The sequence below is a fragment of the Onychomys torridus genome, chromosome 4 (genome assembly GCF_903995425.1).
Source record: "Onychomys torridus chromosome 4, mOncTor1.1, whole genome shotgun sequence".
Taxonomy (NCBI): Eukaryota; Metazoa; Chordata; class Mammalia; order Rodentia; family Cricetidae; genus Onychomys; species Onychomys torridus.
Genome location: NC_050446.1, coordinates 42,133,661 through 42,205,749, shown reverse-complemented (window position 1 = coordinate 42,205,749; position 72,089 = coordinate 42,133,661). Strand labels below are relative to the sequence as shown.

At 40.5% G+C, this 72,089-nt stretch overlaps 1 protein-coding gene across 1 annotated transcript; it reads left to right on the top strand.

Moving 5' to 3' along the window:
- The first annotated feature begins 21,593 nt into the window (after positions 1-21,593).
- Slc38a11 (solute carrier family 38 member 11) lies at positions 21,594-71,751 on the top strand. Its single transcript, XM_036185090.1, has 12 exons — positions 21,594-21,892; positions 22,305-22,425; positions 24,331-24,405; positions 29,499-29,633; positions 30,870-30,935; positions 32,166-32,272; positions 34,862-34,941; positions 49,835-49,905; positions 50,619-50,780; positions 54,257-54,369; positions 58,198-58,329; positions 71,296-71,751. Exons 1-12 carry the CDS (start codon positions 21,854-21,856, stop codon positions 71,587-71,589), a joined length of 1,395 nt encoding a protein of 464 aa, XP_036040983.1. The 5' UTR covers positions 21,594-21,853; the 3' UTR covers positions 71,590-71,751.
- Positions 71,752-72,089: the final 338 nt, after the last annotated feature.

Here is a 72,089-nt window from a genome sequence, read left to right as displayed (position 1 = left end):
TAGCCCAAGATGCCACTCTTTGGCATCTTTAATACAGGTGGGGCTTTTTATGTGGAAGCATCAGCTCAGAATACAAGCAGTTTATATACAAGCAAAAATGTTAAAGTATCACTGATAATAAGCATATGTTAGTATAAGGACATTGACTTAAGTCAATACATTTTTCCAAATAGATTTTAGTAGCCTAATATGAACTGTTCAAAAATGGGACAAATATTTGAAAACTGTTTAAGTCTTTTGAAACACAGGATAACTAAAAATCTACTCTGTTTGTTGAATTTGAGAAGTTTCATAAAAATTTAATCATAAATTCTTTGGGGTTTTTTGTTTGTTTGTTTTTGTTTTTCAAGACAGGGTTTCTCTGTATATCTTTGCGCTATTCCTGGAGCTTACTCTGTAGCCCAGGCAGGCCTTGAACTCACAGAGATCCACCTGTCTCTGCCTCCCGAGTACTGGAATTAAAGGCGTGAGCCACCACCGCCTGGCATAAATTCTTATTAATTGTCCAAATGTTAATATAACTCTTGAGACATGAAGCAAACAAGTGCATGGCATGGGGAACAATGCAAACTTGAGAACAGTCCAGCTCTGCGTTCCCTGACTCAGGTAGGCCTATACTATTATGTAACTATTAAAACTAAAGGGTTTCATCTTCAGCACGCAACTGTAACCTTTGCAGGACCATAGTAAAGGATAAATGAGGCCATTCAATAAGTCTTAGTGTGAACTGTGTCAACCACATACAGCTCACAAAACACACTGTCAAATATAGGGCCAACCAGGTATCAAGTATCCAGTGAATTAATCCTTACTTCCTGATTCCTTCAACCAGACCACTCATAAATGAGAAAAGCAAGAACATTTTAAAGCATTTCTTTCAAGTAATATGTAGCAGGTCTTTCTCTGGACTGCCAGCTCCCAAATAACTACATGGAGACTTTTATTTATTATGAAAGTGTGGCCTTAGCTTAGGTTTGTTCCCAACTAGCTCTTAAAATTTAAATTAACTCATTTATGTTATGTCTATGTCCTGCCATGTTGATTGTTACCTTTCCTCAGTACTGTATGTCCAGCATCCTCTGCATCTGGCTGGTGAGTCTCCTACCTCAGATTCTTTCGCAGACCTCCTATTTCTACCTAGAAGTCCTGCCTATCCTATCCTGCCAAGCTATTGGCCATTCAGCTCTTTATTAAATTAGTCAAAAGGTGCCTTAGGCAGGTGAGGTTAAATAGAGACACAACTTTACACAGTGTACAAAACAATTATCTCAACAGTAATATAAAATCTCTTTGGCCACACCCACTCACCTTTTTCAATGACAGTTTGTTCCTTGGCTATTTTTGTGACTAGGGATACCACATTTAGACATTACTTTTATCTCTAAATTTTAAGACAGTTGTCAAGAACTGTGATTAAACTACCAAAATAAAGGATCTTGGAGGAATAATGAACATTGGCTACAAACTAAAGTGATTTTCACATAGTCTACCCAGTGATTGAAGAGGCCAGGGCTCATCGCATGCTGTAATTTAATGGAAAACAGGTTAAACAAAGAAGACTCCAGACTTTCAAATGCACTGCTGATGTAATGCACTTTGTTACTGTGTTAGAAGTGAATAATGACCTAAACGTGCCTTGGGGGCTAAAAAGGACATTTGTTTTTCTTTTTATCCCAATTTAAATAAGAACAGGAAAAGGTGTTTATGTTCTGTTTTAGTTTGGTTTATTAAAAAGTTAATGAAAATGGCCAGATGGAAGGATGTTTACAGAGGTTTCCTGTTTTCAACATCTGTGCCACAATATAATGCTTGTTCCTGTATTTCTTTGTCTAAATAGAATTTTGCTGCAAGCAAATTTTATCTGAATGTTGAGAAAGCAAAAACCTTCAAAAAATTGTGTTTTCCTAGCTCCTTGATTCAACAAATGTTTTAAATGGCACTGATGCCCCTGTCTTAGCTGTGGAGTATCCTATCCCATCAATTAGTTACACATGCACAGCTTATTTGAGTCACAACTAAATGCAATCACAGGACTCAGAGCCAATTCAAATTGCACTTTTCAAGAAGGCAACTCATCTCTAAATTGGTCAACCTCTCATTGATTATCAAGTAATAATAATGTAGGCAACAAAAGATGCTACCTGATATGTAAAACTTCTGAAATGTGTAAGATTCACTCGTCAATCAGATATTTGGAAATTGTAATGTTTTCATGTTTTTATGAAGGGACATAAGTTTTAGAGAATGGTTAGATTTTTTTTTCCACAGAGCTAAGTTTGTTCTGCTGAATAGGAAGAGATAATCGTGGCAAAATGCATTCAAACAAATCACAAATTCAATAAAATGACATCAAGAAATCAATGTTTTAAATTTACCTAAGGTTAAGGATAAGGAGAATTCAATTAAGAATGAGGATATGCGGTTTCTTATCATGTTCTACTTCCTATGTTGCTTTAGGCAAATTGTCTGAAGCACATTTGGTAGACAGAAGCTAACATACACAGTTCTCTTATTTTTAAGAATTGTCTTTAATTCTATCCTTTGATAACTTGATCATTACTTTTTAAGTGCCAGGGAATAACATATTTATTTATTTAAAAATACTTTTATTCATTTTACATACCAACCACAGATCCCCCCTCTCATCCCTCTTCCCACTCCCCCCCCAAACACATTCCCCCCTCCCTGACTCACCCCCCATTCCCTCCTCCAAATGAGTAAGTTCTCCTATGGGGGAGACAACAAAGCCTGGTACATTCAGTGGAGGCAGGATCAAGTCCCTTCCCGCTGCATCAAGGGTGAGCAAAGTAATGGGATTCAGAAAGGCAGTTCATGCACCAGGGATAGATTCTGATCACACTGCCAGGGGCCCCTCAAACAGACCCAGCTACACAACTGTCTCCCATATACAGAAGGTCTAGTCTCTCCCATGCAGGTTCCACAGCTGTCAGTTTACATTCCTATGAGCTTGGTTCAGTTGTCACTGTAGATTTCCCCATCATGATCTTGACCCTGCTTGCTCATATAATCTCTCTTCCCTCTCTTCAACTGGACTCCTGGAGCTCAGTCTAGTGCTTGGTTGTGGATCTTGGGGAATAATTTAAATCCAGCTCTATAGATGAACTGCATTTTCTGTGTTTAATTTGTTTCAGTCCAATATACATTTGTTGAGGGTCTTCTGTGTGTTGGGTACTGTGTCTAAAAGACAGTTTCTAAGTGTGGATGTAGGCTGTTCCTATCATAACCCATTAGCAAAATACAAAATAAAATCAGAATTCTACATCACTGTATATCACTTAGAGTTTCTGATACTTTACATCTGTCAACAACCAATTCTGGGAAAGACAGATAGTAGATAGAATCCCTTGTATAGTGCTAGTGAGTTGGGGAAGCAGTATAGTGCTTTATAGAGTTAAACAGGCATGTATCCTATAGCTCAAGAGCACCATTAGGTGTTCACCATGAGAAAACAACTGTCTACATAAGAATTTGAACATAAATGTTCATAGCAGCTTTTTACATTGTGGCTGAAAACTCAACAATTCACACATATGAGTGAATTAATAAGTAATTAGGACATATTAATTATGGTATATTATTCAATAACAAAAGTAAATAATAAAATTATAATTTGCATGAGTGAATCATAAAATAATTAAATTAATGAAGCAAAACATAAATGATCATTTACCATATGATTTCATGTTCATAAAGATGTGTAACAGAAGAAACTAATCTCCCACGGCAGGTGGCCAGTTAGTGGTAGCTTGTGCTCAGAGGAGGAGAAAGACTGCTTATAAAGCAATAGAAAAGTCTGTACCCTCATGGGCACGAGGGTGACGGGTAGGTATGCCATTTCTAAAAGAAATAGAAGATACAGTTGCGATGAATCTTCCAGGCTCTTCTAAGAGATTGACCAATCTTAGTAAAACGAATTTGAGTTGAGTGACCACGAATGATGGCTGGTGGTTTTTCAGAACCCATAGAAATCAACTTACAAGGGAAAGAGAAAATGTTTATCTTTGAAGACATCGGTCTGCAATGGCATCAGTCGTGTATGAACCTGAAAGAGAACCCGAAAGAAGACTCACATGCCAGGGTTTCCCAAATCCGAGTTTGATGGAACTCAGTGGGAGGTCAAGGAAGAGACAAGGCTACTGATCCCCTATTGTCTTCCTGGTCCACAAGCTTCAGCCTGTCTCCCTGGGGGGTGTAATTACTAATGTGAGGTCCTACAAGCCTGTTATCCAGGTGTTGGGGACTGTTGAAATTGTCATTCAAAATGTTTTCCCATGAGTACATCTTAAGGGAGGAGGTGAAGTCACAGAAATATTGAGTCTCAATTACAGTATGTTTGTACGCCAATGGATCTTCCCTACTAATAAGGAGCCCTGACCCTCCAACTCACCTTTCTCATCTCTACTTCTGAACAACTTGACTAGAAGAAAATCCAAAAGTTTCCACCGCCTTAGTTAATTAGGATTGGGGACAAAGTCATTTCACAAAGAGAGCCATGCCTGTACTCTGTTCTATGAAGAATGTGTGCGGTAGAGACAATTGTGAACATTTTAAATAATGTCATAATCATATTACATTAGAAACGAAGATAGACAAATTGGTGTCTTTTAACATTAGAATTCATTCAGTAACAATCAACTCATAAGCTATGCAAGTTTTTCTGGCTGGAATTTTCCAATTAATCCTGACTTTTTTTGATACCTGGCTAAGTCTAACACAAGTTCTTTCCTTGGACTCTTAACCACTAATAATAACTTTAGCCTCACACAGAAAAGCATCTACATGCGCAGTCATATGCATATACATAAGTCATGAAATGGGTCAAAGGGCTAAGAGGCCACAGCAGAGCTCAAGAAGTTCCAAACAGACCCAACTACTAATGATGTAAAGGGATTGTGGGAATTGCATAGTTCACTCTGTTAGAGGTCTGCTTGAGACATAGTGGCAGAGTCCAGCTGCAGATTCAGAATTGGCCTCAGAGTGTGCCAAGCTATAGAAGTGGAGCATAGAGACCATAGAGATAGAGGGTAGCATTGGGGTCCAACTAGAAAAAAATGGGCAGATGGATGAATAGCTGGACCAACCAAACAAATGTATAGATGGACAGATCACAGATCCAGATGGATGAACAGCATTCTGGGTAGGCCACACCAATAATGGGGGCCAAGCTAAACTGAAGTTTCTAGGGCAATTGGTATTTCTCTGCCTATGGGTCCCTTAATGCATACACCAGGTGGTCAGATGGAAGGTTTTTGAGGACTACAGGCATCCCAGTGTGAGGTGTCTGCCTCTTTATGGCATCCAAGTAAGAGTACTACATGCTTTCCTTGGTCAAGATTGTTCAATTAAATTCTTAGGCCTAGTTTTCATTATATGATTTTAATATACGCATGTGTTCATATGTTCTGGCCCCAATTTACTTTGATAAATTTATATGGTGGCACAAATTCTACTTTTAGAATTAAGTTGTCAGTCTGTGCATCCTGGGGTATACTGGACAGATGGTGATATTTATGTGCACAAGGTGCAGAATCCTCCTGCTTCTGTGTTTACACTCTAAAAGGATGCAAGTGCTGCTTATCAAATAGATCTTGGGTCAAGGACAGCCTGGAAAAATAACTATTTTACAGAGTATTGAGTAGTTTAGAACAGGACCAAATTTGAAAAAAGTCTTGAGAAGGACAATTAAAAAGTGGTGTATGGGGTGTGTGTGTGTGTGTGTGTGTGTGTGTGTGTGTGTGTGTGTGTGACTTACAGGAGTAAGTTGCTGTAAACTAAAGAAGGTGTGTGTGTGTGTGTGTGTGTGTGTGTGTGTGTGTGTGTGTGTGTGTGAGAGAGAGAGAGAGAGAGAGAGAGAGAGAGAGAGAGAGAGAGAGAGAGACCTGACACAGGAGTTAATAATGTTAAGAAGGGGTCATGTGTGGTGGCACTCAGTGGGAAGAGGAAGGCAAATCTCTGTGAGTTCTAGGCCAGGGAGGGCTACAAAGTAAGACCCTGTCTCAAAAAAAAGAAAGTTAAGTGTCAGCCTTTTCTTCTACTGTTTACAGTGAAAATTCTCCTGAGAGGAAAAGGATTGGGCACTGCCCCACCCAAAACGAGCATCAAGCCTCTGGGAAGAAAGAGACATGAAGAACAGGCCAAGAAAATTAGTGCAGCGAAGGATACAAAAGAAGAATAAAACAGGAAATGGAGTTCTTAGGTTCTTGTCTAAGATAAACAGTATTTGGGCTGGCTGAGAATGTAACAACAACAAAACAGAAAGAAATACCCGGATCACCACCGTCCAGGGATGCTGTGTAGTCAATGGCCCAGGCATGTGGTCCAATGTCATTGCAAAATTGATTCCAGGGCCTGGACCTCCCACTGTTTGGATGACCAGAGCACCAATAGTTGAAAACATGTTAGAAACTTCATGGTTAATCAAGATCAGATTCCTGACTATATGCAGTTTTCTTACCATGAACTCATCCAGGGAGGTAAGCGGCTTTGCTGAAGTTATGTCAGGTGACATGTTAGACACTGAAGAGTCTGTCTGTCTCAGTGTACAAGAAAAGTGAACACAGATCAAGTGAGTTAAGAGAGTCTGTCATGAATGGATGGTGGGAAAATAACTTCAGAGCTTGTTGTGTAATAGGAAATCACTGCGAAAGAAATGTCTAAGAGGGAAACACTTCTTCTAAGTAGGGTGCATCAAAAAGGGCAGACAAGGGGCTGGAGAGATGGCTAAGTGGTTAAGAGCACTTGTTGCTTTTGTGAAAGATTCAGGTTCCCAGAACCCACTTGGGGCTCACAACTATGTATAATTCCAGTTCCGGAGAATCTGCCACCCTCTTCCGACCTCCTTCTGTACAAATGTGCATCCAGGCAAAAACGCCCTTACAGATAAAATAACTAAAAAGGGCAAATGAGAAAGGCATGCAATTGTTTTTCCCTCTGACTGCATCAAGGAGGAGTGAAAACACCTGATAGCCACTGGCTATCACATTTCAAAGGGGAAAAGAAACGTAATTTGTTTTCATTGCCTACCAAAATATAAAATGCTATGTGAGGGAGAAGGGAAAGTAGGCATTGAATTTATCAAATTGCTCTTGCATTACCCCCAAAGCTACCCAAAGATAAAATGCATAGGCTCTTTAGTCTAACACCTCTTATGCCCCGAAACTGATAGAATTTCATAATTAAATGTTAAAACACTTGTCTTCTTATGCTTTATTTTGTTTTCCTCTTAGTATTCAAGATGTCCAATCTTTAACTTCAATAACTTCTCTGGAAATTTATATTTTATTTCATTAGGTTTTTACATATTTCATGATAATCAAACTTAGCATTTTCTTCCTTTGTAGTGGGGTCATTTGAAGCCAGGCCAGCATCAAGCATGGAGGGTGCTTTTTCTACCCTGTGCTTCCCACCACATCTGGACAGGCCCCTGGGAAGGAAGGAAATGGGAATGTGGCTGAAGTCTGGCTCATTCCTTCTCAAGCCCATAGGGAATTGCAAATCCTTTTAATGGAGTCAAATGCTGCTTTTAAAAGAGCATAGGAATTTAAAAAGGTAGCAGTGTTTATTAGAAATCTAAGTGGAGTCTTTTATGCCCATACAGTTTTCTGGCCACACTGCTTCTTCTTCGGGTCCAGTTGAGCTCCTGGCTAGTTATCTGTCAAGTGATTCCTGTGATTCTGTCTTAGAAACATCTTGGAGTCTTTGACCAGCAGGAAATAGTTTGCAGCAGCTGTGATACAGGAACTCAGATAAGGGAAAAAATAAGATAAAATGGAATATCAATACCAAAAGAGAAAAAATATTATGGAAAAAAAAGCAATGCTTTTTCTTCTTTCACTTATTTTCCTTCACTTATGTACAACCTTGCCACAGTATGTGTGGGGATGCCAGAGGACAACTTGCTGGAAACTGTTTTCTCCTTCTACCATGTAGGAATCGAACTCAGGTCACTGGGCAGCAAGCCTCTGAGTCATCTTGTTGGCCCCCCTTTTTTTTCCTTTTCTATATGGCTTTCAGTGTGGATGAATTAGGCACAAATAACAACAAAGCCACTTAGTACAGAATATTAATTTTAACTCATCAAATCAGTGCTTCCCATTCTCAAAGGTTCTTTTTTTGCAAATTGGGAACCCACACTACGTTTTTGTCTAGTTATATGCCCACTGGGCCTTCTAGAAATGCATGCCAGACAGCAGTATTGCAAAGTGACAATAATAATAATTAAAACTGATCCGGACTTACATTTATATGGTTCTAGCTGTCTCTTACGGTTAATTGCTTTGCCTGCTGCAACAACCTATGGTTTTGCCTTGTTCTCAGGAATGGCCAGCTGTACTTCCTTAGTCACTGCACACCAGTTCAAATCCTAGCCTAGATTTGGGGAAATATGAGGTGCGGATGAAATTCAAAGCTGTCCAGAATATCTGTTTACTACTTGTGATGTATCACTGACTGTTGGGAAATATTATCTTAAGGTGTATTACTTTTGTTTATGTTGCATTTGTTGAACTCTGTGAAGCTGTGTTACTGTGCCTGTCTACAACACCTGATGGTCTAATAAGATTTGCTGAGCTAAATCTGACACTTTCAGTCTTCAGTGTCCTTGACTACCTATCCCAGCCTCTTTTGATCATTTGTTCCTCTAAATTGCTCTAACAAAATACGTCTATTTCACTTACTTGTTACATTACTACCAGTGCTTAATTTGTGTTTGCCATATATTAATGAAGGTTGAGTCCAAAGAATATGATAACATACTTTACTTTTAGAGCCTATAGCATGCCACATTAGACAACCTTATACTGAATACATTGATATACCTATAATCCCAGTACTCAGAGCCTAGGCAGAAAGTTCATGAGTTTGAGACCACCCTTAGCTACATGATGAGATCCTGTCTTGAAAACAAAATCGTAACCAGTGGGATGGTTAAACTTGATGGGCAACTTAATAGAATCTTGTTGTGGAATAGAATATTTGTTTGACTGTGTAAAGATTGCATCATTTGTTTATGCTGCATTTCTTTAACTATGTAAAGACATGTTGCTGTTTCACCTTGCTTGCCTAAGGCACCTCATTGGTCTAATAAAAAGCTGAATGGCCAATAGCTAGGCAGAGGAGGGATAGGTGGGCCTGGCTGGCAGAGAGAAAAAGGAAGCTAGCCAGCCAGCCAGGGACCAGACAGACAGACATGAAGGAAAAAGGAAACCAGGATGGACAGTGTGTAGATGAGGTAAATGAGCCTCAGGGAAGCACATAGATGAACAGAAATGGGTTGATTTAAGATGCTGTTTTTTTAAAGCTATTAGAACAAGCTCAAGCTAAGGCCAGACATCCATAATTAATAAGTCTCTGTGTCTTTATTTGGGAGCTGGCTGGAGGCCCAAAGAAAGCCTGCTACAGGATCTGAAATTAACTAAGAGTCTTGTACCTGGGTAGGTCTATAATAAATTTTTTAGTTAACTGAAAGGAGAAGACCCTTTCCCATTGTGGGCAACAAATTCCATGGCTGCCCAGATATAAAGAATTCTGAGGGAAAAGCAGAATTTCTTGTTTGCCTGCCTGCCTTCCTCCTTCCTATTGAGTGCATCTGCCCTGTTGCTACTGTCCCTCACTGACATCAGAACCCCGGGTTCTTCAGCCTTCCAACATGGACTGAAGACAACCAGCTCTTCAGAAATCCCTTGGGCCTTCAGAACCATGTCAGGATTATTGAGGTACCCAGCATGGTGGACTGGGCAAAATTGTATCTCCACAACATGCAGACAGTCATGGTTGGACTGCCAAGCCTATATCATATCTAAGGCAGTGTAATTCACATCCTGGTAATACATATTCATTCCCTTGGTTATGTTCCTCTACCAAACTCCAACTGATCCAACTATTAACTAACAATTATTTTTAAAACATCAATTTTTAGCATATTCAGGGGATCCAACAGTGTTTTCTTGTCAATACTTATAATTTTCTAGACCTGTAACTACAGTGAGTTGACCAAGAGAAACTATTACATTTTCCCACCTTCTTACAAAGAGAACAAATGGATAAGTCCATGAACTTGTGAGTAGATAACTTCAGTTCTAAGTCTTTGAGCATCATTAGTTCTTTTAAAGTATATTTTACTAAGCAGAATTGTGAGATAGATGGCCCATACAGAAAGGAGTCATTGGCTTCAGCCCTCAGTGGTTGAAGAGGTTTTATGTACAGCTACATGGACTAAAATTAAAATATGTGTTCATAGGCAACTCTAAACTCATGTCCCACTGTAACCCATTCTCATTTCAAGCACTGTGAATGAAAAAGATATTGTAGCACATCCTGTAGGGAACTAGTGGAGTTCTAAGTGACTGTATGTTGTTTGATGGGGGCACAGTCACATGGAAGAGCAATGTCTCACACCTGTGGGAGTGGCAAAGCCTTCCCTAAGGGAAGCTCAGTCCAACCGTGAATGTTGACAGTATAAGCAGAAAATGTCCATCATAGTTTTCTGCCTCTAGTGTTTACATCCTGAAGACTGTGCCCTACAGAGACTGCTCCTAGAAAGATAAACTAAACCTGCCTTTGTGTTCAGCTGCATACAATAACTCCACCTCCCCTCAGCTCTATATAATAAACACACTGAGCTTCTGCCATACTGTGGCTTCTCTGTCAGAAATCCACCCAACTCCTGCTTTTCTGTGTCTATGTGTTCAAATATCTGTCTGTCCATTCTTCATTACCTGGACACCCCGGTTAGGTCCCTCTCTGGAGCCATGGGGGTGCAGCAACATCCTCTCATTGCTATCTCAATAACAATGATACTCTCTTATGCTTGGGGTTTAAAGGACAACATTAACCTATTAAATGGAAACATTTTTAATTGTATCATGATTTTATGTTACCCTCCTTTTTAGTGTTTTGAGACAGTCCCACTCTAGCTGTGGTGGTTTGAATAACCAAGGTCCCCATGGGATCCTATATTTGAATGCTTAGTCACCAGGGAGTGGAACTGTTTGAAAGGATTAGAGGGATTAGGGGTGTGGCCTTGTTGGAAGAAGTGTGTCACCAGGGGTGGGTTTTGAGGTTTCAAAAGTCCCCGCCAGGCCCAGTCTCTCTCTCTCTCTCTCTCTCTCTCTCTCTCTCTCTCCCTGGAGATCAGAATGGAAAGCTGTCTGCTAATTCGCCAGTGTCATGTGTGCCACCATGCTCCCCACTGTGATAAGGGACTAACCTCTGAACTGTACACAAGCACTCAATTGAATGTTTTGTTTTTTAATTTTTCCGTTTTATTTTGTTTTAATGAGAGTTGCCTTGGTCATGGTGTCTCTTCACAGCAATAGAACACTGATTAAGACAGTGGCCTCGGTTAACCTCAAATTCACAGCAATCCTTCTACCTCAGTCTCCTCCCAGGTGCCTAGCTCTGTGTTACCTGCTCCTAAAATTCATTTTTTTGCTAGGCATGGTGGCACACACACATACCTTTAATCCCAATACATGTGAGGGAGAGGCAAGCTGACCTTTATGAATCAAGGTGATCCTGGTCTCCACAGGGTGTTCCAGGCCAGCCAGGGCTATATGGTGAGATCCTGGCCATCCCTTCTCTCCCTCCCAAAAAAGAGAAAACAAAAATAACAGTTACCTTTTAATACTTTGGTTATGTCAATAAACAGAAATAAGATGGGACATTTCTCAGCCTCTCAGAGACCCTAGAGGCATATGAGTGTCACGATTCCACAACTTAAGTGTTCTCCTGATGCTACTTTAGTGCTATCTACACTAAACTTACTGCCACTTAATGCCTGAGCTTTTTCCTAGATGAGTCCTCAGAGAACATTCCATTTGATACGTTTTTTTAAAACTCATTTTTTAAAAAAACTTTACCATTTCTAAAAGAGAATACACAAATTCAACTGAGTCAGCAAGAAAAATTTCTACAGATAAAATTGCATTCCTTTTAGATGGGTCACAGTGACATGTGTCCTTTTTAAAAATAATTTTATTTTTCTGAGATTAAAATATAATTGTGTCATTTCTTCTCTTTTTCCCCCATATATCCTCTTGCGCTCTTTCAAACTCATGGCTTCTTTTTCTTTCATTGTTGTTACATATAAATGTAGACATCCTAATATATAAATACAACCTGCTCAGTCTGTATAATGCTTCCTGTATGTATGCTTTTAGGGATGACCATTTGATGTCAAATAACCAGTTGGTACGCTCTTCCATAGAGAAGACTGTTTCTCCCACTCTCAGTATTGCATGGCTGCTTGTAGTCCTTTTTATAGGGTAGAGGCCTCCTGGTCTTCCCCTAGTCCACTTTGGCATGTCTGCTGTTGTCCTTGTTCAGATCATGTTTAAGCAATCATCTTGATGAGATTTTATGGGTGATCCTTCTCTTATGTCCAAGAGACATATTCTCACAGCCACTTCCTGTTCCTCTGGCTCCTTCCGCCTTTCTGATCCCTCTTCTACAGTGATCCCTGAGCCTGACGTGCAGGCATTGTGTTGTAGGTGATCAGTGGGGACCGGGCTCCACAACTCTGTATTTTGATCAGTTGTGCTTTCCTGTGATGGTCTCCATCTGTTGCAAAGAGAGATTTCCTTGATTAGGGGTGAAAACCACGCTTATCTGTGGGTGTAAGGATAACTATTTAGACTATAGTCAGGGGATGTGCTGGTTTAGTAAAGTAGTAGTTGAAGATTCTCTTCCAAGATCCAAGCCCTCACTAGCCCTGTCTTGGCTAAGTTTCTAGTACTAGACATGGTTTCCCTCTTGATGAATGTACCTAAGTCCATTAGAGATCTGTTGGTTACTACCAATATATGCATGCCACTACTTCATCCTTAGGGTTATCCTTGGGCTCTTCTTTGTAGTTCACATGTATCATGGCTGGGTAGGACTCTTGGTTGCTTATCTCCTTTGGAAGCTTAAATGGCACCTTCTGGTACCATGGAAGCTAGTCCTTAGTGAGGAGGCTTTCAGTTCAAATCCATCTTGGGTCTTCTGGGGCCTGTGTCTGAAGTGCAGGGTATCTTCAGCATTGGGGACTTATCTTCCACCTCTGGGAGTCAACCTGGCAACAGCAATGGTCAATAGTGTTTTGGGATTCTCTTGGACATTCCTGGCCAACAATTCAAAAGAGACCTTCTCAGTCCAGATGTTGGGGTTTTTGTTATATAGTCTATGGCTCTTGTGGGTAGGGGTACAAACAACTGTCAGCCAAGATAGGAAAATTTCACCTAAACTCTGTGTGTGTATGTGTACATTCACTTACATGTATTATGAGTATTTTTTTTAATAGTTAATAGTATGCTTCTGTCTTAGTTGGAGTTTCTATTGCTGAGAAGAGACACCATGAGCACAGCAACTCTTATAAAGAAAAACCTTTTAATTGGGGTGGCTTACATTTTCAGAGGTTTAGTCCATCATCATCATCTTGGTGCAACATGGTGGCATGCAGGCAGACATGGTGCTGGAGAAGTAGCTGAGAGTCCTTCATCTTGACTCAAAGGCAAGAGGAAGTGGTCTGAGACACTGGGCATGGCTTGAGCATGACTCCACAGTGACACAGTTCCCCAAAAAGACTACATCTCCTAATAATGTCACTCCCTTTGAAGGCCATTTTCTTTTAAAGCACCACAGCTTCATTATGACCTTTCCAGATCTGCTACTGTTAACTCCTCCTCCTTCCTCCTTCTGCATTCATATCCCTGACCCCTCCCTAATTGGAGCTTACTTGTTTCCCCAATTCCTCTTTAAACTCATTAGTACTCAGCTATTCCCTCTCTTTGCTTTCCCCAACCCTCGCCCTACGTTGGTCCTTTTTACTTTCCTGGTTTCTTCAGTTTTCCACATTATATATTCATATCTGAAGATCTGGAGCTAGGAACCTCAGATAAGAGAGCATGTGACATTTGTCTTTCTGGGTCTGGGTTACCTCACTTAATATGATCTTTTCTAGTTATATCCATTTACCTTAAAATTTCATGACTTCATTTTTCTTTACAGCTGAAAAGTATTCCATTGTGTAGTGTACATTTTTAATGAGCAACAACAGTGGTATGAATCATCACCGCATGGATTGATGAAAACAATTATAATCTATATTATAAATGTGATCCTTCCCTCAATAGAGTTACTATTCCCAAAGATATGACCACACATACCATTAGTATGAAGGAAAAAAATGAAATAGTGTAGTTCAGGAGTAAACAAAATTACTCAGATTTAGGAAGAAGATTCTTTTAATTTGATTTTTATTCCTGTGACAAAACACTAGCCAAAGCAACTTGAGGAGTAACAATTAATTTCATCTTATATTTCCTGATAACAGTTCCTTGTTGAGGGAAATTCAGGCAGAAACTCAAGTCAGGAACTTGTAGGCAAGAATGCAAAAGCCATGATGGAATGTGCCTTGCTGGTTTGCTTCTCATGGCTTGCTCAAGTTACTTTCTTTATACAAGCCAGGACCATCTGTCCAAAGGTGGCAACACCCAGAGTGGTCTGTGCCCTCCGATACCAGTCATAAAAAAAAAAACAACCTCTGCAAACATTCCTCCAGGCCAATCTGATGGAGGCAATTACTCAGTTGAAGTTCTCTCCTCCCAGATTTCAGTTCCGGTCAAGTTGACTAAAACTAACCAGCACAGAGATATATGTAAGATGTGGAGATATGGGGAAAGCTTGCCCCATATGTCTACCATGGGTGGGTTGTAGTCACGAGGTTCCCTTGGGCCTCTCTACTCATATCCTAGTTTTAGCCCCACCCCCACTTGTTCTTCTTTATGACAAATGTGTGTCTGGTGAGCAGCATGCGTGAGAAGACAATGCTCTACTCAGAGAAGACATGGCTACTTTGCCCCTGCCATTCTGTTGAGTCCCATGCCAGTCTCTGCTTCATTTTTACCACCTCAGCTAACATCAGCACAACTAATGTCTTGTGAATTCCAGCATCTTAACCAGCCCATCCTAATGGGAAATAATATCCTTTTCTCTAATCTAATACTACTAACATAAGACTGAAACGTGGCAAGTCAAGCTTTACTAAATCAGAGGTAGAAGTCCAAGTAAAACATAAGCATGTAAGCTCTTAATTCCTTCAGTTTGACATCTGTAAGAGATGTTCAAGGGCACACAGCATCTAACTTCATTTCTTCAACCCTGTCACTTTGTGTATGTCTTGAAGAAATTATTCATGAAGACTAAAAGCTAATACTTTAAAAAAACAAATGTCAGTTTCCTCACCTGACAGTTCCTGCCCTGACTTCCTTCAGTGAGAGCCTTACCTGGAAGTAAGACAAAATAAAGCCTTTTTCCCCAAGTTGCATTTGGTCATCATGTTTTATATCACAGCAATAGAAACCCTAACAAAGTCAGGCAGTGATGGCACATGCCTTTAATCCCAGCACTTGGGAGGCAGAGGCAGGTGGATCTCTGAGTTTAAGGCCAGCCTGGCCTATAGAGTGAGATCCGGGACAACCAGGACTATACAGAGAAACCCTGTCTTGAAAAGTGAAAGAAAGAAAGAAAGAGAGAGAGAGAGAGAGAGAGAGAGAGAGAGAGAGAGAGAGACGGAGGGAGGGAGGGAGGGAGGAAGGAAGGAAGGAAGGAAGGAAGGAAGGAAGGAAGGAAAAGAAAGAAACCCTAACAAGACACTTAGAGCTAGTTTCTGCTGCAGTAATGAAACCTCCCTTGTCTTGGACAATTTTGACCCAACAAAGTATTTTCCTGTTTAGATACAACAGCGGCAAACATTTATGAAGGCTTTATTATAGACCAATTTACTAAAATCCTTAGTTTCTTCCCAACTCAGACCTTAATACTGTCAGAAAGGGGTCAGCTTAACCATTAGGAAGAGCCTCCTAAATCCAGACTTCTGCCTGGATGGACCTTTGTCCATTAATTTTATGACAGCTAGGGGCTATCAGAAGTTAGCTAGCCTGGTTATGAAGAAACAAATGGGAAAAACAATATCCTACATGAGCAAAGTATATACTTTATGTAATTGTGTGAGTCTATAAAAAGCTCAAATTAAGGCTCTCTGTGTTCCTGAAAGTCTGGTTTTCTGGCCTCAATCTGATGCTACAACAGACAGACTCAATAATGTCTGTGAGGGTTTTTCCTTTTGCATGTGAATATCACTTATCCTAGAAAGCACTATGTAATCTGTCTAAACCGAGCACATTAGCTTTGTTTACCTCTGCAGAGGAGGACTGTCGCTGATTCTGTGTTGGCTTTTCTTTCTTCAGATTTTCTCACTAAAAATCTAGCACTTTTGAAGTTATACTAAAGAACAATAATTTTGAAATTATGGAAAGGTCCATGCAAGAAATATCATTAAAATATGTATAGAAAAGTTGTTCAATTGTTTATACATACATAAACTGCTGTGGATATTGCTCTGTGTAAATAAAGTTCTGATTGGCCAGTGGCCAGGCAGGAAGTATAGGCAGGACAAGAGAGAAGAGAATTCTGGGAAGTAGAAGGTGGGAGGGAGACACCACCAGCCGCCGCCATGGAAAGCAACATGTAAAGACACTGGTAAGCCACAAGCCATGTGGCAAAGTATAGATAAGCAGAAATGGGTTTATTTAAGATAGAAAAAGTAGATAACAAGAAGCCTGCCACAGCCATACAGTTTGTAAACAATGTAAGTTTCTGTGTGCTTTCTTGGTTGGGTCTGAGCGACTGTGGGACTGGCAGGTGAGAGAGATTTGTCCTGACTGGGCCAGGCAGGAAAACTCCCAACTACAAAAAACCTGTATACATACATGCATACATTGTATCTTAGCTATCTATTTATGTGTAACAAACAACTACAAAATTAGTGGCCTACCTAAAAAATCAATAACACTTGCTGTCTCACATTTTCCATGTATTAGGAATTTGAGAGCAATTTGCTTGGACACCCTAGGTTAGGGTCTTTCATAAGGTTACAGTTAGACTGCTGTAAGCAGCTAAAGACTGAGGTTGAAGGACCTATATGTCTCAGTCACGTGACATTGTAGGGGTCTATAGTTCCTTACCACATGAGCCTCTCCATAGGCAATCAAAATTTTTTCTGATATGACCAAAGAAATAGCAAACCAATGGCCACAGACATCTATGCCTTGGTATCTGAAATAACGCACATTAGTTTATCAAAAGCTAGATGTCAGAAGGAGATCGTTGAGCCTTGCCCAGTCACAAAAGAAGATAAACTAACTGGCTTCTGAAGGGAGTGTCAGAGAGACTTCATAGACTTTTTAAAACTCACAGACACTAAGAGGAAATTTGTCTGCAATAGAAAAACAAATACACAGACAGGCAGACGTATTTTTCTTCATCTTAAAGTTATTTGTGGAGCGGAAATAAAGCAATTTACAAAATATCTCTATTTTTGTTTGTTTTCTGTTCTTTTTTATTGTTTTATTTGAGTTATTAGTCGGAGGGAGGCAAACAAGCCTGGACATCTCAGTGTTCGTGGGAAGGTCAGAGAACATCTTTCTAGAGTCATTTCCCTCCTCAAGCACAGATTCCAGCTCTAGAACTCAGTGCCCCAGGCTTGTGTGGCAAGCACTCTTGCTGACTGAGCCATCCTGCAGTCCCTCCACTGTTTTTACAGGAGTTTGTAAGTTAGCACACAAAGCAATGGGCGTAATGATGCCCTATTCTTTTTTGCTTTTTTTACCTCCCTTCTCTCCTGTTAGTCCCTCCCCCTTCTTCTCCTGCCTCCACTCCTCCTTTGTTTCCGTTCAGAAAGGGGCAGACCTCCCATGGGTATCAACAAAGCAGGGTCTATCAACTTGCCATAGGATAAGCACCCCCCTTGTATTAAGGCTAGGCAATGCAAACCAGTATGAGGACTAGGTTCCCAAAAGCCAGCCGAAGCATTAAGGGCAGCCCCTGCTCCCATTGTTAGGAGCCAACAAGTAGACCAAGAGACATAGCTGTCACATATATGTATAGGGCCTAGTTTGGTCCCAGGCAGGCTCCTTGGTTGTTGGTTCAAACTCTGTGAGTTCCTATGATCCAAGGTTAGTTGTTTCTGTGAGTTTTCTTGTTGATGTTCTTGAACCCTCTGGCTCTTAGAATTCTTCCTCCTTCTATTCAGCAGGATTCCCTGGGATCGCCCTAATGTTTGGTTGTGGGTCTCTGCATCTGTTTCTGTCGGTTACTGGATGAAGGCTCTCTGCTGACATTTGGGGTAGTCACCAATCTACGAGTGCAGCAGAATATTGTTAGGCATCATTATATTGACATTTTTTTTCCATCTCCAGTAGTGTATGGTTCTATTCTAGGCCTCTGGGCCATCTAGTCTCTGGGTCCTGGCTTTCCAGGCAGTGTCAGGGGTGGGATCACTCTCCTGGTATGGGTGTGAGACTGGACCAGTCATTGATTGGCAACTCCACAATCTCTGCACCACCCTTATTCCCCCGCTACCTCCAGGCATTCCGTAGACAGGACTAGCTGTAGGTCAAAGGTTATGTGAGTGGGTTGGAGTACCAGCCCCTTCACTGGAAGTCTTGCCTGATCACAGGGGAAGGCCAGTTCAAGCTTCGAATCCACTACTGCTAGGAGTCTTGGCTGGGGTAGATTCCTAGGAATTTCCCCTGTATGAAGTTTCTACCTGACCTGAAATGCTCCCCTTTCCAGTCATCTCTTTCAGTACTCTCTCCCTCCATCCACAAGCTAACCCGATCTCTCATGTTCCCATCCCCACCTGCCCCCAGTCCACCCAGGAGATCGCTTTTATTTCCCCTTCCCAGGGAGATCCGCGCATCCTCCCTTGGGCCCTCCGTGTTACCTAGCCTCTCTGATCTGTGGATCTCAGCATGGTTATCCTTTACTTTCCAGCTGATATCCACTTATGAGTGAGGACATACCATGTACATACCATGTTTGTCTTTCTAGGTATGGGTTATCTCACTCAAGATGACACTTTTTAGTTGCATCCATTTGCCTGAAAACTTCCTGATGTCATTGTTACTTTGTTTTCTTTCATCCTGCCCTTCCCTCCTCCCCATCCTTCCCCCTTGCTATCCTTTCCCTCTTCCTTACAATCCCACCTTATTTTATACTTTTTTTGTTGTTGTTTTTTGTTTTTTGGTTTTTCAAGACAGGGTTTCTCTGTATAGCTTTGAGCCTTTCTGGGAACTCACTCTGTAGACCAGGCTGGCCTCGAACTCACAGAGATTCACCCGTCTCTGTCTCCCGAATGCTGGGATTAAAAGTGTGCACCACCACTGCCCAGTTTTATTTTATACTTTTTAAAAACTAATTTTTTCTTTTTGATTAAGAATTTAAGTTTTTACCAACATTTCAAGTTTACAGTCTCAAATATTTGTTGCATTTCTTATCAAGAATTTGATATTCACTGGTAGTATTATATTCTTTCAAATTAAATTATTTTTATATTTTGTATAGAAACTAGCACATGCTATCTTAAATCTTGTCATCTCTCTGTGTTCTCTCATTATAACAAATAATTTATCTAACTCTTTTGGAGTTTTCTTTATAAACATCTCATCCCTTGAAAACAAGGAAAGAAGGAAGGAAGGAAGGAAGGAAGGAAGGAAGGAAGGAAGGAAGGAAAGAAGGAAGGAAGGAAGGAAGGAAGGAAGGTCAGTCAAATAACCAAAACCAACTGTTCAAAGGTTGTAAAACTAAGTTTATTAAAATAACAAAACCAGTAGGTATTGAGTTTGTGCAAAGGTCCTTTTCTTATAAGATATGGAAATTTAAGCATTCATCATTTTAAACCATTTTAAAACTCACAGGAACAGCAAAAGTTTAAGCAAAATATGAAATAAACCTTTCTTGATGTTTTAATGTTGGCAATGCAGAAAACCAAGGATTTCACCCCTGCTGGGGGAGTGCAATAGGAATTATCAATATGTACAGCAATTTAGAAGCACTTACTGAAGTTAAAATGTCCTTGTCTAGTACCCAGTGAACAGTTCTCCGTGATATATGCTCCAGAAAATGATAAAATGAGAAGTAAGCACAGTTCATTTCCATCAGGAAATGCCCATGTAAACTGTTAGATGAATTCATCTGCAGGTGTTTAACTAGTAGGTCATATTACACTTACTTACCCGTTTAGTGGTTTAGTGTGTGCCTATAGGTGTGTGGGTGAGTGTACCATGGCACAGATGTGGAGGTCAGAGGTGACCTTAGGAGTCTGTTCTCACCTTCTTCCATGTGAGTTCCAGAAGTCAAATGCAGGTCCTCAGGCTCAGGGCTGAGCCACTTCACTCACTGAGCTATCTTGCTAGCCCATGAGTATACTCTTCTTAAAATAGAATACCCAGTCAACAATTGAAATGTCAGTCGGAAAGTGTCATATGTCCTGTGGTACCATTCCTGTAAAACTCGAAAAAAGATGTGTGTGTGTGTGTGTGTGTGTGTGTGTGTGTGTGTGTGTAACTTATGGTTACAAACAAATGCTTATGAATGATGGATGGAAAAAGTACTGGTAACTTCATGAGCCGTTGTGAGGAGGGAGGACTAGGAAGCCAATGGGGTTTCTACTGCAGCATTAAGTGTTCATTTCTCCAAACTAAAGAGCAAGGACAAATGTTAAAACTTCTTCAACCGATGGTCCGGAGTAGTGGAGGATTTTTATATAACTCCAGCTTTTCCATTTTTCTTTTCTCTTTTCTCTTGCATGTTGTGTACATGTGTGTGTGGATGCCAGTGTGTACATTTGTGGAGGTCCAGGACTGAGTGGAGTTCTCCTCCATGAATCTCCTCTTCGTTCCCTGGTGCAGTATTTCTCAATTTAACCGGACGTTTGCCCATCAGTGGGTTTAGCTGTCCACCTTGCTCCGGGAGTCCTGTCTCCCCGACACTCACTTGGTAGTCAAGGAGTGCTGGGGATCCAAACTCTGGCCTCAGGCTTTCATGCGAAGGGCTTTACACACGGAGCTACCTCCTCACTCTCATTTTCCCTTAAAAAAAATTTCCCCCATCATTTTAAGTGTTCACGAAAAAGAGAACCTCTCTGTTTCATCACCATCTAAGTATTATTGTTCTTATTGTTCCAAAGTTCATTCTCCATCTGCTCTGTCTGTGTGGCTGAAAACTCCGCGCCTGTTTCATCCTGCTTAACACGACAGGATAAATAGAAGTTCATTTAAGGGTCTTCCTAGCTCGAATATTCTATTTCCTTCCCTTCTTCATCCCCTGTTCGCCCCTTCCCCTTTCAAAGTTTCATTACCTGAATCCAGTGTCAATCTATCATGCCTTTCTCTTTATGTCTCTTCTTCCAAAAAGTTACCAGGACGCACTTAACTGAGGCATGCAAAGCAAACAAGCTTGCTAAAATCCCAGGAACAGTGTTTTATGCTGTGTTGTGTTCTATTTCTTTCTTTCTGAGGCCTCCAATTTCCACTTAACATCAAAGTCCTAAAATTTCATCCGTCGTGTTCTGCCCCAAAGAGGTAGGTGTAAGGGGCGAACGCCCTGCAGAGAAGTGACTGTGGAGCTGAGTGCTTCTGGCTTCTTAGCTGGCTGCAGACTCTAGGGTAGGAACTAGCAGCTGAGTTAGGAACAGAAGCAAGCTAGGGCGCTGTGGGAGGGGCAGGTTGTACTTTTGCAGTTTCAGGGAGAGATATCCCTGTGCTCTGGGTGACGGGAGATTGGGCTGTGGGTTGGAAATACCCTACAGCATCCGCACCAGCAGCAGCCAGGGGGAGAACCCGCCCCGGTGAAGGCGGAGACCTGTGAGCTGCATCCTGGCGCCCAGGGTACCGAGAGCCGTGGAACCGGCTCCCTCCATCTCTCTGGCGACCTTAACTGCAGGCAAAACGGCAGGGGAGCCTGGCCAGGTGGGAGCCGGCTTCCCAGCCCCAGAACCTTCCGTTGTGCAGACATGAGCTACCAGCAGCCGCAGCTGAGGGACCCAAGGCAGGTAAAACTGGCAACCCGGGCAGGAGCTGAACAGTTCCCAGGCTGGGGTCGTGGTTTGGCAAAAAGGAGGAGGGGGCTCTATCTGACTTCATCTGACCTACACCTTCTTAGTAAATACTTTTCTATAACCTCTTTAATTTCGTGAAATCATGTGACTGACTCTCAATAGACACCATACTCTGGATTTAGGTCAAGGCAGTTGGGCAGCTACAAGTGGAGACTTTGGGATAAACTTTGTAAAGTTCTTTTGAATGACTAGCCTTTCCTGTGTTCCCTTCTTATCGTCATATAATTAACGCTGTAGGAATTACTTGATGTCATTTCTATGTTTGAGTCATGCATTGCTTATTTATCGGGTGTTTTCCCTATTCAAGCTGGTAAACATTTAATCATTCTTTTATCTGTTAAAATAGAGAGAAACAGATCTGAGTGACAGAGAAAGCCTGGTCTCCGGACACGAACACCAAGGGAAATCGTGTCAGTCTACAGCTGTGTTCAACGTAGTCAATTCTGTTATAGGATCTGGAATAATAGGTAAGCCATCTGTGGCTGCTTGGTTCTGTTTGTGAAGTTAAAAAGAAAAAAAAAAAAGCTTTTAAAACTGTTAATATTCTGCTAGCAGTTGCTGGTTGTTTTTAAAGGAAAAAAAAAAAAAAAACTCTTAAATGGATGACTATGTCTCACTCCACAGCAGACAGCATCCTGGGGAAGGTGGGATGCCCAGTGGACAGGGTAAATGGGCTTTTCATAGATTGCCTGGCCAAGTGATCATTTCATCTAATGCATTTCTTCCCTTTTTTCTGAAGTAGAATCCATGTCTTAAATCACATTAGTATCCATATGGAACTTCCAGGTTCACGTATCTGTACGTTTACAAAAGTTTAAGAAGAGTCTTTAACAGCCCTATAAAAACTTAAACTAGACAGTATTTCCAGACCTACCTATATGATGTTAAACTTAAAATGTGAACTTAGGAAATAGTGCTTTTACACATCTAGTCATTAATGTAGTTAATTTACAACAGTGCTTGCAACTGCTAAGAAAAGAATAGTCCATGTTTTTCCAATAAATTAGAAGCAAGAGAAAGTTTCTTTAAAAAGTAAAAACATTAAAAGGGTATTGCACTGCAATAATAGAAACAGGATTTTCCAGCGTTTAATGTTTCTTTATAGTTAGAAAACATTCCATTTCTGAAAAGGCAGAAACCAAAATTCCGTCAACTGCCATGCTCACCAAATATGTAACTTTTTGCTACAACATTTTCATATATTTATCTGCTTAAAACTGTAAGTTTATCAATGAGTTGCTTTTCTTTTCTTAATTTTTATTTATCTATCTACTTATTTATTATTTTATGTGCAAATGTAAGTGTTTCACCTGCATGTGTGTGCACCACCTGCATACCTGGTGCCCACAGAAGTCAGAAGAGGGTGTCGGCTCTCCGGGAACTGGAGTTAAGGATGGTAGTGAGTCACCATGTGGGTGCTGGCAAATGGGTATTTGGCAAGATCAACAAGTGCTCTTAACTGCTGAGCCATCTCTCTAGCCCCTGAATTCATTTTCTTATTTTTTCACAAGATTATGTGATTTCTGGCTTTATATTAACCCATATACACATATTTTAAAATGAACAATAAATTGGAGATTCCCGGAGAAGAAGTGAACTGGGACAAGGCTTGTTTAAAAGCCCATGTCCATGCGTCATGGAGTATGGACAATTGAACTTGACAGGATTCTAGGATTTATTCCTTGTATGAATACTTTTCAGGTTAATGCAGGTCAGTGGTGTTAAAAATGTTCCACCTCACTGCCCTCAGCAGCTTTGTTTTAAGGAGAAATCTTCTCTGAAAAAGGAATTATTCTGGATAGAACTGCTTCAATTATTTCATTTTGAATATTTTGTAGTCTATAATCTAAAATTGTCCATAGCCACAAAGCAGTAAAACAATAATTTTATGAACCCCATTTAGCTTGAAAAGGGGCCATTCTGCGTTCCTGCTCTCCCTGTATTCATTCTCTCATTTTCTACATGGCTCTCCCATTTTGGCTCCAGAATCGGTCTTCCTTAAGAGCCCACGACCATCCTGCTGCTTTCCACAGGAGCATGTGAGGAAGGGCTCGGTGTCTTTGCTCTCCACGGAGTCCGGGGCACTAACCCTCACACTGAAAGAAGCCTTGTTTGTGTAAACCGGAATCACCCCGTCATTCAGTCATCCCACGTGCTTCCTCTCTTGACATGTCATTAATTTAATGGCATGCCATTCTGGAATAAGTGCTAGTCTGCTAATAGTTGATTTAGGACTATTTTGTCCCATGTTACAATTTTTATCACTTACCTACATAATTTCTTTTGCTTCCTTCCTGTGTAGGAATTGAGAGAGATGTTCGCATTTCTGTGTGTCATTTTAATGTGAGGGTTGGGGCATTTTGTTTTCCCAGGATTGCCTTATTCAATGAAGCAAGCTGGATTTCCCTTGGGAATGCTGCTTTTATTCTGGGTCTCATATATTACAGGTAAACAGCTGCATATTCCTGTCATTTAAATTGTTCAATGACTTCTTTACCTACACAAATATACCCTGCAACTGGCTCTCCTAGTTAATTAAGAAGTTCATCAAAGGATCCTAAGGAATTTAAGCATCACATCTGAAGAGATTTGCTTTTCTTCCTAATCCTTTAAACAGATTAGTAAAAGTAGCATGTTCTATCACCAAGCCTAAACCTGGTCATGTGCCCTTTTTACTTCATACAGAAAGCGGCGGATGAGAAAGCCATTCCCAAGGCTGGCAAAGACTAAGAGGAAGCTGCTCCACAGTGCACAGGGCAGGGTCAGGCGCCATGGCAGCTGCATGCAGATGAGCAGCCATAGTCAGCTGTTTGTGTAGGTGGTAGTGGGGTCTTGGTGTTCATGTAGCAGGGCTGGCCCCTTCTCTCCTTGCCAGTGATGCCTGGGTATGCTCTGTCTGCCAGTGCCTTCCTGAGCAACAGAAAGCTGCTTCTAAACTACCACCTACATGTGCCCCACTCCTCAGGGCAATTTAGGTTCAGCCCTCGGGACCACCTCTCCTTCCCGTGATCCTCAGCTCAGCCCCGCCATTCTACCAGGCCACTTTATGGAACAGTGCCTTGCCTCTGATTTAGAATCACTGTGAAGGAGGCAGCAATCATTTACAAATGCAGGGGCTTCTGCTCTGGTGACAGATAGGAATGGTAACCTAGACAGATGCCTTGAACCAGCTAGTGCGAAAGCCGAGCTGTCCCTCTTCTGAACCTGTGGCCTGGGCCTCAAGAAAGCCCCGTCCTGTGAGTTTATACACTTTCTCCAACTCTTATTTTCACAAGGGATTCAGGCAATTACTGCTGAAAGTCTGAAAGCCGGAAGTCCCACCTTTTTGTCTCCACAGGGAGAGGGTAGGGCAATGTGAGATACAGGTGGGGCTCCAAAGATACACCACCAGTCCAGTCCTGGGGTGTTACTAGTCTACCTCCTGGCCACTTGTTTCCTCTGCCTTATCCTTTCATTCTAGGAAGGGGGGGGGGTGCGGGGGGGGGGGGGGGGGCGTGACCCACTGAGTTGAACTATAGCTGCTTGTATGAGGAGAGACAGGGGTTATTAATAGAACATGGACAACTTATCAGAGGCTATACCATGGAAGAAAATGACACCCCCCTTACCCAGCCAGCGTTAACTGTCCATAGCTCCACAAGGAAGGGCGGGGTCTCGTGAGCCTCTCCTCCATGGGCGTGATGGACTGTTGATGAACCCCTATCTTGTGCAGGCTGTAAAGAGCTTATGAGTGCAAGTGTCGTGTGGTGTCCAGAAGACCCTGTTTCACAGCCCTTCCTCTGGCTCCTACCTTCTTGGGCTCCATGTCACCAATATTCCCTGAGTTGTAGAGGCAGCAATAAGGACGTCCCACTTAGGGTCAAGCACTCATCATTCACTTAGTCTCTGCATTAACTGTCTCCCCCGGCAAAAAGAAGCTTCTCTGACCCCAACTGAGAGAAGCATAATCTATGCATATGGATACAAGTATCTTTAAAAGCCTCCCCATTTTTTTATTTGCCTGCTTCCTGGTCAGTGCTGGCAAATATTTAATTTCCAGTCATGTATATTGCCATTGCTTTAGTGCGTTGTGAACACATCATTATAAATCATCAGGCAGAGAAAATTAAACACCTCACCTGTGAATTAGGATTGGAAGAAAATGAATAGTTAGTAAACTCACATCATATTACATGTAAATAAATCACACTGGAAAAAGCATGTCCAATTGCTGGTGTACCTATGATGTACAATCTTGCCCAAGTCATGCATTGCAAGCTCACTATTAGTAGGAATGATTAACCCATTCATTTACTAACATAACACAAATTCTTAAATAATTTTAATAAATAAAAGATTCCCCTCACAAAAGTCAAACAATTTATATCTTAAGATTCACTTTCTTTTTATGTTTTAAGAGCAAAATCTACAAATCGATACATTAATTTTTTCTTAATTAACACTGCAATTACTTTTTTAATGGAATTAGTCCTTGCTACAAATTTTGCAAATGCTACAGAGGAATTAAAATCTTAAGCTTTGGAGTTAGGTTGGAATTTAAATCCTGTGTCCTGAAACCCGTGGTCATTATTATCGATTTGACCCTATGGAAATTACTTAGTAACACCACAATTAAACAGTGGCTTATCTCTAGATCTCTTTGAGACATAAACTCACATCCAGACTGGCATCAAATATGATGTGAGGCAGAGGATGGGCTTCACCTTCCTCCTGCCTCCACCTCCAGACTGCTGAGATTATAGGCATGGGCCATCAGGCCTAGTCTTTGTGTTGCTGGGGATTATTCACACGGTTTGTATGTGGCAGGCAAGCACCCTACAACTGAGCTACATCTCCAAACCTCCAGAGTCTTTCTTTTGCCTCTGTCTGTGTATGTTATTGGGTCTCGCTGTGCAGTTCTGGCTAGTCTGAAACATGCTCTGTAGACCAGGCTGGCCTCAAACTCACAGAGATCCACCTGCCTCTGCCTTGAAAGTGGTAAGGTTAAAGGCCAGCACCACCACACCCAGCCTTCTTCTTTTTTTTTTTTTCCTTCCTAAAACCTCTAATGAAGCACTCAAATCAACCAGTAGTAGTCAGCTGTTCTTCTACTACAAGCAGATTGGAGACAAAAATTCAGAGAGGTGGTTTTGTGCTCGAGGTGTGGTGGGTAATGGCTTTGGGAATGCAAGGAATAGAAGTGAAGACTATTCTGGAGTCCAGGGCATCTGAACATTCTGCTGAGATTTTTAACAGGCTGGAGAAAAATGGGCACAGAATCAAATTCCAGTATACATACACAAATTAGAATGTGGACATTTTAAAACTGGGACATCTACGACACCTCCAAGGGAAATCTCTGAGGGACAGCTATGAGATCGCCAGGTACAAGGCAGCTAGGTGTAGGAATCTGGAATTTTGACAGTGGGAACTGAAAACACACGGTTATGTTTTACTGATGTCTGTGAAAACAAAAGCTAGGATCACATATGAAATTGAAGCCCAAGCTGTGAGCACAATAAAGCAAGCTGGCAACAGCCAGTGTAAGTAGGACCTTAGGAAAACAACCAGAAAGCCATGTTGTTAACAACCTTGGAAGATGGGTGAATCGAAGTGGAAACTAAGACAAACCAACAAAATAGCTTTTTAAGAGTTACACGGCTGGAGAGATGGCTGGGTGGTTAAGAGCACTGGCTGCTCTTCCAGAGGTCCTGAGTTTGCCCAGGTTCCACATGGTGGCTCACAACCATCTGTAATGAGATCTGGCGCCCTCTTCTGGCCTGCATGGCTGCTCTTCCTGAGGAACTGGGTTCCATTCCCAGAACTCACATGGCAGCTCACAACTGTCTGTAACTCCAGTTCCTGGGGATGCAACACCCTCACACAGATATACATGCGAGCAAAACACTAACGCACATGAAATAAAAAACAAATAATTTCTAAAAAGTTTACAAAAGGGTTAGGAGACAATGACTGGACTGGATTCATTGGAGCACGGGGATCAATATTTTTCCCTTTTTATTTTAATGCATTACCAATTCACGTAAAAATATGAAGAAAGAGAATAAAAGGAGGAAAGAACATGGGTACCAAACCTTGGCATACATTTGTGCCTAATACAGCCACCAAGTCTTTTAGGAATGTGACTTCAAGATAAATGATAAGTAAGAAAAAAGTGATTTGTTTTTTGATTTTTTTGAGACAGGATTTCTCTGTGTAACAATTCTGGCTGTCCTGGAACTTACTCTGTAGATCAGGATGGCCTTGAACTCAGAGAGATCTGCCTGCATCTGCCTTCTAACTGCTGGGATTAAAGACATGTGCTACTACCACTTGGGGGAAAAATGATTTTTAATTACATAACTTCTGTATATTTATATCTTCAACTTTAATTCTAAATTTGAATGAAATAATTACAATGTAAATAACTTTTTTAAAAATCCATGAAGTGTAATCTTAGCCATAGTAGTTTTAAAATGAAGTCACTGATTTTATTCCAAAACCAAATGCTCTGAGTCTTATATATTTATGAATTCGAAAATACTCACATCCTTTCTCACCACAGTGTTCACAGGTTGAGTACCTGTGTTATATCTCCTGTGGTGGAGTCACAGCTCACAACAGTAGCCTCACCTTTGGGTTAGAAAGTTACTCGTAGCTCTGGCCTTGGGCTGTCATCCCTGCCTACCCTGTCCAGGCCATCACCTGGATATTGGAGGATATCCTGCATTGTGATTGGAAAACATGTAACTAGAAGAGTATGGTTTCAAAAAAAGTGATACTTTATTGAAAGTTGTGAGCCTTGTTGTGGTAATACTGTACCGTTGAAGCTCTTCTCCTGGAATTACCCTTTCCCCAGGCTGTGGATGAGGCACCATTGGTACAGTGATTGTATGCATGAAGCCTTGGTTTCAATCCCCAACACCATCTGAAACCCAGCATCACTACTCTGGAGGCAGTGGAACCTGGGAGATAGTAAATAATCAAGGAGGGAACTCCAGTCTCATGCAATAGCAAACTTTATTCAGAGCCTCAGACAATTGATAGGCTGGGGGTTAAGAAAGGGCACATGAGAAAAGTTCTCCTGAGTTCAAGCTGCATATAATCACAAGGACAAGCTGCATGTGGCAAAACCAGGTATTTCTATAGAGGCATTATAGCAGCCAGTTGTAATGAATAATCTGAAGTAAACTCACTCCTAGCCACTACACTTGGGAGGCTCACAAAAACACATTCCAAAGCAAGTCCATGATTTTGAAGAAACTGAGTCTCAAGACCCTTGTCTTGTTTTCTTACCCCTTCCAGGACTCCATTCTTGGATGGTGTTCCCACACCGAAGCAGGGTGGCACTTGCCTATAATCTCAGCAATCAGGTGGTTGAGGCAGGGAGATTAGGAGTCAGGGTCATCCTCGAATACATAGCAAGTTTGAAGCCTGCCTTGACCACGTGAAACCTTGATTTAAAAATAATTCTATTTTTCTCAAAGACTATTCAGTCAAAATATGCAAACCCTTTATATCAAATGTTTTCTGACATGATTTGTGTTTTGTTTTGCTACAGACTTTTCCCTCATTTTATTGATAAAGGGAGGAGCCCTCTCTGGAACAGACTCCTACCAGTCTTTGGTTAACAAGACCTTTGGCTTTCCAGGATACCTGCTGCTCTCTGCCCTACAGTTTATGTACCCTTTTATAGGTAAGGTAGCTGCGAAGACATATGCTACAATGGTTGATACCCACATAGTCCTTTCTGAGTAATTAGCAGCTTTAATAGGCATTTGAGAGTTATCAAAGATTATTAGCAGTTGAAGTGTTTTCCATATTAAGTGTTTGCATCTTTAACAATTTTCTTTCTTATTTTCTAGTACATTTTACTGATTCTGTAAGCATTTTTTTTCTAAAATAAAATGGGGATTTGGTTAATGTTCTGGTTTTCCTTACCTGGTTCTCTCTCTCCCTCTCCCTCTCTCTCCTTTCTTAGATAAATGTGTATATGCATATATAGCATATATAAACACACAAATATCACATACTCACAAACATACATACACATGCATTCACAAACATATATACACCCATACACACACACACACACACACACACACACACACACACACACACACATATACACACACAATACACATACACACACATTGACATATATACAATGATTTGGGATTGAAAGTGAGTGAAAAAACTAATAACTCTCTCTTAAGGCTTAATACAGTTGATTTTTGTTTTGTTTTGTTTTTTTTGAAACCTAATGATTTGAGGGAGCCATGTACCAATATTTGTACCACAGTGATGAAAATGTCACCCACTTCTTCTTAACCAGATAAAATGTTCAAATAAATTAATGATCAAAGACTTTATTTACAAAAGATCATATTCATTATTTGAGAATTTCAAACAATGTTGACTTCATATTTTTTATTAAAATTAAAGAAGCTACAGTTGAAGTAAGTCCACCTGTTCCCACAGAAATCTATAAAGATATGCTTCCTTCAAAAATATTGTATTTGCAAGTGGAGGCTGTGTGTATGTGTGTGTGTGTGTGTGTGTGTGTGTGTGTGTGTGTGTGTGTATACCTTCAAATCTGTTCTTTAGTTTTAGCAGCACATGTCTTTCCCAAAAGATGTTTGGAAACTAGGCCTCAGCAACAAAATAAGTCACATTTCAAATGAGTGCCAAAACTCAGTATTCCAGAGCATTCTAGGATGAACCAATTTGTAAAGTGAAAATCTTCCTGAAGCTAAGCTGACACTCTGGCATAAGCTACCGTGTTCCCCTTAATCTGCACATCCCAGAAATTATATGCAATGCGTGTTAATAATTATGTCGATATTCAGAAAGTACTGTCAGTGTTCAGAATATGTAAGATTAAAAGTATGTACAGACTTACTAATGACCATTCTTGTCACTGTGTTTTCAGCCATGATAAGTTACAACATAATAACTGGAGATACTTTGAGCAAGGTTTTTCAAAGAATCCCAGGAGGTGGGTAAAAATGAGAAATGTGATGAGTTTAAATAAACTTGTTTTTCATAGTTACAATGTAATTCCTAATTCACAAATGAAATGTTTGAATGTGCAGTTGGATTACCTCACTGACCTTGTAGTTCCCAGGATCCATGTCCATCCTAGAACACCGATTTAAATTAGTTTTTAACTACTTTGTCAAAGTAGCTATTTTTTCCAGGCATGGTGATACATGCCTTTAATAATCCTAACACTCCAGAAGCAGAGGCAGACAGATCTCTGAGTTCCAGACTAGCATCGTCTACAGAGTGAACTCCAGGACAGCCAGGACTACACAGAGAAAACCTGTCTTGAAAAACCAAAAAGAGGGTAAAAAGTTGGCATTTTCGTTAACTTCCATTTGATTTCCCTCATTGGAGTTCTGCTTTTTTTCAAAAGACCATGCCAATGCCATCCGCAGGTTGTGTGTAGCAGAGATCTGTCACTCCCTGTGACTCTGTCAGGAGTCTGTCTGTTTATATTTCTATTGTTAGGAGCATTCCATACTATGGAAAAATGAAAAGCTAGTGTGTCAGTCAGCCAGGGACAGTTGTGTTGTTTGCCTTGTAGGGCAATGGGACAAAAGCTGCTGTGAATATCCTCAGGTAACATTTCAGCATGTGACACATACCCACTTCCTGTTCAGCATGTCACCGTGTCACAGCTATGAGAGCAATTCAGAAAGGATGAGCATGCTTGCTTGTAGTTTAAGAGCAGAGAAACTGATGACAAGGCTACTGGAGCTGGAGAGATGGCTCAGTTGTTAAGAGCATGGGCTGCCCTTGCAGAGGGCCAGGGTTCAATTCCTAGCACCTACATCGTGGCTCACAGCCATCTGTGTACAGTTCTAGATCCAGCATCTTCTTCTGGCCTCCATGGGCAGCAGCCATTCAAATGATGAACAGACATACACACAGCAAAACAGCCATGAACATCAAACAAATAAATGATTTTTAAAGATGTTATTCATAGGGTTGTAAAATTCTATGACATCATAAGAAGCATAGTTTCATTCTTGGGCTATTTTGTATTTATATTTTTGTGGTCCATTTCTGTTTTAACATGATTCTTTTGTTTATTAACTCAAAAGCATCTTTATGTATGATTTAGTTTTTTATCTCATTGTTTGTAATGAAATGTTTAGGTAGTTACGGTCACCAATGTGTTATGTATATCTATGAACACTAAACAGTATTTACTATATTTTAGTTGATCCCGGAAGTTTGTTTATTGGTCGGCACTTCATTATTGTGGTTTCAACAGTTACATTTACTCTGCCTTTGTCGCTGTACCGAGATATAGCAAAGCTTGGAAAGGTAACTTTTACATCTTAAAGATTTACTTATTTTTGTTTTTACGTATATGAGTGTTCTGCTTGCTTGCATGTATGTATGTGCACCATGTACCTGTGGGAGCCAGAAGAGGGCACCGAGCCCCTAGAACTGGAGCTGCAGAGGGTAGTGAAATGACGGCCATGTGGGTGCTGGGAATCCCACTTGGGTCCTCCATAGGAACGGCCAGTGCTCTCAACCCCTGAGCCATCTCTCCAGCACCATTTTTACAGTTTAAATAGCCATTAATTTTATGGACCAACAGTTTTTCCCTTTTCTTTTCTAAAGGAGTTAATCTGCTATCAGACAAATGGATTTTCAATTTAGAAAATACAGAAAGCTATATTTAAATAAGTCCATTTTATTAGAAAAGTATCCCATCTTTTTGTAGAGAGTTTTAACAACTGAATTAAACTAAGCATGATAAAGAAATAAGTGTTTGAAGAGATAAATATTTAATCTTATTTAAGCATTGTAATATATATATATATATATATATATATATATATATGTAACAAACATTGTGTGGCACCCTAATCTATATAATTGTTATGTTTTGTGTGTCAGTTAAAATGAAAAGCAAATCAATTTATAACGATGAATCACTTAAATTATGTCAAATGGTTTTATTTGTAAATTACAATGTCTATTATACATGTTTCCACTTTGTGAATTTTTGGTTTGGTTTTGTTTTTTGAGACAGGATTTCTCTATGTAGCCCTGGCTGTCTGGGAACTAACTCTGTAGACCAGGCTGGCCTTGAACTCAGAGATCCGCCTGCCTTTGCCTCCCAAGCGCTGTCCACTCAGTGAATTTAAATACCAAATTGTTGATTGATCAATTGTTGAGAATTTTGCCATTGGTACTGAATTCTTTCCAATAAAATTAACTGAATAATTATTTGACCCAAAACATAACCTTATTTATATAGACTATCATTTATCTGCCTGTATTTTATTATCTTACTGCCAAGAAATGTTTCTATTTTACTCAAATATAATTGGTACTATATCTACATAGTTAAACATTCTGATTATGTTTTTTTGAAAAGGGTTGGTCATGCGATGTTTTCGTGGTCTGCTTTGATAACTACAACCATCAACCATGTTTGACCCCTGCCTTTGATGTTGGACGTAGCGCATCCGGTGATGAGGTCCCTTCATCCAGGCAGAGCTGCACACAAAGCCAGAATTTGAGAGTGTTCTCACCAAATGCCTTCCTTCCCTGGCTGCCGGTCAGACTAGCAAGGACCAAAGGGGACCAGACTTGGCAGTGCACACCTATAATTCAGGAGCTGGAGGGAGAGGCAGGCAGAGCTCTATGAGTTTGAAGCCAACCTCATCTATACATAGTTCCAGGACAGCCCAGAAAGGAGGGAGGGAGAGAGAGAGAGAGAGAGAGAGAGAGGAGATCGAGAAAAAGCAAATATTTTTTTGTGTCAGTGTATCAATTATCTGAATGATGGAGCATTTTTTTTTTCACTTCACAAGTTCAATACAGAAGCATAAATGTTATCTTCTGAGAGTAGAAAGTAAAACATTCATGAAAAAAATGATAATCTTTAACATATTAAATCCCTACGTGTCTCTTGAAGGTGCCATACTGACATCCCAATTAACAAAGCCCAGGGCAGGCTCTCCCTGGAGTAGCCTGCTTGCATTTGGACTCCACCTGCCACCTTCTAGCTGTGTGGACTTCAATAGTCTAATTGTTCTCTCTGTTCCTCACAGGACCAGGGAACTTGTCGTAGACATTTATTTCAAATTAAGCATTAAAAACTTAGAACCCAATGATAATGATAATCACATGAAATAAAGGCAATTTGAGACCTTTTTTTTTTACTTATCCTAGAAACCATCTCAAATGTGCTTATAAATAAAGAATGGATTCACAAACCTAATGTAATGAGTGTCCAGAGCACATGCGCATGCACAGCAGCTTGTGTTTCAGCCAGATGAAATAGGCACAGTGCTGAGGGGAAGACAAAGAACAGACCCAGGAACACAGAGCAAAGGGCAAACCACACAGGGAAAATAGACCAGTGGAGCTCCAGAGAGGAGAGGGAAAGGCAGAATTGAAACAGAACTGAGATGGGTGTATGCATGTTGTGTTGAAAGAAAAAGGGGGAGATGAAAATGGAAAAAGCAACAATAGATAGAGAGCAGCTTAATTCAACAATAAATGAAAACAGCTTAATTCAACACTAAATGAAAACAGCTTAATTCAACACTCAAATGGGGCCTGAAAAGAAAAGGTATTTTCAACTCTAACTTTCATAAATTAAAAGTACTCACTTTGTATCCTGTGCAGGAAGTCACAGAAAGGGCTTAAAGCTTTGTTGCAAAATCACAATGGACACTGGATCTTGGGTTTAGCTCCCAGAGATGATTATAATCTGTTAAGTAGTTATATACCCACCCAAGTGTAGAGAAAGTTCTGTTAGGTTGTAAACCACATAGGGAACTGGATAAAAACAATCTATGAATAAATTTACCCAATTAATAAAAATGATGTACTACTTAAAAAAATTATTTGCATCTTATACTGATGATGTCTTCATGTTTCTTTTTGCAGATCTCTCTCATTTCTACAATTTTAACAATTCTAATTCTTGGAATTGTAATGACAAGGGCAGTTTCCTTGGGGCCAAACATGTAAGTGTTGTTGCACTTTTGACTTTACATCAGTATTTGCTGAAACATAGCATATTCAGGTACATAAGAAAAATACACAAATAAAAATATAGCCAGAAATGGTGGCTCATGCCTATAATCCCAGGGCTCAAGAAGAGGGGGCAGCCAGATCATGTGTTCAAAGTCATTTTCAGCTGTGAAGCAGTAGTATCAAGGCAAGGCTGAGATACAGAGAGACTCAGTCTCAAAATAGAAGATAAGAAAAGACAGAAGGAAGGAAGGAAGGAAGGAAGGAAGGAAGGAAGAGGTTATACACACATTAACAACGAGAAACACCACATAGTGAGTATTCGGAAAAATCAGAGGAAGCTTTACAGTCAGTAAATGCAGCAGGGGACCTAAAATGTACTAAACAATAAAGAAATTAATTTAAGCTATGTCTTAACGAATGCAAGGAATACTGAATCTTCTACTACTGGTCTCTAAGAAGGAAGAGGGTGGGGAGCCCTGGTGGATAGATCTGATTGGTAGTGCAGTGCTCAAGGCAATGTTTCCCTCTTGATTGTCGCTCTTTAAAGCCATTTCCTTTAGTGCATATACTTACAAAAATCTTCTTAGCTTACCAGGAAAAAAAAAATGTGGCTCAGGTATGTAGGGAGTCAGAACCAGGGTGCCAACATGCTTTGATTTTAGTAGAGTCCTGCATCCCCTTGCTACAGGTTCCCACATGGCAGCCGGCTCTCTAGTTGTTACCCGCCTGCTCTCATCTTACCACCATAAGAATTGGGGCAGATGGCTGGGGAAGTGGAGCCCCTTGGGAGAGTGCCTGACTAGAATGCAAGACCCCCCCCCATTCCCAAGATCAACCACCAAAAAAGGAGGGAGGGAGGGAGGAAGCGGAGGGGTTGGGGGAGTCCAGCCCTAACACACCCTTGGCAGCTTTGAAACGTTTGGTTTGGTTCAGTCTCGATGTGGCCATGTGTCCCTCCTTTCGGGGAGCGAGCGCTCATGGAGCAGCTGGGGTTTCTTGGGATTGTGCTGTGTCCTGGAAGAAAAGAGCAATATATTGTCTAGATCAGTGTCTGCTGCACGTTGTTCATCAGTTGGATGATTTAAAACCAGAAGAACAGTAAATTCAATCCCATGTGGCTATTGTCAAGTGAAAACAGGAAAGGAGCAAAGGCCTCGCCCAAACCAGGGCTTCATGACCTGCGTGGATCGAGGAGAGCTTTCCAGGGGAGAACGATGGGAGATCTTGGTATCTTGAAAGATGGACTGGAACCATCTTTTTAGACAGACAAGAGGAGAAAAGGCGTTGAGGCTCAGGAAATGCACACATGGAAACACAGAGGTGTATGGCCTGTTCTGTTGCTCCTCCTCCTCCTCCTCCTCCTCCTCCTCCTCCTCCTCCTCCTTCTTCTTCTTCTTCTTTTGGTTTTTCGAGACAGGGTTTCTCTGTGTAGCTTTGGAGCCTGTCCTAGACTAGCTCTGTAGACCAGGCTGGCCTCGAACTCACAAAGATCCACCTGCCTCTGCTTCCCGAGTGCTGGGGTTACAGGCACGCGCCACCACCACCTGGTGCTTCTTATTCAGTACTTACTGCACTGATACTAAATTCCATCCTGGTTTTCAAAAACTGAGTTACAAGAGCAGAAAGATAAGCCATGCGTTACATAATACAATAAGTAGTAATTTTGGCAAAATAGTGAAATATGAGGCTTAACTACAATGACTGAAAAATTTATAATGAAAAATGATTCTACGTAGCCATTTATAATAAAAGGTTTTATACACTAGATGTGTATAACACAATGAGGCAATATCTACGAGGGGCAAAGGTAGAGAGAAAATTAGGAAACTTGAGAAGTCAATAAATCAGAACTCAATTATCCTCCGGAAGGGGAATCACTGATCCCCATCTCCACTGCACATTATACTAGTCTGACTAGCAAGAATGACTGGGGTGCCAGGGCCCCACCCACAGAGGTTCTGACTCATCTTTCTAGGGGACAGGCAATTGGACTTCTCATGGAACAATTAAAGCATCCATGAGCAAGGAGCCAGACAGCCTCCGGCCCAGAGACTGGCCACAAGCATACCCCAGCTGCACCTCATTCCCCAAATGAAAGCAGAGGTTTTTCTTTCAAGTTGATGCTGTCTGGTAGATGAGTCATTCTTCATTTGTGTTTTTCAGGCTTTTTTTTTTTTAATATAGAAAGTGTGATGTGACAGATCATTATTAATATAAGAGAAATGAAATGTCTCTGCTCTCAAGGGTCTTCCAGTTTAGTGGGGAGAACAACACTCCGTGGCTAACTATGGGGATGGGGTGGGGAGAAAGGGATGAGCACTTCCTGTCAGGCTAAATGAGCTGATGTGGTGGCCACAGAGCTTAAAGAGCAATTTGTTTGTTTTGGTCCCAAACAAAATGTAGCCTTAATTTCCTCAACTGGTGATATAATATTTTATCTGAGACCGAGTCTTTACAATAACGGGGGGATATTTACTTAACTCTACCAATATTTAGATGTCTAAGAAGTATGTTCTCTCATACGGTTCTGTCCTTTATTTCTGTTTGAATAGTTCTGCAAACAACTTTTGCTTGCCCTGTTTACAATCAGGCTAATGAAATCTGTGTACAGGTCGGCACAGAAGCTAGTCGAGCAGGCTTCTTTCTGAAAATAAGACAGGCCTGGATGCTTATCATCCATAAAACATGAGGAATCCAATACATCATGTGTGCTTTTCTTCATTTTCAGTTCAGATGAGCGATCAGAAAAGCTGTAGATTTCTCTCCCCATAGGTCTTCTAAAGTGGTATTTGAAAAAAGATCTTTAAACCCACTATCAGAAGACAGGCAGGTCTGTAACAGCTGCTGGTATTGACCTTGTTACCATGGAAACACCTTTTTAGTCGTTGTGTTTAAAAATAAAACACAATTCAATTTCCTTTTCCATAACTCATAGGGCCATAAATTCTGCTTTCTGATATGATTTCAAATAGCCACAGCCTCACGACTCTCAGTTCTTCTTGGAAATTATGGTTAGTTTTGTTGTATTTTCTCAGTCTTTGCTTTATGGAAACTGGGTTAACAAGGTAATGTAATTGTTTTCCAGAAAGTACACAAGTATTAAAATGCAGTAACACGTTTGTTTGTTTTTTTTTTCTAACTTAAATAAGAGGCATTATTTTAAAAAATTTTTACTTGGGATGGACGTCATTGATATGATATCTTATAATCAGTGTGGAAATGATAACATGAAATCAAATTTAAAACTATGTTCCTTCATATGACATCTCTGTTTTAGCATTTCAATCAATAACTTGGCATTCTAAACATAACTGTAGTGTGAACATCTATGCTTTTTACAGACATTTAGATACACACACTGTGCCCTAGAACCCAGCAAGCCTTAATTTCATTACTCTGTCCGTTCTAAGCCCCAATTTCTACAATTTAATAAACTAGAAGGGATTCAAGAGAGAATCAGGATAAATATGGGTAAAAAATATGTAAAAGTACATATTTAAGGAAGAGAATGATTATATTTGATGGTTGTCAATCACTGAACTTTTAAAATGACTTATGGATTATTGTGTGCTTGTTGTAAATGACGGTCACCAAACTGTAACCCGACTGAAGTAAAAGACCGTTTATTAACCCAGCTGTAAGGTTCAAGGTCCATTGCTGGGTATGGTTGTGGGTATGGTTGGATCCAGAAGCTCAATTAAAGGAGTCAGACATGGCTTTTCTTTTCATCTGTCTCTTTGTCCTGCTTCTTGTTTGAGCTCTAGTTTCTGAAATGCCTTCTCGCTGTCACAAGATAACAGCAGGCAGTCTCAACTTCTATCTATTCAGGTCTAAGTCTGCAGAAAAAGAAAGACTTTTCCCTTTCCGGGGATTCCAGTCCACTGCAAGGATTATTACCAGTTGGCTCTGATGAGGATCTGCAAGGATTCCTACCCCAGGATCTGTGTGGAGTTACTTGAGATCAGGTCACAGGTGCCCACCCTTGGAGCTAAGAATTGGGTCACCACAAGGAATGCATCCAGGCTGAATAGGAAAATGAGTGGTCCCAAAAGACATCAAAGCAGGAATGATTAGAAATGTAGAAGAGCCACTTAGATTACAGGGGTTTCAATTAAATGGTATGGGTAGAACACATTTACAAAAAATTCAAGATATAAGTGAATGACAAATATCTTCATGGGAAAAATACTCCTATTGGAGCCTGGAGACATTGTTTAATGAAAATTTTAAAAATTAAAAAAAAATCCCACCATGTTTCTAACAAATTAATTTATATCATGTATATATTTAAAAAGCATATGGCATAACAATGTTCAATAAATTATTTCAGTAGAAAACACTGAATGTGGAAAATCCCCCCTTCCCCTCTTGTGTCCTCCCAACACCCTTATTTGAGAAAGGGTATAAATGAGGTGAAGTGGTGTGGGGAAAAATGGCCTGAGAGGAAAAAAAAAGAGCTAATTATAAGAATTATTGAGCAAGTCATAGTTCAAGTCAAAAAATGAATCTAAAAATGCTCAATGAATTCTTTTTTGGAGGTGAGGGATAAAATGGGGGTCTCACTATGTAGCTCTGTCTATCCTAGAATTCAGTATGTAGACCAGGCTGGCCTCAAACTCACAGAAACATTCTGCCTCTGTCTCCCAAATACTGGGATTAAAGGCATCCAGCTTCCAGGAACTCTTGAAGGCATTTGGGGCAGTTGCATGGTCCGTGGAGAGAAGCTGGGACATTCATGCTTGAAAGTGTGGCCTAAGGATACAGAGAGGAACATGTGGGGCCATTCTGAAGATCATAGTAGGCAATGTGGGTTTCATTCTGGGAGCTTATCCCAGAATGGTGATGAGGAATGGGTTCAGAAGTTGAGTATTTGGGCTTTGTAAATGTGGAGCTATAGAGAATGAGAAGGGTTCTCCACGTAGAACTAACATGGTCATGTTGCTTGTTGAACTGTCTTTATTCATCTCTTAGGCATCTTCTTGCAGGGGGACTTTACGTCTTTCATCTTACTGTGAGCATGCTGGGCACAGAGGTCACATTTGCTCTTTCACAGTCTATGCTCATCTCTCAACAGAGCGTTCAACACAAACCTGGGGCTCAGTAAGGAACTGCCAGACAATCACCTGACAGCTAAGTGAATCAGTGTGCCTTCCTTGCTTTGGTCAGTCCCTCCTGGGGATCGGCTGGACAAGAGAATAAGAATCGTCTCGAGGCAATGAAATTTTCATGGAAAAAAAGTATTTACTATCCAGGAAAACTTTCCTAGGGTTAGTTTCAAAGCCAGTGATCACCCAGACCGTGATAACCATTGACCCCCCACTTTCCTATCATTCACCTCCCTGCATGCCACATAAATATTGTGTTTAGACATAACTAGAGTTTTGGGATTCTGGCCGAAAGTCTGTCCAGAGTATATAAGGGAGTCAGCAGAGACCAAGACGCAGGGAAGACTCCGCTGCAGTGTAGAAATCTTGGCTTGTTCCTTAGCTGTTCTGAAGCAGAAAAGTGGCCAGATAAGCTTCCGTTTTAATTTGGGCTTTTCTTACAGCCCAGGTGAGGGCAATGGGGAGCACAAAAGCTTGGGAAAAGGCTGTCTATCCAAGAGTCTAGCACAGGACAACTGGTACAGTATGTACATGTGGCTAGCAGACATGAAGGGGGAGGAACCTTTAAGCTGATAGTTATCTAGACTTTGTGTCACCTTGAAGGTCCTAAGGGAGCAGGAGTTACTTACAGTGATGGTTGATATAAAGGTTTTCATTCTAGACAATTAGATTCACAGGTGGTCCAGAACTCACTACCAAAGGGAGAAATAGAAGAGTCTAGTGTCAATCAATGTATTAAATGCCTATTGAGTCGGTTGTTCTAGGTTGTGAGGCTATGAAAGTAGGTATAACCCAGTCAGTCCTCCTTTGTGTGTCTATTAAAGTTCATTGAGGGTAGAGATGGGCATATTTACATCAGAAAACCAAATAACACTCATAATTCTAACAAATATTCATAATTAGGGAGCTAGGGATATGATTCAGTCAGTAATGTGCCTGTAGTACAAGCATGGGGGCCTGAGTTAGAATCCCCAACAGCCCCGTGAAAAGCCAAATCATTGGTGTATGCCTGTGATCCTATTGCTAGGCACATGGAGACATGAAGATTTCTGGGCTTGCTGGCCACCCAGTCTAAACCAGTCAGTGAGCTCCAGGTTCACTGAAAGAACCCATCTCAAATGATAAGGTGGAGAAGTGACTGAGGAAAACACATGTTGGCTCCTGACCTTTACACACACACACATTCTTACACACCCCCATAATTGTGTTCCCCAACAAATGCATACACAAAAACATATACACTAATAACAACAATGATAATAATAATAAATATTTTTAAAAGTAAAATCCTACTCTATGCCCTCCCACCTGCCTGTTTGTGCCAAACCAACCAACCAACAACACTTTGTGAAGAGTTGGCAGGGGAATCATGACTAGATGATAATAAGAATCAAAGGAAATTTATATCTCCAGAGACAAAACATATTCAAGATTACAAGATTTTTCTCAGGGATCATTTTTGTAAGACCGAAACTAAATTTTGGCAAAAAGAATCAGCATGAAGTTTTCTGAAAATTTAAATCAACTTTTGAAAATTGTGTTTGAAGTAAAGGAATCCACTTTGACATTGAGAGTAATTGCAAGGAAGGATTTTCCCAGGCAGCTCTGCCAAACACAGATCTGTATCACAGAGCCAGGCACAAATGAGCTGGGAAGGTGGACAGTGACTGAGGAGCCAGATGATGCTGAGCCGGGGGTGTGGTCAGATCTGCTGGTCCTTCAGAGCTTGACAGAAAACAGGAAACACTGAGCTGTGCCTAGGACTGTCCAGAGCACTTAACTCCCAGCTGTGTCTGGTTGAAGCAGTTAATTTATAAAGTGTTCAACAAAGTATCAGTCTCTGCCCACAATGGATTATTTGGAAGCCTCCTCAACTCAACTAAAGAGTTTGAGAGTGTGCTTCCAGAAGGCACGAGTATTGCAAGCCTCCTGACCCAGAGGTGCACTGTCTTAAGACCCAGGATATTGGTTGTTGTTTTGTTGTTGTTTATTTGAGGCAGGGACTCAATATATAGCTCAGGTTGGCCTGAAATGGGCTATGTAGACCACGCTAGCACCAAACTTACAGATATCCACTTGCCTCTGCCTCCTGAGTACTGAGATTTTAGGTGAGACACCCTGTCCAGCCTGAAGCTTGCTTTCATCACTCTATGAAGACAGGTTTATTTGGTAGGACATCCTTGCTGATCCCTCAGCTCTTATGGAAGACAACAAATTTAAGTTTCCAATCAAGATAAGACAACTGAATCCAAGTATCCAAAACATCACCCACATCCAGCAGCTCACAACCAGCTGTAACTCCAGATACTGAGGATCTAATGTCTCCTTCTGGCCTCTACAGGCATGCCCACACATGGCATATACTCCCACAGACATACATATAAAGCAAAATGTTTAAAAATAAACCTTTTCTTAAAAAGCATATAGGACTACGTGATTAGCATACAGGAAACCCTGACTTTGATCCCCCATCCCCACCAAAAAGACTAAACAAGAATTACATAAATTAACATCTGTTCACATTTTTTATGTGAAGAAAGTAGTCTTTCTTTTTGAAGTGCCGCCTGTGCTAAGGTTGCAAACTGCTCTTTGCCAGGCCCCAAACTATCTTTTCCTTCTTCACATATTGTAGTTCTCAGACACTAAAGCTTTTAAAATTAAGTACTTTTTCCTCTTTACCCTTCCTCCCAGCCCCCTTCTCCTCCCTCCCCCCTCCATTCCTGCCCTGGGTTTTCTTTTAACCAGTTTACCCTGTTTGACTTTAGATAGGATCCCTTTTGTTAAGCCTCTTCCAAACACTGATAAGATCTGACAGGGAGACCTGTCCTGCTGTGCCTTCTAGACAGGCTGTCTCTCAGTTTGCTCCTACACCACCACCCACCACCCTAGAACTCCCCTTTACCTCTTCCCTATTCTTTCTGAGCCTTGCATACTCCACCCTCTTTCTCATGAGTACCTTTATATGGCTCTCCACGGTTATGACATAACTTCTTCTCCATTGATGTCTCTTCTGCCACCATCCTCTCCCTCATCAACCATTTAAATTCCTTTAATAACATTTTAGTGGGATCTCAGGACAGAAGGGAAGTCCATGTGCCTATCTACTCTGGTTTAATTAGAAAGCCAAGTTTAAGTGTGTGTGTGTGTGTGTGTGTGTGTGTGTGTGTGTGTGTGTGTGTTATGTACATGTGACTGTTGATACCAGGGGGGCCAGAAGAGGACATCAGATTCCCTAGTGCTGGAGTTACTGACTGTTGTATCCGATATGGCTACTGGGAACAGAACAGGAATCCTCTGGAAGAGCAGGAAGTGCTTTCAACTCCAAGTCATCTCTCTAGCTGCCAGGTTTAAACTTTTTTATTATTGACTTGCATGAAATTCTAAGCTCAAATTCAATAATTTATTTAGAAGACATTTTATGCCTTAGAGAAGTTATTTCCTTTTATGTGGAGTTTATACTCTGTTGTGAAGAGTAGAAGGCTTGATCTAATGGAGAGGGATGGTGTATCAGTCAAGGTTCTCTAGAGTAACAGAGTATATAGAATGAATATCAATAGATAAATAAATGGATGTATAGATGGATGGATGGAGAGATAGACAGAAATAGATAGATAGATAGATAGATAGATAGATAGATAGATAGATAGATAAGATTTTTTATAATGACTTACAGGCTGTGGTCCAGCTAATCCAAAAATAGCTGCCTATGAATGGACATTTCTAAGAATCCAGTACTTACTCAATCCTTGAGGCCGGATGTCTCAGCTGGTCCTTCCTCATTTGTATATGAAATCCCAAAGAAGTAGGCTTTAATGCCAATGAAGGAATGGACTTGGTAGCAAGGGAAAGCAAGCAGGTGAAAAGCAAAAACTTCCTTTTTCTATTTCCTTATATAGACTTCCAGCAGAAGGCATGGCCCAGGTTAGAGACAGATCTTCCCTTCTCAAAGGATCTGGATTAAAGGTGTGTCTTCCCACCTCAAAGATCCAGATTAGAAGTAGATCTTCCCACTTCAAATCAAGCAAAAATCCCTCATAGGTGTGTCCCATTTTGAGTTCTTAGTTAATTCCATATTAGTCAGGTTGACAACCAAGAATTGCCATCACAGATGGATAGGTAATTCTTTCTCAAAAATTGCCTAATTACTTATTGCAACATTTTATAATAATGAAGATATAGAAGTAATCTAAGTGTCCACCCAATGATGAATAAGGAAAATGCAACAAATATATACAACATAATACTATTCTACCATTAAAAAATAAAATAAAGTTGTGTCATTTGCCATAACATGGAACTGGAAATGTAAAATAAGTCACAAACAGAAAGACAAGTACCATATGATCTCACTCTCTTGTGAAATATTATTTTTGTTTGTTTGTTTGTTTGTTTGTTTGTTTGTTTTGTTTGTTTGTTTTATTTTGTGGAGCTGAGGACTGAACCCCGGGCCTTGCACTTGCTAGGCAAGCACTCTACCACTGAGCTAAATCCCCAATATTTTAAAAGTTGATCTCAGGCAGGGCTTGGTGGCACATACCTTTACTCCTAGCATGTAGGAGGCATAAGTAGGCAGATCTGTAGGAATCCCAGGACAGCTAAGGCTGTACAGTGAGACCCTATCCCCCAAAAGCAAACAAACACAGTTGCTCTTCTAGAAGTTAAACAGTTGAATGGTTGTCACTAGCGGCTGGGAGGGGGTATACAAAGATATAATTTAGTAACAGAAGTAGGTTCTATGTTTTATATACAGTAGAATAATTAAATGTGGTAATGTACAGTTAATGGTTTAAAAGCTAGGAGATAGTATTTTAAATATTTTTATGATAAAGAATAAGTGTGTGTGTGTGTGTGTGTGTGTGTGTGTGTGTGTGTGTGTGTGTTTGCCCTGATTTAAAAATTACCTGGCACATATATGTATTACAAAAACACCACATGGTATCCCATACATATGTAGAATTTTATGCAGATGAAAAACATAATACATTTTCTACCTGCTGGATTTCTTTACCTGTCAGTTTCTAGTCTCTGTTACTCTATATGTGATCCAAAGATTAAAGGAGAAAAAGTAAGAACCGTTGCTACTGCTTAGATGAAAACTGTGGGAAGAGATCTATGAGAGTCAACCCTTAAAAATATTCCTTCATAGAAAACCCAAAATTGGGGGGGTGGTAAGTACCTGTGCCTGTTTATATATCCAATAATAGTCTAATTTTGTAAAATCATGGAAAACTAATTTCCCATCACCTGCAAAGCATTTGAAATGAACACATTCATACTTACGTGTATCTCCCAAGCTACTTCACCTTATGAAAAACATATCCAGGGCCTCTAACGCTTCTGAAGTAAAATTGTAAGTTCCCTGATCAGGTCTATGGACTGTGGCTCTCAGAGTAGATGTTACTAAAATCATCTTAGTTTGTTAGGTTTCTTGAATTTTTATTTTCATGATATTTAAGTTTCCTATGAAATCTAGGAGTTTTCAGCCATTCTAACATTATTTGTTTCTCTCCTCTGTCTCTGTCTCTGTATCTCTGTCTCTCTGTCTCTCTGTCTCTCTCTCTCTCTCTCTGACAATGGCCGACTAGGTAGTGTCCCAGAAGTCCCTTTTCTCTGTTCATTATTCTTAATCTATTAATCCTTCAATCTTTTCTGTTTCCATCCCTCAAACATCAAAATGCCCATGGTATTTTCTCTGTCTGCACAAGGATGTATTTGAATTCCCCTGCACTGTTTTCATTTGATGAGCCTGTGGACATGGGTCAGCTGGCAGAGTACTTGCCTGGCAAGCATGAAACTCTGGGTTTGATCTCTAGCACCACATCAAACTGGCCATATTGGTGCACGCCTCTTATCCCCACATTCAGGAGCTGGAGGGATGGGGGTCAAGGTTCAAGGTCATCCTCAGCTACCCAGTGAACCCTTGGCCAGACGGGGATACAGGCCACAAAAAAGAAAGGTTAAACTAAGGAAACCTAATGTAACAGGTTACAGTGGCCACACTTGTCCATTGCTTCTATTTTGATACATTTAGCACTTAACAACTGAAGCAACTAGCAAGGTAGAACATAATCTTTCAGTCCAGCACTAGAGAAGCTTAATCAGACAGATAGTAAATTCAAGGACTACCTGGGTAACAGATGGAGTTGAAGGCCTGGCTGGCTAGTTTAAACTTAGTAAGATCCTATCTCAAAAAAGTGAGAATATCCGGGGATGTAGCTCAGTGGTAGGATGCTTGCCTACCTTGCAGAAGGCCATTTACGTGATATCTGACACACACAAAATTAAGGTTAATATCTATTAGCTTGCTCTTGATTCCTTTCCTACCAATTGATTCACACATTGCTCATCATGTTTCATTTTTCTTATTGCGTTGCAGAGTATTTACTATAAACTAGATAATAATAATTTCACTGATTTTATGTGTGGTCAATCTCCAATCTCTTTTTCCAGTTAAACATTTATAACTTTGCATATGGATTCTGTCATTTACAAATGTTTTATACTACCTTTGATTTTTTCATCTACCACTCTTTGCCTTAAGATTCCAATATTATCTGTTTTCAAAATTTGTTCTTCCATATGCTTTATCCTTTGAATACAAATTTGGGAGAAATTGGCATGTGCATAATATTGAGTCTTCCTGTGCAGAAATGAAGACGTGGTATGTCTCTGCATCTCTTTGTTCTTTAATAGAAATGTAACATAATGTTAAAACGTCCTTCAGAACAGGGCTTCTCTTGTCATTGTCACTCTTTAAAATATGTCAGTTGTCAACATCAACTCGACTGGGGCGTGTGTGTGTGTGTGTGTGTGTGTGTGTGTGTGTGTGTGTGAACTGAATTTATATTCAGCCCTCTGTTAGATACCCTGTAAACTCCAATGGCTGGCCATAAGAGCCCTTGAATTTTCTATGTTTATAACCATGGTGTGCACAAATGTGCTACGCTTTTTTTGTGGTTAGGCATCTTCTCATCAACTCCTTGAACTAAGTAAGAACCAGCAATTGGATATGAAAGAGTCTTATCTGGCTTCTTCCTTAGTTGTAACATTTCTACCTTTTCAGTGCCACATTTAATACACATACGTTTTGGTGTAGGTGTTCTTCCTTGGGATAAGGGAATTCTTATCCAGATTGCTTGGTATGTTTATGAAAATAAATACTGAATCATATGCTTTTGTGTATGTACTGAAATCCATATGCTTTCCCACACTAATCTAGTAATGTGGTAAACTCATTAACAGATGTTTCTATGAGACTACCCAGGCAATGATTAGGAAGGCTATTTCTGGTGACGTTTTAATCATACAAATTGCTTGGACACATTGTTAATATTTTTGGAGTTGATGTCTATAGTCTAAAGGTAGAAGAACCATAACTTCATTTGTTTTCATCTGGGTTGAGTATCAAAATTTATCTCATCTCATAAATTATACCAGGGAGAAATGTCCATTCCTTCTCTTCTCTCTTTCTCCTCTCCTTCCCCTGCTCCCTCTCCCTTTCTCTTCCTCTCTCTGGAACTAATTGTTTCTGAACTCACTCCTTTGTTGCAAATGATTGGAAAGCCACCCCCCCCCCCAATACCTCTTCCCTTTTCCTAGATTTGGAACACACTACTCACTCAGAGCATATCAGAAAGTTAGACAATCTTCCGTTAGCACTGCCCAATATGAATCATTTTTATAAGACTATTAAATACGTGTGCACACTGCACACTAAGGCTGGAATTTGCCAGGCTGACTGGAGAGAGAAGGAGCCGTGGAGGCAGCAGGTGGCAGTAGTTCCCACTCAAAGAGCAGAGATTCCCAGCAGGTCTGGGAACAGTGGGAGACCTCCTCTCAGACTGGCTTTCCTGTCTGTCTTGTTTCCCCTGAGAGCTGCTCCTTTCATTTATAGAAAGATGATAGACTGAACACATTCCACAAACTTTGACAAAGCAAATAGAATTCGTGTGTGTCCTCTTCACACAGACAATGAGTAACAAACATGAAAGATGAGTTTTCATCTTGAGAACTCCCCTTTTTATTCAGCCCTCCAGGACCCTCAAGCTCTCTGGTGGGCTTCTGGTCTATCTCCATGCACTCTTTAGGGTCTCGTTCAAACCTGTCTATAGAAGTATGTGATACTTGTGGACTTTTATCCGCCTTTGAATACGTAAAAAAGGGATACTAATCAAATATTAATAAATAGTACTGATAAAACTAATGACTATATATTGAACACATGCTGTCTTGCAATCCCTCTTTCAGAAAATTTGCAAGCTTAATCTCATTTAATCTGTAAAATAACTCAGGAAATTAGATAGTATGGTTACTTTCATTTCACAGAATCAGATATGGAAACATGGATCAATTAACTTAGCTAAAGGAATACCTTAGCTAACAGATAGCAGAGGCCAGAAGAACATACTCAAGCTTGTAAGATTCATTATTACAGAGGTAGAGGCAAGAGTATTTATTAGGCAGGTCAATCCATGGTAACACTGGATATTTTAATTCCACTAGGATATATGCTGCTGGGGAATTAAAGTGAGTGACTAACTAGACATGATGAAGCCACACTTTTAACCCCAGAATGATAAAGGCTGAAGCAAGAGGATCACAAGTTTGAGACCAGCTTGGCTAGACAGTGAGACTCTGTCTCAGAACAAATAAATAAACAAAAAAGTAATTTTTAAAATGTGTGTATGTTCAAAACCCCTTTTGAGAAGTACACGAACAGGTGGAAACTTGAGGCCAAAGTCTGAAAAGATTTTGGATGAAACACACCAGGAAACTAAGCAAACTAGACCATAATACAGAGACTATCTTAATGTTAGATGAAAAGAATTCTTTTGGTTTTGGTTTTGGTTTGACACAAGGTCTCACTGTGTGGCCCTTGCTGGCCTGGAACTCACTTTGTAAACCAGGCTGGCCTTGCATTCATAGAAATCCACCTGTCTCTGCCTCTTAGAGTGCACTACTATGTCTGAACTAAATGATGATAATTCTTGAATGTACCCGCAAACAAACAAATGAGATAAGAGCCTATTTCTCTAGAAATAGTCAGGACACCCTCAGTCAGCCTCAACTCACATCTACCTTCCTTAATAAATTCCAGCTCCCATTAAATTTCTTGCAGGTCGATCAAACCAGAAAGACTGAACAGGTAAAGAGCAGTTATAGGATATTAGTAATTCAATATCTCCCTCAGGATCTTGTGTGATGACTCCATAATAACTTTGTTGTTAAAATGATTGAGCAAATCAATTACCCAAATCACACAGTCAGTGAATATTTTACATGTGTAAACACAGAATCTTTCCAAACATTTAACAAGCATTTTAGAGCATTGTGGTTGAGGAAACACTGGTGTCCCTCAGAAATGTATATTGATGAGATACATATGTATGGTGGATGGATGGATGTATGACGATGATAAATGGAAGGCCTTTATTAACTTATTTTATATGTATAGGTATTTTGCTTTCATGGTGTGTGTGTCTGTAAGTCTATGTGTCTGTGTGTATCACAGGTATCTTGTGCCAAAGGAGTTAATAGGAGAGCATTAGATCCCCAGGAACTGGAGTTACAGATGGCACCATGTGGGTGCTCGGCACCATACCTGGGTCCTCTGCAAGAGCAACAAATGATGCTAACCTCTGAGCCATCTCTCTAGCCCCCCCATTAAGTTCCCATTGAAAGATACTCAATTTTTATGTGTGATACTATTTCTTATTCTCCAATATATATACTATTCCACTTGTTTAATAATGTATCTAATTGACTGATTTTCTTCTAGACCAAAGACAGAAGATGCTTGGGTATTTGCAAAGCCCAACGCCATCCAGGCTATTGGGGTGATGTCTTTTGGTGAGTACCTGGCTTTCAAAACCCTTTCTCGGTATGACTCCACCTGCCCTGTGAAGAGGTACTTCTCCTTGTATGTCTATAGCAGGTCTTCTGAGTTTAGACTTCCCATTAGCAGCATGCACTCTAGTTTGTATTAATATAAAATTAGACTCAACCCCTTCTTGTTCATTACTAACCTTCCTCATCTGTTGCGAAAATTTGCTTCTAATTGGAGAAAAATGTTTCCAAGCTAGGTATCCATTACGGTTAGTGTGTTTCCTAACATGGATATCTAGCAAATGTCATAGACTTCTTCAAAGTCTTTGCAGAAAAGGATTAAGATTTGGCTAGATATCTATAGCTCTCCTACATCCCAGATGCCAAGGAAAGTCATGTACAGATTTTCCCTCCTCAGCTCCAAAAACAAAAACAAAAACAACAACAACAAAAAAAAGATAGGAAGGGCCATTAGGAAGAAGTAAAAAAAAAGGGAGAGAAGTCAGACAGGCCTGGTTCCTGTCGACAGTGATGTGAAGAAACTAGGTAGGCCTTCTGTGTAGTTTATTTGTAGGCTTATTAGAAATCTTACTTTCTGGCTTATTTGGTGTTGCAGAATTACTATATTTTCATTTTAGAGACTTGAAATTCTAAGGCAGTGTGTGTCTCTCAACTTTGCAGAGTAGAAAACACGGTCTTGCCCCTTCCCCAGTAATTGTTTTTCTTTTGTATTCCAGCTTTCATTTGCCACCATAACTGCTTCCTGGTCTATGGTTCTCTCCAAGAGCCCACGGTAGCTAAGTGGTGCCGGGTCATCCACACGTCCATCTTGGTTTCTGTACTTATTTGTGTGCTCTTTGCCACATGTGGGTACTTGACTTTTACTGGCTTCACTCAAGGTAAAACGGGAGACTAAACCACATCCTGTCTTGGTGCACATGTGGACTGGTACCAGGATACCAGTGTTCTACTCATTTCTGGAACAGTTTTCTCAGGGTCTGTCTGATACCTTTCCCTTCCACCCACCCTCTGCTCTACCATCCTGCCTCTCTATGCTCCGCTTCATAATTTCTCTCTTCTTAACGTCTGAGATGTGGTTCTGTGACACCAATGCCCTCTGCTTCCAGACACATTTGTTTGTTTGCAAACATGAACTCTGGCTCCCCTCTCCACTGCCACTCTGTACCTTTCCTCTCCTGGGTGCTAATAGCCTCCCAGTGTTGACGCTGATAACCTTTCTGGTTCTGGTCCTTTTGAACCATTGTGAGTCACTTAGCTATGCTGAACTGCCTCCCACTTGAGGAAAGAATGGCTGTAGTATCATGGCTTTTCTTTTTCTGTGCTAGTGTGTGTGTGTGTGTGTGTGTGTGTGTGTATGTATATGTGTGTGTGTGTGTGTATGTGTGTGTGTGTGTATGTATATATGTGTGTGTGTGTATGTGTATGTATGTATGTATGTATATATGTATGTATGTATGTATGTATGTATTTGCTTCCTTCCTGAGAACTTTCTAATCCCCATCCCACCCAGAGATTGGGGTCCTGCTTTTCTGTTGACAAATAGTCTGGGTGATTTCCTCATTTTCCTTCTAGCCCAGGCCTTCTTTTTCATCTCCAGCCTGTAGGACATTTCTGCTTAATTGTCTCATTCTGGATTAAATCACAAACATCATCATCCCTATAAAGCCAGCCTTCTCCCTCCCCAACCTCAGAGTGACTTCTCTCTTCCTGTTTCTCTCAGTAACTAAGTGGTGGTCTTCCCTTTACTGCTTTCGACCCTTTCATCCAATCATTCAGGGTATAATACTCAGGCTAGCCTGACAGCAGGCCAAATGCTATGATTCATATATTCCACGGCTTTTGCCGGTCTAGTATCTTACTTGACCTTCCCACAACCCTTTGAAGGTAAGTGGAATAACTAGTTCTACTTCCTGCTTACATAGAGAGAGAAGTAACTTGCCCCAGCTGGCTGGTAACAACCAGAATTCACGTGGTCTTCTGAGGCTCAAGCTCAGATATTTCCCCCCTTCCCTGTCTGCCTCTCCAGTTTTGATCAACACAGAGCCTCCAATAATCTCTTAGAATCCAGCTCTCTTGGATTAGTTTTCTGTGACATGTGACACTGTGGTACTCTTGAGATGCCTTGATCTGCACAGAGATCGTAGGTCACTGTGATTATGTGCATATATTTCTCAGAAGATAGGAAAGATTTTAAAAAGCTAGTGATGTAATAACAATGCAGTAACATACATAATATATATGCATATGTACACATATATATTTGTGATATGTGTTATATATGTGGGATAAATATATTCCAGGATAGTGCAATTAAAAGCAACCTTGAAAGTCTAGGTAAGAACTGTTTCAAGCACTGCCAAGTACCAATCACAATTACCGCATAATATGCCAAGTTGAACGGCCTAAGGGAGCATGCATAGAACCTTGGTTTATAGAAGTCTCTTTTTGCAAGTGATATCTTCCTAGTGGTAATTGCCCTGCTGTAATCAAATATTTATGACAGCTGTGCATGGCCACTAATATCCATAATCCCAACACAACACATGAGAGGGTAAGGCAGGAGGATGGCTAGCCTGTGCCATGTAGAGCAACACTCTAAAAAAGACAAGTGATGGGGGCTCTTTAAGCTGAGTGTGGCCACTTGTACCCTGATCTGGGGTGTGAGGAAGAGACAGTCGGATCACATGGGCTTCCTGGCTGACAGCCTATCTTCGGAGAGAGATTCTCTCTCAAAAATAATAAGGCAGAACATGATGAAGCAAGGTACCTGATGTCCTCCACTGCCTCCATAAGCCCATGCTCAGGTACAAATACCAATACACCTATGTGTATACACTACATACATTACACATACACACACACACACACACACACACACACACACACACACACACACACATTCAGTCTTTCACACACCTCTTTATACAGCAAAGCTGACAGGGATTTGATGTCATTGTTCTTGCCCTTGTGTTTCCCCTTAGCTGTAATTCCCTGACACACAGATTTCAGCTGCAATGAGCCAATGTTGCTCCTTTAGCTCATTTCTCTTTAAGTTGATCTGGTCTTGTTTGTGCAAAGTCCGTGTTCATCAGGAAAAGTCAAGCCAATAGGGCAGTGGGAAGTCTGGAGTCCCGTGGCTATTCCTGTGACTTCAAAGCAAACATGGGGCCTGGTAACCAGGGGAGGAGAGCAATGGGAACCTCCATTCTCAGGTTTCCCAGTGTTGAACCCTCCTCAATGTTGAGGTTGTTCTCTGCTACTACTGCTTTGTGTTGTCATCTCCTCTGCCCTGAGGGGACACCAGAAAAGTCACACACATCTGGTGTTGTTGGTAAGCCAAGGGACACGGCCATTTAAAGCATGTCTTGGAAAGAGGAAGTGCAAGTAGGTTGCCGCCTCGCTCTCTAATACAAACAAGCTCAGAGGGTTACTTTCTTCTTCTGAAATAGTGTCGTAAAATATGTGGCTTTCATCTAATTTTCTAATTGGTTTAATTGAAAAAAGGCAACTGCTGTGTCCAAACTTAACCATGTTATGTTCAGGAAGTACAAAGGCCTGAGGCTGTCTTCTGTGAGCTGGCCAGAGCCCTTGCCTTTTTTCAGACTCCTGAAAACATACGAGTCTCCATAAGAACCAGCCTAAGGTATATATGGTCTGTTGCTTCGTTTAGAAGTAATTAAATTCAGTGTCCTTTCCTGGAATCGGTCCTATTTTCAGTTTTGAACCAGTGAAATCTGCGTTTACACTTGGGTGCATCAAATGCTGTGAAAGATGTGTATCTTTAGAATTCCTTGGTGTGGTTCTGAGCCTGTGATCAAAACCTATACCTCAAGTGCAGGAAACTCGACTCCCCACATGCCCTGGTCCTACCTTTCCTTGTGGGATTGTCCTCCATCTAAAAATAGCATTTCAAAGAGAAATGTGTTTATTTTAATAAACATTTGTTTAAAATAATACAATCACCAGAAACAAAGACCAGAAGCCATTTATAAAGGCCCAGTGCATAAGAATTTAGGGAGTTGATTCTGTTATATACATAAAAAAAAAAAAAAAAAAAAACCCACAATGGACAAAGTAGTTTTTCAAAAATTGGCACAACTTTAAGGCAAACTTACCAGGAGCAAATAAGAACTCGACCAGCGATGAGTACTTTCAAGTGGAACATGTACTAGTTTTAACAGCAGTGAATAAATGCAGGGCTACTGGAGGCAGCATGTTATACTCAGACGTGGTAGTCTATTCTTTTAATCATAGGAAATGAAGAATGTAGACTACCATTTTTATGCAAAAGAATGTCTCATTTGTTAGGTAACCCCAACACTTTGCAAATAAATACATTTTTCTTGTTCTCCAGGAGACTTATTTGAAAATTACTGCAGAAGTGATGACCTGGTGACCTTTGGGAGGTTTTGTTATGGCATCACCGTCATTTTGACATACCCAATTGAATGCGTTGTGACCAGAGAGGTAAGCAGAGGCACTTTTCTTTTTTAATTTTTTTAATACTTATTTATTATGTATACAGTGTTCTGTCTGCATGTGAACCTGCATGCCGCAGAGAGGGCACCAGATCTCATTATAGATGGTTGTAAGCCACCATGTGGTTGCTGGGAATTGAACTCATGACCTCTGGAAGAGCAGCCAATGTGCTCTTAACCTCTAAGCCATCTCTCCAGCCCACAAAGGCTCTTTTCAACCCTTTGCCTGGGTAGCTTGCTCTACTACATTTATTTAGGAAGACACAGACAATTCAATATGTAAATTCCCTAAAGGCATGATGACATGTGACAGATTCATTCAACCTTCTCTTGAAGCTATAAAGGATCAGAATCTATAGGTGAGTATTGCTAGGTCCCAAAGAAACCAGGGACAAATGACTGACTGAGGTGCCAATTTACATAGCAAAGCAGACACTGGCTGCCAGGCTACCTCAGCCTTCTCATCCCTATCCCCTACCCTAAACCTCTCCAGCCCTGACCTTCCCTCCTCTTCCCCCAGCGTCTGGTTCTTGGATAATCCAGCCATTTCGGCCAATGCTCTCTTGACCTCTTGGTCTTCGGGTCCTCTCTTGGCTAGCTTGCCCTCTCTTGGCTAGCTTGCTTTCTCCTCTTTCTCTCTCATGCTCCCCCTCACCCTTCTTTCTCTCCCTGCTATGGACTCTTCCAGATGCCTCTCTGGTTATTCTCTCCCTCATATCTACTATAAAAACTTTCTTCCCACCTATACCTGAGCATGATCATGTCCTCATTTTCATTTAAATATATATTCAAATATTTACAAAATAAAATGTTTCAGATGTTGTAAATATGTGTAAATCATGCTCCAGAGTTGAGTGTGGATGATCATAAACACAAACACACCACTTGGTTCTCAAGTGAATAGCAGCCTTTAGAACAGCCAAACCAAAGTGGTCACCTTTATTTCTAAAGAAATGACAAAAAAAAAAAAAAAATTAAGGATGAAAATGTAAAAAATTCATCCCCAAAATTATTTTTTGTTACAATTTTTCACAAGTCATTGTTTATTTACCGTAAGCCAGAGTAATTGGGTTTGGGGGGGGGCTTTTTTTTTGGTTTTGGTTTTTGGAGACAGGGTTTCTCTATGTAGCTTTTCGCCTTTCCTGGAACTCACTCTGTAGCCCAGGCTGGCCTCGAACTCACAGAGATCCACCTGCCTCTGCCTCCCGAGTGCTGGGATTAAAGGCGTGCGCCACCACTGCCCTGGCTGAGTAATTGGTTTTATTTTTTTAAAAATCATATATTATATTCGATGAGGAATCAAACCTCAACTTAAACCTATAGGTCTACAGATACGTTTTGATGCATATATTCATATAAATGTCTTATATAAACTTTGTATGTTTACAAATACAGGCAGTTATGTAGACAAAAGAGAATCTATTCTTATGTAATTCTGGGTAACATGGCTTATCAGGAATCTCTTATGCTGTTGGCTAGACATCCACTGTGCTGAGTAGCAGCACCCACAGCACTGTGGAAAGGGCTTAGTCAGGATCTATCCCCATGGGCTGTTTACACAGTACACTGTGTGACTGCATGTAATATATGTAGTGAACCACCAACAGAGCCTTAAATCCCCCATCTAATCCACAGGCTTCTCAAGGCAGCTGCTTTCTCACTGTAGGCCATTTCTGGCAACTAGAACCTGTGCAGGGACTCAAAGGTGGGAGGGTGTTCTGTGCGGTGCCTACTTTCTAATTGCACTCCTGTTCACAAGCGGCATGATCCAAGGCTAGTGCCCTTCCTTCACAGAAGAGAGGGGTAGAGTAAACTTCCTGCAGGTTTTAAGCTTCAGGATTTTTTGAAGCTTTACTATTGATCAGGAAAGGCTGTTCTTTCAGCATCTGCCTAGTACTTCAGGTTCAGATTGGATCTCCAGATCAACATGAGTGGATGGTGCAGGCTTGGATGCCTCCTAGGCAACTGTGTGAGGATGATTTGAGTCCCTCCACCTGCAGCTTCTGTCTTCCCTATGTAGAAATGAGTTTCCACTCGAGCTGCCATAACAGGAAAGCAGAATGAAATCAAGATCTTTGTCCCTTGCAGAGGGATGCTGTATGAGCCTCACCGGCTGCTGTTGTTGTCTGCACACATATACATACAAACAGAGCCAACATGAACGCAATCATGTCTCTCCATAGGTAAAATAGCCAGACACACAGAAAGAGGATCAAAAAGACTGTATGCCCCTCATCCTGCCCACATGGTCATTTCATCCTCATAATGCCATCTCAGAGATGTATGACACAGTTGTGTTTAAAGGAGATGAATCTGGGGAAACAGTAAATTTACATCATCTAAGTTATTAGTATCACCATTAGGTCTCTACCAGCAGCATTGGAGCAGCTGATCTGTGGGGATATCTTCTGTCTAGGTAATTTTTCAACTTCTGCCATCATCACAGCCCCTGGCACATGATGCTTCTCTCCACTGACAGTTCCTGTTTCACTGGTATTTTGCACATGGCCATCACTGTTCAGAGTTTTCCTTCTGTCCTCCATGGATAATGTTCTTATTCTTTCTCCTTTGCTCTTCTTTACACTGTGGCCTCAGCTTGTAATTCTGCTCTAAATGTATCCCACCTCAAGCTTGGATAGATCACTCACGTTTCAGAAATGGCAAAAAGAAGAGGACTTTAAGGGAGACTGCCATGTCCTGTGTGCCATGTACCTAGAATCCAGATTGGGGTGACACGGGAATGAAGAAACACAGACACACATACAGAAATAGCCGCATTGGGTGGGGTGTGCTTGCTCTGATGGAGAGCACCTACTATGACAGTCCAGAAACTATCTTGTTTATTATATACAGAATAAGGAGGGGTAGCTAGTCCCAGTGGGACATCTCAGGCTGTAAACTTCTAGGAGGAAGAACCTGTGACAGAGTGGACTTTCTGTCAACATTTGCACAAGGACCTGGGGAAGTTTTGCCAATCACATTGGTCTGAGGCATTGGGGTCCTTCACATGGCTGTGTTTATGTCAACATTACAGATTCACTCAGGTCTTCAGCTGCTCCTTACACATCCATCCAGGGCTTCCTCTACTCTCCACAGGAGACCATTCTAAACAACTGGAGGGCTCTCTAAATTCTATTTGGTCTTTTTCATACTGCCCCAAACTGTTCTCTATTTGTTTCTTTATACGAGTTATGGGTCTTCTATTGGGATGTTAATTCTTGAGAATAGGAATCATTCCTTTGACATCTTCTTATTGTAAATTTATCAGAGTAGGATGCATCCAATAGATGACGATAGATTAGCTTCCAGATCTATGTATTTGTGGAAAATAATGATAAACTAGCCTTAATTTGCCTTTCCTCTTTGTGGGTTGCATTTGTATAAAGTTGATTTCCTTTTAATAAAGGATAACACTCATGCAGTATTATTAAGACAGTAAGTCCTAATAACTTCCTTAGAAGCCATTAAATAACCAGTTAGATTTGTAATTTGTTTCAGTGGCAATCTTCCCAGCTCAAGAAGGATAAGGCAACTTTCAGAGCTTTCATCCTTAAAAAATGTGTGCATTACAACACTGGTATGCCATGCTCTGGGTCTACAGCATAGGACACTGACTGACAACATTCACAGCAAAGAATATTCATTATTGCTATAATGTGTAATTTCTTTGAAAAGACAGACACATTCCTAATGACCTAAGGTTTGATAAGTTGCCTTATTGTTGGTGATTTATATAGTCATAGTGCTAGTGTGAAAGCCTCTTACTGATTCCAGGAAGCCTCAAGAACACCTCTTAACCTGCCCTGTTATTTGCCAGGTAATTGCCAATGTGTTTTTTGGTGGGAATCCTTCATCAGTGTTCCACATCATCTTAACCGTGGTTATCATTACTGCAGCCACACTGGTATCATTGCTGATCGATTGCCTTGGAATAGTTTTAGAACTCAATGTAAGTACAATGAAAGATTTGCTCCATCCTTTCTGAAAAATCTCATTTAAGATGTTTCCATCTAATACCAAATGTGCTTTCCTTTTTTTTTTTTTTAAAGTATCACATTCTGAAGTATAATGGAAATCTGTTTGCAACATAATCATAAATATTGATAATGATGACACTCTGCTGTTTATGGAAGCATATGTTTTTTGACAGTGCCTCTCAAAGGGGTGATTTTACTCCCCACACAGGAGGGTGGCATTTGTAATGTCCGGAGACATCTTTGGTTGTCTAACAGGGTGGCAATGCTACGGGATTAGAGTGAGAAGAAGCCAGGGACACCAAAAATATCTCATGATGTTCAGAACAATCCCTCACAAAAAAAAATGTGTCTGACTAAAAGTGTCAAAAATTCCTTGGCTGCAAATCTTGTCCCTGTACTATCCAGATATTTCTCAAGTTGACTAAACCCTTTACTGTATGTAGAATTGATGTGGACTTGTTGATGTAAACAGAGGCAGAGTTTTTTTGTCCCGACACAGAAGTTTATATTAATTACAAAATGTTTGATCAATGAGTAGCTGACTTGTGTCTCTCCCAACTCTGCCCTTCTTCATGCAAGACCTCAGTTTGATTGTCCTGCCTAACTTTGTCTTACCTTGCTATAGGCTAAACAGCTTTAGTATTAACCAATGAGAGTAATACATATTCACAGCGAACAGAAGGATCATCCCACAACATCACCCCTTCTGTCTAATAAAAAAGGAAGGTTTTTTAACTTTAACATAGTAAAATTACATACAACAAAACAGTTATCAAGCAAGAGTTATAGTCTATTTGTATTTGACAAAATTAGAGAAAACAATTATCCATCTTATCTTGGTGAGTCTAAAGTTTCATATCTAATTTACCTTTTATCATAGCTAAGGAAAACTATAATTACAACTGCATAGTCTTCAACTCCTTCAAAGACCTGAGAAGGAAATAGTACCTGAGTATGCAGGAAATACAGGCAAGAGACTTCCAAAAATGTTAGAAATGACAGAAATAGCTAGCCACCTGGACAGTCACCCCAGGTTTCTCTGTAATGCTGGGGCATCCATTTCTGGCCTACAGGTCTAGCATATCTGACAGACTTTCCTCTGAAGCATGGAATTTTAAGGACTGTCCTACCTTTGTATTGGCAAAGCTGGAAGTCACCTTTCTTGTGTTCTGCTGGCCCAGTTTGGACAGTAACTGTCAGCAATTGAGGCAAGGGCAATTTCTTTGCCCACATGGCTAGCTTTTGCTGTAAAGAAAACAAACTCTATATGGAGTTTCTATGATTTCCATCATCTTTTCTGGAGTTTATTAGTGCCAGCAGATATGTCTCATTGTCATGAAAAGTCTAAGTAGGTCTTTCAAGTGTTCGAAGACTACATGTCTATCTTAAATATATCTTTGTATACCTAAAAAACCTAACTAACATGACTATAAGTTTGACTATTATAGATGACTATTAATTTGTATTTCTTAATTATACATTACATTTTTAATTAAGCTGCACAAACATAATACCTTAAACAAGTGTAGAAATATACATATAGTATAACAAAATTAATTTTAAATTTGTATCAATAAACTAGAATCTATACCAATGTAAAATATTTTGAGATTAACAGTTGTTTTATGGATTAAAGTAGATTCAATATCTACCCGTATCCCTCATCATTTATATTTCATATACCCCTTTCTTCTTTTAGAAAGAGATTGACTATGACCAATAACAATTTTAAATGACAACAAATATTTATAACCAATATTTTGGGAATGTGGGCATAGTTTTCTAGACTACTTCCTGTTGATTGGGGGCACTGGTAATCTTTGAGGGACCCTGAGAAAAATCAGGATAATTGTTAAGTCTTGACTGGAGTATTTTGTGAGGCTGGGTCATCTCAGTCAGCAGCCTTAAAGCTGTTTTGAATACTGGATCACCTGGGCTGTTTTTATTGGTATCTTGTCCCCTTGTTCTGTTCTATAGTTGTTTTTAAGTTTATTTCTTTATGCCTATTGAGAGGATTTCAGGGAGGTCTTCCTTGCTCAAACCTGATTTTTCTTAACCAGGAATGAATCCATAGCTTCTCATTTCTTGTGAAAATAAAAACAGAAACTGTCCCCCAAATTAACATACCTTTTGACTTAAATTTTGAATTCAAGATATTTTTAAAATATATAAGTTGGTTTAATATAGTAGTTCCTTAATCCAAGGTCACTTAGTAGTTATTATTTGCTCATTAATAGTCAAAAAATATAAAGACAACACAATAAAATATAGAATCCAGCCTCTGTGTATTTTCCATCTTTACATGGCTTTTTATAGTTTTTTTATTACTCTATTTCTTTTTTAAGGATTTTATTTTATTATTTTAAATCTACTACTGTCTCTTCCCTTTCTCTTCTCTCTCCCAAGCCTATGTATATTCTTAAACACACTGTAACCCATTTAGAGGTGTTTGGGTTTTTTTGTCTGAATCTGTTTTTACTGTGCATCTGTGACCTTCTCTGTCTGCATGAGCAAAAAATCTAAAATCCACCATGCAGTGCACAGCTGGGAGATGCCTCTCTATACAGCAGGCTGTGTGAGACTGCGGGAATCTGCCGTGCTGTAGCTCAAGTCTATACATGGTGGCCAGGGGATGAATGAGAGACAGGAACTATTAAGTTGTTCTTGGCTCCATTTCTATGTTCTAGAACCTCCCCCTTCCCAGTTTTTAAAGCTTTCTTAGGCTTTCTGTGGATATACATTCGCCACGTTGGGCTGCTATATGTAAACAGGTGTTTCCTGTCCTGACTGCCCATCCCCAAATAACCGACTCAGAGGCTTAAAATTACTTATAAATGCTCAGTCAACAACTCAGGCTTGTTACTAGCTAGCTCTTACACTTAATTTAACCCATGTTTTTATTTATGCTTTGCCATGTGGCTCATGGCTTGTTACCTCATCTTTATATGCCCTGCTTGCTCGGCAGCTGGCTGGCATCTCTCCTGATACCCCTGACTTTACCCTTCTTCCTCCCGTCATTCTTTCTGTGTCAGGCTGTTTGGCCAATCTCTTCTTGCCTTGCTATTGGCCAATCAGTTTTTTATTAACAATGAGCATAATACACAGCATGTTAAAATTATAGAAAGAATAAAAGTCTATCCCAATTACATAATCACTTCGGATGACCCAAACTTCTTTTCTTTTAAATATGTTTTTTCTCTCCCCAGACTTTTGTAATCTCTAACCACACAGATGTTCCCTATTGTGTTACATCTGAACTGATCTTTTTCTTTCAAAGCAATTGGAAATGCTGTTGTTCTGTAACCCAGCCCTTGCCTTTATTGAAACTTATTTCCAATGTACTTCTCCAAAGCCTCGCTTAGCTGCCAGATTTATTTTCTATGACTGCCATATCACTTTTTCTCTTCTCCTTTACCCTACCTGTTTTTCCATTCATTCCTTTTTCCTGCAATGATTATTTTTCTATGTCTGCCTAAATCCTATGAAGACTATTGTCAACTATAACTTCTAACTCATTTAATCAATGACCATATAGTCACTGAGCAATTACTCTGTACTACACAGTAGAAATATAGTGATGGAAGGAAATTTGAAAGAATCTAGCCTTTTTCATTAACATGACTGTTCAGCTGCTGTATGGATGATGAAGAACACACACACACACACACACACACACACACACACACACACACATTAACATACTTTTGGTGACAGATTCCATTGGGAACATAGAGGGAGAGAGAAGAACATCATCAAGATCAGGTGGAATGAAGAGTGATTCCACTCTATTTTGTGAAGCTAGGTAATGGTGCCATTTGATGAGATAGCAACAGAATGAAAATCACTAATACAGAATTATTATTCTTCCCTCTCCCACAAGCATTACAGGATTTCTAATCAGAATGAAACCATTTGGCATCTCCTGGTCATGCATCACAGGGAGGCCAGAGTTACGCAGGAGAAACTCCAGTTCATTGTGCACTCCTGACTATGATAATTGCAGGATAAAGGAGGGCTTATCATTCATACTCATGTCACTACTCTTTCCAATGTCAGTGTGATTTGAAGTTCCAGACAAACGCAGGAGGATAGCCTGTTGAGGAGCAAACAATTTGGACTTTTCTCATATCAAATGGAAAAGGGATAGTGTCCATCTTCCCCAAATGCCAGACACAAGGGACACTGGGGAATTTTCCACTGCATCACCAACAGGAAAAAGGCTTCCTTTGGTATGTTGATGCAGTCCTGCAGTTCCAGCAAGTCAGCTTCTCAGGAGACTAAACAAGGGGATCACTTGAACCCAGTCTGAGCAGTATAGCAAGACCTCATCTCTAAAATAAATGGAGAAGGGGGATAAACCAGAAATAAAATCATTTAATAGTCTTGATTTCTATAATGGTCCCTGTTTAACATAATGAAATAACTTATATAAGATCTTAGAACACGTGATATTTGAACTGTCCATGAATTATCTTTACTTACCAAATGGTAAGCTCTTTGAACACACATGTATTTAATGGTTTTCTCAATGGTCCACCGCAGTGGGCAGTGTGCTGAGAACATCAGGCTCAAATTATTACTTGAATGATTATGCCTTGTGACCAGTTTAGGACCTGTTTCTATAAATATTCATGAACACAAGAGTATTCAGTAGAATAGAAACAGGAAATAAAGACTCTCTCTCTCCCTCTCCCTCTTCTCTCTCTCTCTCTCTCTCTCTCTCTCTCTCTCTCTCACTCACACACACACACACACACACACACACACACACACACATCAGTGTTGTCAGTAGTAATAACATTTCAACTATACTGTATCGATGTCTGAAATCATGAGCTCCTGGAGCAGTTCCTCTTCTGTTTCTATGATAAAATATGCTGACAGGTGGTGGTGGTGGCGGTGGCGGCACACGCTTGTAATCCCAGCACTCGGGAGGCAGAGGCAGGTGGATCTCTGTGAGTTTGAGGACAGCCTGGTCTACAGAGGTAGCCAGGAAAGGCTCCAAAGCTACAGAGAAACCCTGTCTCAAAAAACCAGAAAAAAAAAACAAAACAGAAAAACAGAAAGAATTCCTGACAAAGCAACTTACAAAAGAAAAGGCTTATTCTGGCTCACAGCTCATCATGACTGGGAAGTCACAGCAGTGGAAGGATGAAGCCAGCCTGACATTCAGGAAGCACACTGGTCATATTTCATCCATACACACAGGAAATACCCTCACACATGACCAAGGAACAACATGCTGGCAGACTGGTAAGCCATGGAACATGTGGCAAAATATAATTTAATAGAAATGGGTTAATTTAAGTTATAGGAGGTAGCTATCAAGAAGCCTTCCATGTGTCATACAATTGGTAATTAATATATATCTCTGAGTAATTATTTTATAAGTGGCTGTGGGACTGTGGGCCTGGTGGGTCTGGAGAAACCTTCAGACTACATGTCTATGTGGGTGCTTAGAACTGAACCAGGAGGAGTTCTTCAAGAGCAACAAGTGCTCTTCCCACCAAACCATCTCTCTGTCCCCAATAGCTAGTCAGTCCAGCTGAAACAGCAATTTCAGATTCAATGAGAGTCCCTGTCTCAAGGAAATTAAGGCAGAGATCTGTGTAACAGGACACCTAAAGTTGTCTCCTAGCCTCCACATGCATGAACACGCTGACATACATATGAATACACCACTTTCATTGCACATACAAAACCTGGGGATATATCTCAGTGATGGATTGCTTGTCCAATTTTTGCAAGGGTCTGCATCGTATCCATAGCACAAAAAATGATTTTTGTATGTGTGCATGTGTGTGTGTGTGTGTGTGTGTGTGTGTGTGTGTGTGTGTGTGTGTGTATTTGTGGGGAGAGAGTGAGAGATAAAGTTTATCTTTAAATATGTTTAAGAATAATTCATACTACATATGAAATGATTTTTAAATGGACTAAAGTAAATTCAGGCTGTAAGCAAACAGGAACTAAAGATTTTTCCTTCATTTTTTGCTTGTAGCTTTCACATTAGTTAATAGAATTTCTGTGTGGAGATGTAAATGACAACCCAGGGCTTTGTCACGGTTGCTAATCATGTTAGAAATACTTCTCTATTGTGGCTTTACAGATATCACAGTCACCCACAAAGATGACGTGTGTTAGAATCAGAACTTGTAAAATCAGACAAATGCTGTTATTGCTAAAACTAAATGAATACAGGCTAAATTGTTTGGGTTACCTGGTAGGATTCAGAGCCCGTTTAGAATTTCACCTTTGTTTCATTGTTTTCATAGCAGAGGACAGCAATGAAATATTCTCAATCAAAGGCATTCTCCATTTTAAAAGCAAAGAAAGTGAGTCCTTGACCTGTTCTGTTGCAAGACTCCAGCATCTTGGCTGGATGTTGCTGTTAGGGAAGAGAGGTATCTGCAGTAATTGGGCCCTATGGGTTTCTACTTGTCGAACAAAGAGGAAAAAAAATAATGAAACAGCTGGTGCTGTGGCCACAGGAACCAGCCCCCAAAGCACTGTGTGCTGCTTGCTTGGCAGAAAGAAAGCAGGCCAACGAGAACCCAGACAGAGAGACATGATCATCGGGTAAGCAAACCAGGGCCCAAGTTGGCATACATCCTAGGCTAGAGCCTTTTTTTTGCCCTAAGATATAGGAATAACTTTCACGAGTATCAAATGATTATAAAGAAGAAATTTAAAAGATAGATTTTTGTCTTTTTTTTTTCTCATTCCTGCTTTGAAATATTCGCAGTGGTGAGGGCGGGGGCAAGAGGAGGACAGGGGAAGGGCTCAGGGAGATCAAGACCTGATCCTCAGCGTAGCCAAAGGAACCAGGAACTACCAACATATGGTCATATGGGTAGGGGGGTGGAGAGGTTAGGGAGTAAGTGGCTCTGCTCTGCAGGAAGTTGTGCTTTATCAGGAGTCACCCCAAGGAAGGGGGATCATTAGGTATACTCTGGAGGCTGAAGGGAAGAAGGTTTGCTAGGGAGGCAAGGACCAATAGCAAGGAGAAAGGAGATTCCCAGAAAGCTCCACCTTTAAACCACCAGCTCTCACTCCCTTATATACCCCAGGCCTGAGGTTTCTCTCTGAGGAACATGGATCCTGTCCATCTTCCTGTGGCCCCTTCTGGCTGCTAGAGAGGATCAGCTGGCAGGCTGCTCCCTTGAAGGGCCTTTGACATCTCAGAAGCTGTGTCTCTATACCCAGAGAAGTCAAATCTTCACTTCCTTCAGGAGTATGGGCAGGGACAGAGGCAGGGGCTATCAGAAGTGGGTCATACTTGTCACCCTCATCAAGTCCAAGGGCCTAGGGGGCTCCTCCTGATTACAGTCACCCAGATAGGATCGATGCACATGACTAAGGAAACCCTGTCTGCCAACCCTGACACCTGGGGTCCATGACAGTGGCACCAACCTTCATGGCTGATTCTCCTACTGAACAGCAGGAGCAAGGGGCCCAGTGAGATCCTGCCCTCATTCTTATCAATGGGTCCCACCCCCCAGTCTACTACACCTCACTCCTGGAGGCCCTGGAGGCCTGGAACCTCCAACAGTGTGCAGAAGCAGTTCAGACATGAGTTCTACTTGGCAACCCCCAGCCTTAAGGAGCCAGAATACCATGGTGATGGGCAGATGCAGCTGATCACCAATCTCTGAGGCATCTCATGGACCAAGGGTGTGACCAGGCCAGGGAGGGATCCCAGAAGGAGTTCTGGTGGGAGTGATTCCTGATAGATCTGGAGGCTGATGGAAAACTCTCTCTTCACCATGGCTCCACTGTCCCATCAGGATTAAATTTTTTTCTATTTAGTTTGTAGCTTCTTGCATCATTTACCAGGTTCTATTTAGGCAACAAAACACACTTTTATGATCTGTATTGTTTGTAAATGTCCTACAGACCTCTAGTTCTTTCCATGATGCAAATTGCAAAATATCCTGGCATCAGCAATGGATGGAATTGACCTGCCTTTATGAATAAAATGGAATTTGTACCATTTCCTTAATTAGCAGTTATGGTTTTATGACCTGCCAAGCAATTTCCAAAGCTGGTGGTGTGTCTTCAGACAGTTCTATATTAAATAGATTAACAGTCTGGACTCCTTTACATAGAGTAGATTGAAAGGGAAGTGGACTATCATTTTCCTGTTGGTCTTGAGTTCCCGTCATGACTTCTAGCAAAACCGAGCTTTCACACCATCTAGAAAGTAGCTAGACATGGACAAGAGAGTCAACTGGGTTTCTTCCAGTGCAAATATCAGCTGTCACATTTGCTCTGTAATTGTCACTTTCCCAGCTGACTTATTTTTATGTTACTAATTTCCATGGTGTGAAAAGATGCCATGACAAAGGCAACTTAAAAAAGAAAGTATTTAATTAGTTTTCATGGTTCCAGAGAGTTAGCATCTAAGACTATCATGGCAGGGAGCATGGCGGCAGGCAGGCAGGCACGGTGCTGGAGCGGTAGCTGTGAGCTCACGTCTTGAGACACAAGCACCAGGTGGGGATTTAAGTGGGAATGGTGTGGGCTTTTGAAACCTCAAAGCCTGCCCCTGGGACACAGCTCCTCCCACAAGTCAACACCTCCTAATCCTCCTCAAACAGTTCCACCAACTGGGGACCATGCAGTCAAGTGTATGAACCTGAGGGGGCCACACTCATTCAAGTCACCACAGCAACTCATAAGAATCATAACACAACTGGAACACTCACTGCCTTGCCTGCCCAGCAACTTGGATTTGGAAGAGTTCCAAAAAGCTGGCTGACGCCCGCATCTGAGCAGCAGCAGGTGGCAGTTTCCTTCCTGACAGCAGCTTCACACCCTCTGTTCTAGATGAGTTAGCCTCACACATGGCTCCTACAAAAGCTGAGTCTATACACACAAACCAGTGTGTAGAGGTTTGAATAGCTTTCACTACCCAATTTCTTACTTCAAAAAAATTAGAGGCTTATACTTTTTACAAATGCAGATTCATTTCCATAATATTTTCATAACTTAATTCAAAGTATTATGTTGTCCATTTAATTTCAGCCAGTTGATAATCTATTTTTTATTTGCTATATACCTTTCATAGATACTAATGTCTATTCAAGTTAATTTATTTTTTATTTGCAATGTACCTTTCATAGATACTGATGTCTATTCAAGTGCTATATGGCAAAACAACACTATGTATATCTATTTTTATTTTTCTGTCTTTGTGTGTGTGTAGCATGCATGTGTATGTATACATGTTTGCATGTATATGAGCACATATGTGTTTGAGTATGTATGCACATTCTTGTGAGGCCTGAGGTGATATAGGGAATCATCTCCCACTGCTCTTCTTCCTTGTTTGTTGAGGTGGGTCTCTCAACCAAATAACAACACTGCCAATATTACAAGTCTCTAATCACCTTGCTCTGAGGTCCTATCTTCATCCTGTCTTTGTGAGGCTAGAACTAAGTACAAGCAGGTCACCGCATCCACCTGGTGTTTCCATGGATTCTGGGGACCAGAACTCTGGTCCTCACGCTTGCATGGTGAGAACTTTAATGACTGAACCCTCTCCTTAGCCATATATGTTTTAAATTAGAATGAAATATCAGTACCTCCTAGTATTTTGTCGTTTTTGTACCTCTTCCTATAGAAATATTTTTTAGGCATTCTTCCTCAAAATTTTAGATACTACCTTGGATAGTCTGATTCTACAAAGTCATGTATCTGTAACTTAAAAAAAATACTAAAAAAGAAAGTATATAATTGAAAGATTCTAGTACGGAGATGATATTTAATATGAGACATGTAATTTTATTGGCTAGAATTGAGAAACTCATTCTTTTATAAAGATGTTAAAGGTATAATCTGTAATTTTACATCACCCAATTTCAAATTCAGTTTGCACTGGTTATTCCTGGAGGGAACATTTAAAATACTGTGCAACTAATGAGACCCTGTCTCAGAAGTAAGAAAACAATAAATAAATAAATAAATAAATAAATAAATAAATAAATAAATAAATAAAAACAAAGAAGGCATGGTGGCACATGTCTTTAATCTAAGCACTCATTCAGAAAGAAGAGGCAGGAAGATCTTTGTGAGTTAGAGGCTAGACCAGTCTACATAATGAGTATAGACTAGCCAGGGTTACATATTAAGAACTTGTCCTTAAAAAAATAAACAAAAAGGCAAATAATCTGAACGGTCCATTCTCCAAGAAAACATATAAATGGATGGCAGATATGATCAAGTGCAATAAAGTCCTCAGAAAACTACAGGGTAAAACCCCCATTGACAAATCATTTCACACCTTTTAAGATGCTACCATCAAAAGACAAGAGAAAACAAGTATTACCAAGGTAACCCTTGGTAGGAATGTAGATTGTCATCTATTATGAAAAAATTATAGAGGTTTTTAAAGCAGTTCAAAAAAACAACCTCCACAGAGTCAGCAGTCCCCATTCAAAGTTTATACCCAAAGGAGATGGACTGTCCATCTCATACCCATATCTGCACATCATGTTCACTGAAATATTATCTGCATTAGCTAAGATAAGGAAACAACCTCCATGTCTATCCACAATGAATGAGTAAAGAAAACAGAGCTTGTATATACAGTGGAATGTACCTTAGCATTAAAAAGAAGGAAGCCCTTCCTTTTGACACTGTGTGAATGAGCATTATGCTAAGTGAAACAAGCTAGACACAGAATGAAAAAAAAAAAACAATTGCATGATCTTGCTAAGCATGTGAAATTTATTTTTAAAATACAAATAGAGTCAGAGACTGGAAATGTGGTTATTGGGGAGAAGGTAGAAAGAAAAAGCAGAGGTGTGGGATGAGGATGCAGAGTAGGAGACTTAGGGTCTTAACAAGGCCAGAGGTGGAAGGTGAAACAAGAAAGACTAATTAGCAACAGTGTCCTGCATTGGAGAATTTGGTTACATAATAGAGATTCAGAAGTTCTTTTCACATATTCAAAAGTAATTGAGTTTTATTCTAAATGTGTCTCATCATAGTAACATGGTATCCACATGTGTCCCGTAGCCCCATGTTGTAAACTTTGAATATACACAATGAGATTTACTTAGAAGAAAACTTTTATGATGTATGACAAATGTTTGTCATAAAATTTTAATGTTTTAGTTAGCATTTAGCACTTGACATGATGAGGAAAACGTGTTACCTAAAATACAGTGAATTTTAACATTTACAACGTTTGTAAAGTTTCTAGTGAGAATTAGTTCTACTGAAGGGGAAAATCTCTTCCCGTTTGAAGCCAGTCCATGACCCTGTTTTTACAATAAACAACTCCACTACTCATAATTTTCAATCTAACATTCGCCCTTAGGTTGGATTTATTGGCGACGAGTTGGGGGAGTATAGAAAGCCACAGTAATTTGGTTCTGCTGTCAATTTTCTGGGTTAATTAATGCATTTAGCTTTACTTGAAAGAAGACTTAGAAATGGAATTTCATGCTAAGCCTGAGGGTTAAACTTTTCTTTCTGACACACACAGGCACTACTTTCAAACAGATGTGGGTGAAGAGGAAAGAGAAATGCCCATCCAATTTCCCAGGGTCCCTCTCTGTACATAAAACAGCAGATAAGCTGCTCAGATTTGAAAGGCCTTATACAGATACAGGAATTTCAAGATAGCATTAGGAAGGAGGAGGTGACTGGAAAAGTGGGTTTCAAGTTTTCCAGAAATTCATTTTGTCGTCTACTTTATTGTCTATTAATCTGCCCCTGTACTCGCTATATGTTACTCTATTTTGCTCTTTTTTTATTTGTTTTTTTTTCTTTATTATTATGTGTTTTAAATTTTATACACCAGCCATAGGTTCCCCTGTCCTCCCCCTTCCCGCCCCTACCTCCACCTTCCCTCCAGTCCCTCCCCTCCGTTCCCATGTCCTCCAGGATCAAGACTCCCCTGGGGATTCATTTAAACCTGGTGGATTCAGTACAGGCAGGTCCTGTCACCTCTTTCCAGGCTGAGCAAAGTGTCCCTGTGTAAGCCCAAGGTTTCAAACAGCCAGCTCACGCACAAAGGACAGATCCTGGTCCCACAGACTGGATGCCTCCCAAGCAGATCAAGCTATTCAATTATCTCACTTATCCAGAGGACCTGCTCCAGATGGGGGCTCCACAGCCGTTGGTTCATAATTCATGTGCTTCCATTGGAAAGGGAAAAACCTACAACTAAGTCTTTCTTTAACATGTTGTTTTCTTTGTTTGTCTTCACTGAGCCTATAAAATTTTTAATATGTATAATGAAAAATACTTAAAACATTGGACTATTTTAAATATTTTACTTATTATTAGTGTGTATATGCATGTGTGATATGGAGGTGGGACAGCACACATGCCATGGCCCATGCGTGGAAGACAGGACAACTTTGTAGTATCAGTTCTCACCTCTGCTTTTCTCTCTACCTTCCCCCCAATAACCACATTTCCAGTCTCTGACTCTATTTGTGTCTGTTCCTGAGATGGAAATTAGACCAACAGGCTTCCATTATAGGGTGGCAAGTGTCTTTATCTACTGAGCCACCCCCCAGCCCAAATAAATGTTTCTGTAATACTTTTTAAAAACTATATGAGGGGCTGGCAGGGGTAGCACACAATTTTAATACACTCAGGAGGCAGAGGCAGGTGGATCTCTGTAAGTTCCATGTCAGCCTAGTCTAAGGAGCAAGTTCCAGGACAGGCACCAAAACTACACAGAGAAACCCGCTCTTAAAACAAACAAACCAACAAAAAATCACAACTATATGAGGATGCATGGGATGGTCATGTCTGTAAATCCTAGCACTTAGGAGGGTGAGGCAGGAGAATTACTACCAATTTGATGCCAGCCTTGAATATATAGTGAAACCCTGTCTCAGAAAAACAAAACACTATAAAAAACAAAACGAAGAATTCAATTCTCTAACATTGATTTGTGTCTTGTCTTCAACACACAGGGTGCGCTCTGTGCAGCTCCTTTGATTTTTATCATCCCCTCAGCGTGTTATCTGAAATTATCCGAAGAACCAAGGACACACACAGATAAGATAATGGCCTGTGTCATGCTTCCGGTTGGTGCGGTGGTGATGGTCGTGGGATTCGTCATGGCCATTACAAACCCTCAAGACTGCACCCATGGGCAGGAAATGTTCTATTGCTTTCCTGACAACATCTCCCTCACAAACACCTCCCATTCTCATCTTCACCTGACAACACAGCCTTCCCTTTTGAACGGCAGCATCTTTCAGTGACTTGGCTGCTTTAAACAATGTGTGTGTTCTCAGAGATGCCTACGCCACCTCTCAATACCCACGTGTGTCAGTCTCTTTGTCACTTGGGATCACTGACATGTATCAAGACTTGTGTGTCCTTACTCTTTCCAGCAATGTGAAAAATAAAGAAATTTGAATATATAATTACCTTAAACTGGGACAGACATGTTTTCTTGTGACTGCATTCATCTAGTTGAGAAAGACCAGTGAAACCATTAGTATCTGCTTTCAGTCCCCCCAGTCATTATTATCTTGTATGTGAGCCACTGTATTGTGCTTTCAAATAAGTAGGTGATTGTACATTAGAACTGGGGATGGGTTCCTTCAGGACAAACCAAGTGTTAAAGAGTGTGGAGAATGGAAGGAGAAAACAACACAACTCTTAAGTAGGACAGCTATCCCAGCAGCAAAGAGAAAGCTGTCTGTTGTAACCTGGGGAGCATCCCTTGTTTATGAGGAAGTGGGTCCCTGAATGAATA

What these genes read in the sequence shown, in the direction of transcription:
- Slc38a11 (XM_036185090.1), top strand. Translation starts at nt 21,854, where the DNA reads ATGAGCTACCAGCAGCCGCAGCTGAGGGACCCAAGGCAG. An exon ending in TATAGGATCTGGAATAATAG is followed by an intron (nt 22,426 to 24,330) that starts GTAAGCCATCTG and finishes TTGTTTTCCCAG; the next exon opens with GATTGCCTTATTCAATGAAG. An exon ending in GTTTCCTTGGGGCCAAACAT is followed by an intron (nt 34,942 to 49,834) that starts GTAAGTGTTGTT and finishes ATTTTCTTCTAG; the next exon opens with ACCAAAGACAGAAGATGCTT.